This window comes from Dipteris shenzhenensis, chromosome 29 (genome assembly GCF_047967505.1).
Source record: "Dipteris shenzhenensis isolate YYH24624 ecotype China chromosome 29, Dip_SZ_1.0, whole genome shotgun sequence".
Lineage (NCBI taxonomy): Eukaryota > Viridiplantae > Streptophyta > Polypodiopsida > Gleicheniales > Dipteridaceae > Dipteris > Dipteris shenzhenensis.
This window is the reverse complement of record NC_141624.1, coordinates 1,397,804-1,469,892: the sequence shown is the minus strand read 5'-3', so window position 1 is coordinate 1,469,892 and position 72,089 is coordinate 1,397,804. Positions and strand designations below refer to the sequence as shown.

The window sequence follows — 72,089 nt, the reverse complement described above, 5'->3', positions numbered from 1 at the left end:
TCCATATGGGGGGGGGGGTATGTTTTGGAGGTCCTTCCATCCCAAACTGGGGGTAGTGGCCCGCTCCTATGTGCTTTGATGCAACATCCGGGTTTTGTGGCCCTTTTGAGTAGTAATCGGTTTGTATTTGATCCAGGGTGTGAGGAGATGGCAGTGACACCACATATTGTTTTTTATCAAGGAAAGTATAATGGTAAAGGAACACAAACTCTTGGATCTGTTGAGGTCCAAGATCATTTCTAGAAACCACATGAGAGGAAGGTGTTCAACAAAAGGGATCTCAAGCTTTTCCTTGTTGTGTTTTTTTTCCCAGGCATGAAATGCTATGCATTCCCTGCCTGGGGGGGGGAACTGTTATGGATAAATTTGACCAATGAAAAAGGCATAAATATGTGTGTGTGCTTGTATGTGTGGCAATAGTATAATAAAATATGGAGTGCATAGGGCCTAGGGTTGAGGTGGTAGGGCATGACCATGTGCCACCCTTCCACGTAAGAGGACCCATAAGGTGTGTTGTACATAATCCATGGTAGTAATATTATAAAATGTTAACGTGGCATGGCTCCTCCATGTGCCACCCCTCCACCTAGGCCGGTCCCATGCTTGCATTTAGTGAGATATGGCCCAAAGTCATGGAAGAAGTAATATAAAATAGGTGGAGATGGATATTATATTGGGTTATTCCCTCCATATAGGATAGGCCCATGTGGGGGAGGTATAGAAGGTCCAAGAGTGCAAGTTAAATAATGGGGAAAGCAGGATGAGGTGGCAAGATTCCTTGTGCCAACCCTCCACTTGTCCTCCTAGATGTTTGAACGTATTATAAAATTGGGAAGAGACCAAGGGAGTATCATAGACTTGGAATATGGGAGTTGATATATGTGGAAAAATGTGGCCAAGTGTTATCGCACACAATTGAGAGTGCGTAACCGCCTAGCCCACATGGGAGACTCTTCCACACACACCATGCATGTGGGAGGATGCATTTATTAGGAGAGACCCCCTCTCTTGGTTATAAAAGGAGGGGGCTATTCCTTGATGGGACACGCTAATTCTTTGTAAAGCCACCTAGCTACTAGTACTTTGATTTCTCCCTTTCCTTCCTTTCAAAATAAAGCATGGTCCTCTTCCCTTGATGTCTCCATCTTTACATTCCTCCTCCTATCATGTACATGCTTATCTTCCCCCTCTCCCTTTCCCCTTGTGTCATAGTCTCCCTCTTCATTCCCTCCCCTTCTAATTCCTTTTCCCCTCCCATGATAACGTTTCGCCCTCACGTTCTCCTTCCCTCTATGGCCCTCGAGCGTTGCCATGCTTAGCCTCTAGCCTCTGGTCCTGATTTCTTTTCTGGCTAATAACGCATGTCGCATATCCCCCATTGGTATTTGGAGTAAGATAGCGCCTAATAGACATAACTATCTTCTTCAAGAGTTTTCATGCTTTCTTTATCAAGGCACTAATCAAGATTTGAGCAAAAGACACTGTAACCTAGATTGAAACCCACGGTTAATGGGAGACCCATTTGCAATCGAGGATATCAATGGTTAACTAGACTATCACATGGCACATACTACACCATCTGGATAAAGGTGAAAGAAAAAGTGGTTCATACCATTCATGGAAATACCTACAAGCTCAAATGCCATGGAAGCACTATAAATGCAACCGCAACATTAAAGCAAGTTCTCGAAGACCATGCATTACCACAGCCTCATCTTCAACAAACAATGCTAGATGGACATGTCAAATGTCAACAACATCTTCCTTTGGGAACGACAATGAAGGTCGTCCTAGAAACTATCAATAAAACTTTACAAGACAAAGACGAGAGCATGATTTCACGGTCAACCTTGTACAAAATTTGGCGTAGAGATTTTTGCCATGTCAAGACACCATCAAAGCAAAGGATGTCAAAATATAAGACATGTGATGAATTAAAAAATGCCATTGAACATAGTAAATGTGAGCAGTAGCAAGGAAGATATATTAAATGGCGATCAATCCATTTACATCATGTGCAAGATGCTCGAAAGTTGTATGCTTCTTGGAGAGAGGAAGCTATTTCACATGTCGATAAGTCCATGTGCATCACCATTGATGGCATGGACCAGAATACAACTTTGCCACGATATAGATGTATCCCACCGGCATTGGAGGGCAAACATGGACTAAAAACACACTTATGTGGAGTATTAGTATGTGGATACCGAATCTTTTGTGATGTATGGATTGATAGTTTGCATGACCATGATAGTAACCAAGTTGTTACATCAATCATGAAAGCAATGAGAAAGGTTAGAGATGCTCACGGATGTTTACCTAACACATTGCGAATATAAGCTAATAATTGTTGGAGAGAGAACAAGAAGAAATATATATTTGCTTTATGCTCTATGCTGGTTGGTTTGAAAATATTTGAAGAAGTGAAAGTTGTCTTTCTTCTTGTCAGCCATACACATGAAGACATAGATCAAATCTTCAGTGTTATCTCTGGTGAGTTGAAGTCAATGGATGTTTTGACAATGGAGGATATGCTATTTTGAATTGGGAAAAAAATTGGAGGGTCTCGCAAGGAAGAATCAGAAGTGGCTATCTTAGAGAGGATGGTAGATTGGAGAGCATTCATATAGCCACATTTACAAGCAGGAGATGATACCCTAATAGGATCATTTTATGGAGTGAGTCATATGCTTTATTACAACGAATAATTCCATTGGAGGAAACTAGATTTATTCTTGCAAAAAACAAATCACTTGACATAGATGAAATGAAAGGCTTGAAAGCCTTCATTAAACATCTTCAAAGTATGATGCAAAAATATCCAAAGCAATCAACTAAGAATTTGGAGACAATTAAATCAACTAAAGCACTTATCCAATCTTTAGAAAGACAAGAAAACTTAATGAGCATTGAATACTGTGAATCCTTTTGGCTGTGAAACAAGCTAGGTCACAAAGTTTTCCTTTGGATATAAATATGTTAGTGGATATGGAGGAAGCAGAGGAATGCCTTTTACCTCAAAAATATTGTGGTAGGAAGGGAGACAAACCCTTACTAGAGTTTATACCATCTAATGAGATTGAAGAGGGTCTATTTGTTGTAGTTTGGGCATTGGATCCAGGTTCAGAGTTGGATGACCAAGGTGGCCCAATTTGGGTTGCAAAGGTTGCTAAGATAGAAAGGGATGACAAGGGAGCTCCTATAACATTCACAGCTTTATGGTATGAAGCAAAGCCATTGAAAAATCTCCCGAGAAGATATACAATAAAACAACTCTATGAGGGATGCTTGCAAAAGAAATGTGAATGGGCTCCAAATAATGAGGGATTAACAAAGGTGGAAGTCAGTAGCATTATTCATTGCTGGAAATCGAGGACACGAAGTTTTAAAAAGAAGCATGGATACAATGTTGAAAAATGTATCACAATCCCTGATCCAAGTCATGTCCATATTAAACATCATTTGGCAAGACTTGATCCATCAAGCGCAAATACATTACATGAATCTGATGACTTTGAACGAGATTCAGATGCATAAGATAATGTTTTGTATGCTTTTTTCCATATAAATGGTGTATCTATACACCACCAATAAGATAATGTATTGTATGCTTTGTTTTTCAAAAAAAGGGTGTATCTATACACCACTTATATATTGAATTCAACAAACTCTTTTTTTTCAAAAAAATGGTGTATCTATACACCACTTATTTGTTGAATTCAACAAACTCTTTTCATATGGTGTCATATTTTCACTTTATCAGTGTAGTGTTAAAATTGAACTGGAGTTAGGAGACTACTATTATTATTATTATAGTTATTGGATGGGGCACCATGCACAAGTTTTGGAATTATAGCTTCATTGAGCCATATTTTTTTATATTAGAGGTCACCACTTGACTTTTTAGCTTAATAAGGCCATATTTGTATATAAGTGACCCATTTAGTCCTCTAGAAATCCCAATTTTTGAGCTCACTAAGTGAAGTTGAGTGGAGAGGATATGCTCCAAAAAAAAGTCCAAACCAGGAGAGAAAGTCCAAAAATTTGGAATAGTGTGTTCATGTAGCTAATGATGCCACTACCCCACAGTGGAGGTGGAATGCAAATGCATACATGAATGATGGGAGGTGGAAGGAGATGATATCGTGTGTGAGATAATCTATCTCCATTCTCGGCATGCATGTGATCTTTGCAATCCTCATGCATACAAAAGGATATGTCACATGATGTCGATGCAGATGCTGATGTTGATGTCATAGAGTAGCATGGAGGAAAGAAGAACAAAGAAAAAGAAAGAAAGAAAATTATAATGTAAAGGGAGGAGGTAATGTGGAAAAGGGAAAGGGGGATAAAAATAAAAAGGTAAGAGGGGGGTGTAAAGGAGGGTGACATCAGGTTAACGGATAAGTTGGGGTGAGCTGGAGTGTTAGGTGGGGTGAAATTCGGGATGGAAGGACATGACGTGGCAATGATGTGTGGATACATTGGGAGGGGGTGGTATGAGGTGGCATGCTTAGGTTTGACCTTGCTACTCCTCTCGCTACGACTCACTCTACTTGTTGTTCAATTCACCTCTGAGATCTATCACACCTTGCTAGGCTTAATGTGTTTTCTTTGCTATCACACACACATTGCCTTAGTTTTCTATGAGTTCTATTGTATAGAGGTGCACAATACATTGCCACTTGTTCTCTTTTAACATGGCCTATGCTAGTACCCATGTTGTGCAATATTTCAATGTGCATTGCCTTTGTGTTTGGCTACTATAATAATAGTTTTTTGCATTTTTTGGGTTTATGACCTTTGTTGTGTGGTTACCAGCAGCATCAAAAGCTACAAGCATCTCCTTTGCATCCACAATATCCTTGAAGTCCTTCATCACCTCTTCAGCAACTTGCACACATAGGCGCTTGTGTCTTGGGTCCCTTAGTATCCCAATGACATCGCTTGTCTTCAGTAAAGTAGCTAGAGCATATGAACAGCCAATATCATCCCCGTCCGTTCTTCCCATCACATCTTCCATGAAGTTCCTAAAGAAGAACACAATAAAAACTTAGTCACAAATAGTGTAGCACAAAAGAGTGTAATTTCATTGGAACATTTGATAACCAACCTTGTAGCCCAGACTCTCCTCTTTCTAGCACCACCAGTGGGTGCCAATGCATCCATGTTATGTAAGTACTTTCTTTCATCTTTTGCACTCGTTCTTCTACCTTCTCTCATTCCTTCTTTACGGCTCATCGAACTTGATTGTATATAGATCTTTCCAAGCCTTTTTTGGACTCAATTAGCTTACAGAGTGACTCTTCCAATTTATGTCGCTCCAAGTCCAATGCATTTCGCTCCAAGTCCAATGCTTTGGCTTTATCATGAAGATCCTGGTTCTTCCTTTGAAGATCTTGCATAGAGTTATGCCTTGCAACAATGGTGCTATTTCCTAAATGTGCTAGCATCTCTGCTTGGGCTCTGCGCATCTCGCTTGCTTACATAGCCATTGACTAAGCATTGTTTAACCGATTGCAATAACTAAGCAACCCCGCATGTCCATTTCCACAAACTGAACTAGCTCATGCATTGTATGGAAAAGAGGGCTCTTTTGGTTGGTAGGATCTAAAGGATACAAGGATCCTTCTACCCAAAGGTCAAGATGATTCTTTCCTTGTTGCGAATGAAGACTGTGGATTTTGGAAGCTCTCCTCAATCCTAGACTACATGTGCTTGCATATTCAGCCTCCAACTCTAAGTGAACTTGGTACTTGTTGGAGATGTCCTTGAATGGTGCCATGACTAAAAGAGTGTAGAGAAAGAGAAGGTGTGGAGATGCAGGCTTGAAGGAGTAGCACGCAAGAAGAGGGAGGGCGAGGAGGAGGGGGGATGGGGGAGGGAGGACCAGTAGTTGAAGAGGAGGAAAGGGGGGCAGACCACAACAGGTGTGGAGGGTGAGGAGGAGTAGGCATGGAGGAGGAGGGAGGGAGGAGGGAGGAGCAAGAGGGAGGGGGGAGGAGGAGCAGCGATGAGGAAGCTTCCGTTGAGGCTAGTGGACTCATGATCTTCTTGCTAGACCTCTAGATGAGAACCCATTTCTGATTGAGTTGACTAAGGTGCGACCATTGTTGATTAAAGTTGCGATGTGTTCCTGCCAATTGATTTGGCAACACCAAGTCCTCTCGAGGATAACTAGTTTGTCCATAGCACCGGCTGTCATAACATAGCATCTACTAGCCATTCTATGGTTATTAAACTGATATAGGCAATTCAACACAACCTATTGTGGGCGAGATTTTTTCTTTTACAGCTCGTACCATGTCATGCATAGGTTCAAGGGTTACCTTAAATGTCAAGAGCCGGGTGCAAATCTCATGGGAAATCAAGTTATGGCTTGCACCAATTTCAACGATGGCTTCTACAGAACAAATAGTATTTTTGCACAACTGGAAGTCCACTTATACGCTAGCAAGGGCAATGGTGAGATCCTCCATGGGTTTTAATCCTTCCACGGATGCCTTGAAAATTGTTGTTAGCCTTAAGTTCTATGCCTTAGCCTACCATGCTCTAGCCTCCTCTATCGCTTGCCACTTCATTTGAGTGGCTTCTTTCCTTAGCTCCTTTTCTTGATGGATGGCTTGTAGCTTTGAAGCGTTAATGGGCCATAGTAACATTTAAGCTTACTGCCATTGATGCAGCCATCCATTTCAATATCGTCAAGGGTCACGATTCTGCATGGCTTTTGAGATGTGATTTCTACAGCCCGATATGGACCCATTCCTTGATATTTCAATTTATGTTTTGTGTTCCTTATGCCATACAACAATCCTTTAGGTCCTTGTTTTGGAGGTTGTGTTTGAACAATTTTTAGCAGCATAGTTTTTCAACCTTTATGCCATAGGCCACCCTCAACCTTGTTTCATTGAGCTTTTCAAGCTCGATTAGCCTTTTTGGAATTGCCTCTTCTGATATTCGATCCCTAGCTACAACTATCAGGCTTGGAATGACAAATTCCATAGGCATGACTACTTTTACCCCAAACACTAGGCTAAAGGGTGTGCACTTGGTGGTGACCTTATATGCAGTTCGCTATGCTCTAAATGCTACAGTGAGTTTATGCTCCCAGTCAGTACGATGACTGGCCTCAACTGTGTACATCATAGTGTGGCACAAGATCTTGTTTGAGCTTTCAACTTGTCCATTAGCTTGAGGGTAATAGGGTGTGGATTTTTGATGCACAATGAGGAACTCACTCATCAATATGCAGATTGTGTCATTAACAAAGTGTGTTCCCCAATCACTTATGATTTCTAGTGGGAGGCCAAAGCGGGATATGACATTTTTTATATGAGAATTTAGTTGTTGTCCTCGCATCCACTTTCCTTGTGGCCTTGGCTTCTGCCCACTTGGTAAAATAATCCATGGCCACTATGATATAATGGGCCTGGTACCTTTTGCGGCATGACTAATTGGAACCACAAAGTCAATGATCCATTTCTCGAAGGGCTAGTCTATTAGGACTCCTATTAGAGGCATGCAACCCTGATTGTGTGGTATGGAGACTCGTTGGTAGGGGTCACAACATTTGACAAGCTCGACGACTTCTGTGAACAGTGCCACCATAATCCAAATTGCAATACCTTACGGGTTGTAAGCTCTCCAACAAAATGACCACCTGAAATGCTCGCATGAGCTTCATCAAAAATCTCCACAAACTCATCCTCTCGAACACAGCGGTGCATTATGCCATCCTTCCCCAACCAATAGAGTTGTCTAGCTACTATTATTTGATATGGGGTTGCATCCTTGATAAGTTTCCTGGCCCTATCCTTATTAAGGGCCTTATCCTAAGGGAATCCATAGGCTAAGAAGTGTCCGATCTCCTGTGCTCATTTTGGAACTAGAGCAACGAATAATAACAGGGCATCTAGAAGATTATCCTCCACTCCTATTGTCGCTGGTTCTCCATTGGGAATACAAGATATGTGATCAACCATGAAATGAGTACATCCCTTCCTTACCGTGATAATGAAATCAAGCTCCAAAAGGTGAGCACCCATTGCATGATACATCTAGTCATGAATGGCTTATTAACTAGATGAAGGAGAGCCTGGGGATCTACAAATAAGACAAACTTGTTTGCCAATAAGTAATGCCTAAAATTTTTAATTGCATACACCATGGCAAGTCCTTCTCGCTCAGTCGTAGCATAATTCATCTTGGCATCGTTTAGTTGGTGGCTTACAAAGTCTATCGGGTAGTTCAAGTTGAACTCACCTGGTTGTGCCAACACACACCCTATTGCAAACTTTGATGCATTAATATGGACATGAAAGATCAAGTCCCAGTTAGGTACTCACAAAATTAGGGTTGATGCCAAGACTAGTTTGAGGGTCTCATAGGAAAGTTGGCATTCTTCTATCCAATCAATAGTTTGTACAAAGGGTGGGAAATCTTGGCATAGTTGTAGATGAATCATAGTAGCCCATGTGCCTAGTGAGCCTTTGTATGCCGTTTGCATTGGTGGTGGGTGGGGCTAATTCTAGATAAGTTTGATATTGTTATAATATGTGGAAATTCCATTCTTGGAGATTTTGTGTCAAAGTATAACACCATGTTTCACCCAAAACTAGCATTTCAAGGGTTGAAGGGGAGAGTGCTCTCAACAGAAGTAGAATGGAAGAGGGAGAGAGAGAAACAGAGAGCCACACAAGTTTTTTGGTGGGTGCAAAACACCCTAATCTTCTTCTTCATTCATTTATATATGTGTTTGAGTATTGTACATAACCGGGGTAAAGGCACAGTGACCTTTAACCCCCACAACCTCTCCCACTTAAAGGACAATGTGCCTTTAAGGGACAACAACCAATTAGCATACTATCCAATGCCCCTCAATACATGACAATACCCAACCCGCTGACTAGGTAGACTCTTTGTCAGCATATTTGTAGGGTTATCATCTGTATAAACCTTGACAAGCCCTATGTGCTTGTCCTCAAGTACCTCCCTAATGAAATGGTACCTGACCTCAATGTGTTTGGTCTTTGCATGAAAGACCGGATTCTGTGCTAGCTTAATAGCACTCGTGGAATCACTATGCAATGTCGGTACACCTGTATGAATCCCCAAATCTCCCACTAGCCTATCAAGCCATATATCATCCTTGCAACCCTCTGTGGCTGCAACATATTCAGCCTCTGTGGTAGACAAAGCAACACACTTTTGTGCACAAGACATCCACGACACTGCACCACCTGCAAAGGTGAACACATAACCAGAAGTGGATCTCCTACTATCCACATGCCCTACATAGTTTGAATCTATGTACCCAAGTACACGCATGTCTCCTCTACCAAAGCAGATGCACATCTCCTTGGTACCCTTCATGTACCTCATGATACACTTAACTGCCTCCCAATGCCTCTTTTCTAGATTAGCCATATACTGGCTAACACTCCCACTGCAAATGCAATGTCTGGTCTAGTAGCTATCATAGCATACATAAGACTCCCAACCGCTGATGCATAAGGAACCTTGGCCATCATGGCCCTCTCCTCATCTGATTTGGGACTATCTGTATGACTCAGTTTCACATATGGAGGCAATGGAGTACTCACTGCCTTCCCTCCCTCCATATTGAAACACTGCAATACTTTTGTAACATACTCCTTATGTGAAAGCCAAAGGAGTTTCCTACTCCGATCACGCGTGATGCGCATACCAAGAATATGACCTGCAAGTCCCAAATCCTTCATATCAAAGGCCTTATGCAACTTGGCCTTTAATGCATCTAGCTCATACATATTCTTGCTAGCCAATAGCATATCATCCACATATAGTGCCAGGAGTATCAGGCTATTATCCTTAGCCCTTTTAATGTAGAGGTAGTGATCAATTTCACTCCTTCTAAAACCCTGGGACCCGAATGAAAGCATCAAACTTCTGATACCATTCTCTAGGCACTTGCTTAAGACCATAGAGACTCTTCTTCAGCTTGCAAACTAAATGCTCTTTGCCCTTTTCTTCAAAGCCTTTCGGCTGCACCATGTAAATTTCCTCATGCAGATCCCCATGCAAGAAAGTTGTCTTGACATCCATCTACATAAGTTTCATATCCTCTGCTGCCACTAGGCCAAGCATGCATCTAAGTGTGGTCATCTTCACAACCGGAGAGAATAACTCATCAAAGTCCACACCCTTCTCTTGCTTGAACCCTTTAGTGACCAAACGGGCCTTGTACCTAGGCACATCATCACGTGTGACCTTCATCTTGTAGACCCATTTAAATGGCAATGCTTTCTTTCCATGTGGCAAAGAAACCAAGTCCCAAGTCTTATTCTTCATAAGTGAACTCATCTCTGATTGCATAGCATACTCCCACTTGTGTTGATCCTCGCGCATCATAGCCTCTCTGTAGCAAGAAGGCTCCCTGCAATCAGTAAGCATCACATAGTCTACCCCTGGAACAAACCTATCAGGCAGTCTAGACACTCTAGATGATCTTCTCAAGGGCATTTCAGCGTACTGCCCCACCTGCATATTAGCACATTTGGCTCATCATTTCCAGCAATAGATGATCCATCATCTACCCTTGACTGTATACCTGTGGGAGTACTTGGTGGTACCATTTCTTACACATTTGGTGCATGGACAGCTTGCTGTCTATCAACATATGCAGGTGGATTCATGTCCATGCATCTTCTTCTCATTGAAGGCTACATCATGGCTGTGTATGATCTTCTTTGCTTCTGGAACCCAGACATGATAGCCCATCCTTCCACTTTCACCATGACCCAAAAAGATGCATTTCCTAGACTTAGGATCTAGCTTCTTTCGAAGCTCTTTTAGCACATGTGCATATGCCTCACACCCAAATATATACAAATGAGAGTAAGAGGGCTTCTTGCCACTCCATGCCTCTTCAGAAATACCACCATCCAAACTCTTACTAGGTGATCTATTGATTACATGCACTGCAGTCTTCATTGCTTCAACCCAAAAACCACCAGAAAGACTTGCATTGGAAAGCATGCATTACAACCTTTCTTGAATGGTACGGTTCATCTTTTCTGCAACTGGATTTTGCTCTGGAGTATGAGGGGATGTGAGCTCCCTCTTAATCCCATGTGTATCATAGAAATGCTGAAAGCCATGAGAGAGATACTCTCCACCATTGTCAATCCATAGGCATTTAAGCGTTCTACCTTGTTGATTCTCAACCAAGGCTAGCCATTTCTGAAATACCTAGAACACATCACTCTTCCGAGCTATAGCATAAGCCCACACTTTCCTAGTTGCATCATCAATGAATGTCACATAATATTCAGCCTCGCCTAATGACCGTGTAGGCATGGGACCACATACGTCTGAATGCACCAAATCAAGCTTTTCAAACTCTTTCTTTCTCCTTCTTTTATGGGCTGATTTAGTCTGCTTCCCATAGAGACAGTGCTCACAAAATTCAAAATCAGAGAAACTCAAATGCGGTACATAACCCAAACGGCATAAGAGTTTCATCCCATTTTGGCTCATATGGCCCAACCGGCAATGCCATAAAAAAGTGCTTGGCTGCTTGGTTATTGCAACAACATGATCAAACACCCATGATACATGCAAGGGATACAAAGTCCCACACTTGGCACCCCTGGCCAAAAGCATAGAGCCCTTCTGAAATTTCCAACTCCTAGAACCAAAGATGATCTGAAAACCAGCATCATCTAGCTGACCCGTTGAGATGAAACTCTTGGTCAGCTGAGGCACATGTCTCACATTTTTCAAAATAAATGCAGACCCATTTGCAAAAGAAAACTTTATGTCACCTACTCCCACTATGTCACATGCATAGTCATTTCCAAGATGCACACAACCTGTCTTTCCACTGTCATAAGTGGAGAACCATTCCCTATGGGGAGTAACATGGAATGAAGCACCAGAATCCAAAATCCAATCCTGGGAATATGCATCATCTGAAGTGGTAAGCAACTCTGTAGATAAACTAGACATGAAGAGAATGTCATTGTCACTATCATGTGTGACTACTAAAAAAAATTGCTAAACTTTTATCCATTAAATTTAAAAGTTTTGCTAGGATTTACATATTTTACTTAGAACTTCAAAATAAAAATTAAAAAAATCGTACTATGTTTGTTCAATATCATGAAAGTAAAAGAATTAGCTTGATAAAATTTCGCAAAGATTTTATATTAATATAAAAGTATAGCTTCGATAAAAACATCCATGGATCATTATATGGCTTGGTCCTACAAAAAAATGAAAGGGATTTCTCTCAAAGTTGTAGTACATAGCATACCTATTAGGGAAGGATCTAAACCTAAGGTATGTGGACCCTTCATGATAAATCCTAAGTTTGGCAATGAAGAGCTTGAAAATTATTGGATGTCAGCTTCATTTTGAAATCAACTAGACTAACTGGTGTCGACAATTTTGATTGTTCCAAAGAATGCCATCAACTCTCAAATAGCGACTCATGAATTTCTCAATTTCATATGTTGTCACATTCTCCAAAATGACAATTGCCATAGTAACTATTGGTTTTGGTTATGTAGCTTGAAGTAGTTGTGTTATTGTTGTGTCTTCAATGAATGATAATTCAATTTCGCAAGTCGATCTTCACTTTTCCTTTGTCCTCCCTTGGACTCGCTTCCTTCTTATTTGCACCCCAATTCGCATTCTTTTTCTTATTCTTTTGCTCTCTTTTAAGCTTGTAGCAATCCTTTTTCATGTGGCCCTTCTTGCCACAATAGTGACACTCAATGTTCGGTGCCCTGGACTTGCTACGGGACTTCCCTCTTTCTTGAAACTTCCCCCTGGATTGTGATCTGCCCCTTTGCACATTTAAGGCTGCATCCTGCTTGTTGCCTTTCATTGACTTTCGTCTAATCTCCTCGGCCAACAAGCTACCAACCACATCATCAAAGTTCAATACTCCACCAGGTGCAGAGTTACTGATAGCAGTACGGAAAGTATCCCATGAGGATGGTAATGAGCATAAGAGAAATATTGCCCTCATTTTCGCATCGAAATTCAGCTTTTGAGCTTGAAGCTGACTGAAAATGATATTAAATTCATTTAAGTGCAAAGCTGTGGATACTCCCTCCTTCATGTGTAGCTCAAACAATCTCTTCATGAGATAGACTTTGTTTGAGGCAGTCTCTTTCTCATATGTAGCACACATCTTTTTCCATAAAGCTTCTGTAGTCTGTGAAATAAACTGTCTCCCCAAGATGAAGTCTAATGGTAGACTTTACCAATGCATCCAACTCATTCCATTCACCTGTGGACATAGCTGCAGGCTTAGTTGCAATCCCTTGCAAGGGTTTTATCTGCTTCTTTTGAATAAGCACATCCCTTATCTATTCTTTCCACAAAGAAAAGTTTGTCCCATCAAACTTTTTAATGCTGAAAAACTCCTTTTCAGACATGGAAGAGGATGCCATGATTCAAATAAAGCAAAATCCCAAATGCTAGTGCCTGCAAGAGAGAATCACACCAAATACCAAACGCACCCAAATGTGTATGCCACAATAGAGTGAAATATTACCAAAACTCAAAACTCAAAGCTCAAAGCATCAAAAGATATAGCTGACTCATGTGCATGTACTATGCATCCATATGAGCAAATCTGGCTCAAAAGAAAATGCCAACTGCAATGGCAAATTCAAAATACCAATAAGTGCCAAATGGCTCAAGCATAAACACCGTCCATGGGCATATGCATCAACAATATCTCATCCAAGAGAGCATAACACTATCAGTGCATCACCTGCAATGTGTCAAATGGCTGTCCCTTAACATAAAATAGCATCCATGTGCAAAGCGTCCATTAAAAATAGCATTCCACAAGTAAATCTGGGCCTATCAGCGCATCCAATAAGGATCGCAATGCATCCAAATGGCCTATAAATCATCCACTGCAACCCAATGCACACCACGAATGAGCGCACATGGCTCAAACTGCAACCAGAGTGATCTGCATAAGGTATGCTCAAGAAATCATGGTCACACGGCAATGACCGCTACTGAAAATAGAACCTGAGATGCCTCAAAACATGGGCGCCATTGCATAATCAGACTCCGCAAGACAATCTGCAAATATCTCTCTTCTGCTGAAACTCCAAAATCCCAACCAATGAGTGAGAAATGGGAGTCAACACTTATCCACTACCATGTGGCATAAATCTAAGGTTTCAAAACCTTAGAATGAAAAATGCATAACAAAGAGACAAAATCAAATACACATAGATCTATAACTCTAAAAATACTCCACTGAATCGTGCAAGAACTAGGTAGGGGTTTTTAGGAGTCCGAAATGCAATGGGACAGACGGTTTTGGAAACTGTGGTCCCAATCACTGGGTCCAATGAAGATTATTGGTGCTCAATGCTTGTAATCCTACAACTAAGAGGAGACTATCATGTGCCAAATTAATATATGAGATACTATATGCGATAGGCATTTGGCTCATTGCACAAGGTCAACATGTTGAGATTGCCTACGTCAGCGTGATAAGAATGATCTGGCTGACTTATTGGGCTCACAAGTGTTCTTTGGTTCTGCTGCTTAAGGGATAAAATCAACTACTATCTACAAGTTTGAGCATTTCATGTTGGAGCAATGTTTGAGTTTGTGAGTGTTATTTGGTTCTGTTGCTTAAGGAATAAAACCACAACTACCATCTACAAGTTTTAGCATCTCAAGTTCAAGCAATGTTTGAGTTTTTTCTAGAGACCAGATGATGTTTGGATTAAGACATATGACAGGGATTTTGCTGAATGTAACCAAATCAAATGTAGAATTGTTTTTCCAACTTCAAAATGCAAAACGATTGCCTCATATCTTCAAGGAATGTTGTGCTCCTCTAAAATAACTGTGAATGGAAAGGTTACCTAGAGCAACTATGGTATTTCAAGTGCCTTTCAAGATGACTTAATCAATTGAAAATACAATATCATTCTATAGGTTAGAGATGCACACACTATGCACCTACTAACTCAGGATCTTTGAGCCACAGTTCCATGTCTTACATTGGTAATCTAATCACTCAAGAGAGGACAATGAAATTGCATAGTGTCTAAACCATCGCATTTGTGCAAAAAACGAACAAGCATACCCATGAGGTTGCTATAGGATGTATTGGATTTTCATACTAATGTGTGATTGTAGGAGTAGGATGAAATCTCATGCGAAAGATGAAGACGCCTACTCATAGCAATTTAGCAGCCATGAGACAAGAAGAGTTAGATTTATAGAGGTACTTGAAGGATTTTCTAGAGTTTGAAGCTCGAGACGTGAGCTTGACTGACCCAAATGTTGAAAAAGTCCTATTCCAATGAAGTGTACTTTTTCAATCCGAATTTGAATAAAAAAGATAACTTTTTTATCAAAGGGAGACTTGAATGAAGATTGAAGACATAGAGAGGTTCAAGCGAGACTAGTAATTCAAATAATATAGACAGCACATTACAGAAATATTGGACTCAAAAAGGACCTCTTGCATTAAGACCTTAAGAATTTGGATTAGTGTGGATTAGGAGCGGAGTCTTGAGAATTAAAAACCTCAAATATTTTTTCTCTCTCCTCATTGGTGGAGAGTGTGGTCCCGCTCAAGGTAAGTCGAATTATATGGTAAGAGGGAGTGGGCCATATATGATCGAATGTGATCTATTAGATCATATATGATCTAATGACTATGGTTAGTTGCACGATCTAATGGTTGGGAATTACGTGAGTTGCGTGCCCTTCGATGAAGGTGGTCATCGAACGATGGAGGAGAGGCAATATTCGCGGACCGTCGAGATTGTGAGGCCAATATTCTTTCGAGGAAGCCTTTTAATGTAGATCTACGATTTCTTTCGTGCATGAGGATCAATGCAAATAGGAGTATGCTATGCAATTAGAGATGAATTCACTCATCAACGCTCTATCATGGGTTTATCCCTCAATGGCACTGATCCCATCAGAGCCTCATCTACTGAGACCCTCCTATCCATTCTCTATCACCCATTGGACTTGGTTCCTCAGACAACATACAGAGAACTACCACGATGATACCACATTGCATATTATCCCTTTTCCATGAATTCAAAAATTTAGTATTTGTATGTCTTGGGTCTAGATGCCCGCTTAGTGGCTCCACCCATTCAAGTTTAAACTCATTGTATCTGGTTTTTAATCTAATAAGACCCTTCAGTCGTTCAAATAATTGGAGTTGCTTTATGCACTCCCTAGGAGCTACCCTTCCTAGGCTAATGTATTAGTTTGTTTTCATGTTGTTCACACACACACACACTTTATTTTTTTTAAGTGAAAGCCATGATTGTTTATATTACAAGAAAAGCCACCTCAAAGCGAGGAGCTAGAAATTACATCAACTAAAAATCTTTGTATATGCTAAATATACATCATGATCGATGTAGCAAATCTGCAAGCAGTCAAAAACAGATTGCTGCAGAGAACGCTTGAAAAAAGAAAATAAAGAAAATGTTGGATCACCAAAGACTCTACAATTCCTCTTTATCCACAAAGTCCAAAGTGCCCAATAACGAACCCGAACAAAGAAAATCAAAGAGCCAGAAGAATTTCCCCAAAGCAGGAGTCAGGAATCTCGTTCTCAACCATTGAACTCACGGGAGGACGGGCAAAACCAGAACAAATGAAGCACAGTCTCTTGAGAAGCCAAATATCTGCGACATACAGCAGGAGCAATGTGTCTACGTGCCAATAGTTGGCCAAATGGAAAAACCCCTAGAAGAACTCTCCAAAAAAAAACCTGTTTCCAAAGAGGAACTTTAGTGCATGCGCGCGCGCGCACACACACACATATTCATTAGTTCGTAAAACTGTTGTTTTGACTTCTTTGTGTAAGTTCTATTCTTATATCATGCATGATATGCCTTTTGTTGAGAACAGCCTCAGCTATCGTTCACTCAACAACTTCCACATCTGCCGTGAAATGAAAAAACTCCCTGATATAGATCTGGGAAGCATTGCCATATTGAAGGGATGTGATGTTTTTTAAAGATAAAGAAAAGGCAACACGTTACACAGAATGCAATTATTCAAGAAGAAAAACCGTGAATAAATACGTATTACAAAGATCCACCTTCTAGTTTTCAAGGCACTTGACAGCATGCCAAACATTCCTGCACGATCATGCAGGCCGTATGCTGGTGCGATTCTCAAACCATGGTTAAGAAATTACAAAGGACCAGCTCTAGATCTCTGTCAGCTTTTTTTCAAAGAATGCCTATAGCTGATCATTGACCTCAAGAATTCATTTTGTCGAATTCTTAGGAATCCATAGTTAGTGCACTGATGCCTCAATCAAGACAAAGCACCACAGGGTCAAAATATGGACAACAGTTTATAATACCATGAACAGAGATGATACAAGCCAAACTCCCACAATTATGGGTGGCCTAATTAACTTAAAAGTACACTGTACATAAACAAATGGTTTGAACTGGTGATGATATGTGAAAAATACTTTGCACAACATAAAGAACTACAAACTCAGGTCTGCATGTTGCTTAGCCTGTTGTGCTGTCCAATAATTGTGTGCTTGTATAACCCGATCTAGCAGCTCTTGGGGCACAGGCTCTCCCCTGCGCTGATGTGCAGAAATACGTGCAGTATAAACAAGGGTCTTCCACTTATCCTACAATTACAATTAACATGAAATCCCCCATCATCATCGGTTGCATCAGAAAGTTACACAGATGCTTCTTTGTGATCAATTTCAGGTTAAGCTACTACTGAGAGCAAAAGAAAAGTTTTCAGCAAAGAACCTTAAGGTCAACGTAAGTTCTATGCTTAGCTTGTTCAAATGCCTTTAGCTTTACATCACGCCACCTGCAAAACATAGATTCTAATGTCAGCAGTAGTATCATACAACCTCAAACTGCTATCATACTTAATAGAGGTTCTCATTTTTGTGCATCAAAAAACAACACCTAGGTCATAACTACTACTTCCAACATTCAGTTCTTTCTGGACATCCCAGTGATACCCTTAGATTACACTTTTACCTGCCAGTTCCAAGCACTTCAACTGCCTGTACCAAAGCCTCCACCTCTGCAACTGTAAACGGTCTCCGTATACGACGTTTCCCAACCTGCATGCCCTGATGATTCTGTGCCATTCGTAGAATTGCCATTGTCTCTTCCTCCTTCAACCCAGGGTGTAGGATGAGAGCTCTGGGGTCTGGCATTAGTGGTCCATGTGGAAGACATGGAAATGACTCTAAAGCTCCATGGTCCACAATATCACCTTGCCCTTGCATATCTATCACAGAATGAACTTTGAAGTTGTGGCAATGCCCAACCTTTCCTGAATTGAAATGGTTTCGTTTAAAAAGATAAAGGTACTACCTGCACTCTCTGTTGCCTCAGTTTCCGATAATGCAGCACTTTGTACATTGATAGTTTTTGTGGACCTTCCAGTCGCATCAATATCAACAAAAACCGGATACCTGGGCAAATCAGGTACAACAGATTCTGTGAATTAGCAGAAGCAAATGAAGGTGCTTGAAAATGGTTGAGATGATTTTCAGGAGCTGCCTTGCTTGAAATAATCTGGAGTCAGGAAACTTGAGCCTAAAAACACAGCATTGGTGAACCAGAATTATGATCTGTGACCCATTCTTCGTCTCACTAATTTCCTCTAGCTTTAACAAGATGGCAGATTTTGCTTTATCTCAACCAACGTTTTTTAAACATCCCAATATCCTTTGAATCTGTAGCATTCTTCCTCCAGAAATGTAATCATGTAGGTCTGTCTGTCCAGGCTTCCTTGCAATAGAAATCATTTTAGTGCATACTCAACGATGATCAACAGGACGTTGAGGATGCAAAACCCATCTCTCTTGTGAAAGTTGTCCCACACAGTACTGCTCTCTAGGGTTTCAGCAACTCACATGCTGAGTAGTATTTGCAAATGTGACAAGGTTTTTGTAATCTGACAAAACTAGCACTTCTAAGAATATATTGTGATGAAGATATGCAAGTAATTCTGAAATGCAAAAAAGCACACACTTGTGGCCCTTTTTCGTTCTGTAATTATCTTGCAGACATGACAGACACATATGCAGCCATATAAACTTGCTGGAATGGATCTACTTGACACTCAGGAAAAATTAAGCTTTGATTTACTTAACTATGCCCTGAGAGATGTCTGCACAAGCATGGTGTATAGAGATTTTCATCATTTCCCAATTCCACAAATGTGCCTTCCTGCATTTATTCTAGAAGCTATATAAAGCCTTCAAAACCACCCGGAATCCTCCTCTCCATACATGCATTCCATTTGTAGTTACTCGTGAATTCCAGTCCTAGATACTTCTATGCGTTGACTGTTTCTAAGGTCTGTCCGTCAGGTGACTGGGCGTAACTGTTGAGTTATTATCTCAATGTTTGTGTGCTTCTGTTGCATATGATTTTTGTGTGAGAAAGACTAAATGTGTATGTGAGCTGTTGAATTTCAGACTTTAATTCCTCAATATTTGCCTGTAGCCTACATTTTTTGCGTCGCTCCTGTGCTGCATAGATGTCATAAGGGTGTCGTGCAATTTGAAATGACCTGGTTTTGATATTATCCTAAATTTCTTGAGCAGTTTGCATCAGTTCAGTTTTCATATCTTGTAGTTAAACATTGGTGATGAAACACTATCTACATCAATTTCTTGGGAATGGAATATTCCTTTGTGTCAACATATCCAACTATGAGAATAACTCTATTTGCATCTCTTGTAAACATCCTTTAATCACGTTAAAGCTGTTGGATTTCTTCTGTAACTTGTGTGTGAGCTCGTCTCTGATTTTCATTCACAATGTCTTTTTTAGCCCTGCCAATCTGTTCTTGAGCATATTGTATTCTGTTTCATGGTGTTAGTTGATTCTAGTTGCTGCTGCAACTTCTGATCCTGTTGCTCCATCTTCTTATGTCTCTGCTCTTCTGTTACCTGCTTGGCGAGCTGCTGCTCCACAAAAGAATTTAAAATACCAAGGGCATTCATGATTCTATGGGTGATCAACGCTGATATCTTCTAAAGTAGAAATGACATTTTTGCCTGTGGCCCAATAATTTATCAGAAATAGGAGGTTTTTAAGGCTAACCTTCTGCTTTGACAAGTTCAGTTTTGTCACTCTATTACTGGTCATCTGTGGGGGAGACTTCCTTTGTGATGCATCATTGGGCACAGTAATAGGCGTCGACCACAACTTGGTCATAAGTTAACCTTTGAGTAACATTTGGATTGCCTCTTTTGCCTCACTCACAGTATATCCTGCATTCAAGAAATCTATAAAAACTGTAGATGGATCTGGTCTTGCAATGGGCTCGTCATCATATGTGTCTCCTAAAACTGTGACTTTCATTGGTGTGCTAGGTACAGAAGCAACTGTATGCTGTCGTTCAAACAATGCTTGCAAAGAAGGTGCTTTTTCAATCTCAAATTCTAGGGAGATTTCCTTTTATCTTTGTGCAACACTTCTCCCATAATCTTATCATACACATAACTTGCCCAAGTCAAGAGTGGATGCCTCACCTTCTCGGACCCTTATTCTACTTTAAAATGCATAGGAGTATCTATGAGGAAAGTGAAGGGTTGGCACAAAGATGCTTACCAACTCATCCTACTTTTCCCTTATCCCTTGGACTATGCACAACTACTCCATTCAATGCACACGGCACCATCCATGGAAGGGTTGGCACATGAGTAGGCTTGTCACCTCAACCATAGGTCCATAGCCCTCCTATTCTATATTATACATGCCACGTCATATTAGACCCACTGAATTAGACACAATTACATTGGTCTTTTTTTATCATTCACAACACACACACAGGCGCACACAAACAGCAAAACTAAGCTAAACTAGACTGAACAAGTATCTAAGGTAGATAGATCCTAGCTTAGAATATACAAAATTCAAAGGGTTACAAAACTAAGAGTTTTCTGCATTAACTATTGCTCCAAAATGCACAATAAATGTTTAAATAATCAGAAATTTACAAAAGCCAATGTTATTGCCTGATCGAGTGTTACCAGAACCGTTTTGCGAAACAGGTTTTGTAGGTTTCGAATATTGTAAGAGGATACAAAAAGCTAGCTTCTGTAATGATGGGTTCAGATCACAAATTTCTTTCACCAACTACAAGCAAACACCTTGTTATCTCTTTCCTTGGGAATTGCACGAGAGAAACGTTCCATATTATCGTGAGACTCTACGATGTCTTCTTCAATGCTAATGCAAAATATCGTTTTTTTTTTTTTTAAGACAAATCACTAACAACCATGTCACATGTAGCCACTTACATGTCAATGTTTGCATGCATGAATGACAATGGAGCTGAAATTATAATCCATAATAATTACATCTATCATATGTCACCTAACCTATTCCAAAGGAATAGTGTGCATGTGCAGACTTTCTCCAAATACATTGTCCATTTGTTTAAAAAGCACTTGATCGTTCCATGTTGTAGGCTCCTTCCACAAGGGATGAAGCATATGTACAACAATATGGATTGGCTTATCGAACCAATCCCACGTCTTCCTCCAAATCCCTAAGATATCATCCTTCCTTAGGATTCAAGAACTGACTATTAAGTACTAGATACTTACAAGTTATAAGTCTTAGAAGCTCTACGGAATTTGGAAATCTTAATACATTTATGCTCATGCCTCTCATAGTGTGACACATCCATCCTCGGTCTGCATGTGATCATGTAATCGTTGCCTCCGTGTCCTCTTCTTGCTGCTCCATCAACACCTGATCTATGACTGTAGGATGGAGGAGGCATCGAATATCTACATATCTGGATGGGGTACCTCCATGTGCCAAGAAGATTTTCTCAGGAATTGCATGGCAACTCTTCAAACCACACACTCCCTCCCATAAAAAGAATGCTCAAACTCAGGGGCTGATCCACTCAATGTCTATGCACAAAACTTACATACCATCTTCATTGTGCTAGATGTGCCATAGACCGTTATGAAAACAATGTCCCACCAGACATCACACCTTGTGCTTCCACCTCTTGTGGCCATGGTAGCCTGTAGGAATACTAGACATGGGAGAGAATGGGATCAAGGAAAGAATAGGAGAGTAGGAGAAAGAAAGAAAGAAAGAAAGTCTATAAAAGACTTTGGAAGACCAATGAGACTAAGAGACACTGATACAATGAACAGATAGGTGGAGCCACTAGACCGGTATCAACAACTAGGACAAATACAAAAATCCATAACCAAAATCCATAATCCATAATCCATAACCTGCCCATAACGACATCAATACATAGACAGGAAAAACTCTCTGAGTGGAAGCCAGCTCTAGGAGGGGGACATCGATGTGCAAAACTGCAAAAACCCTGTGATAGGGTGCTGGAGTGTTGAGATGGAAAGTTTAAATAAAGTGGCTGTCAGGCAGAAACCCAGGCTTAGAAGAAGCAAAGGGAGAAAGATGTGGGCATTAAAGAAGCAAGGATTTTGGGTTCAAGCACGTGCAAAAAAAGGAAGCAAGGATGAGGAAAGAGAGTGAGGGAGGAATGGACCAAAATGGAGAAGCTCTGAGGAGCTAGCTGGCTGTCCAAAACATCCAGCTTCCAAAAACAATGGGCTGCAATGTCCACAAAGTTCAAGCCCAATACAGGCTGAGAGGCTGAGGTAGTAGAAAGAGGGGAGGAGGAGCAGGCTAGAGCACAAAACATAGGTGAAAAGCGGCCTTAGCAGCAATTTCTAGGCAACAAGAATTCCCAAACGTTTCATCTCGCAGCACAACGTTTTGCGTGTTTTGGCGAAACGTTTCTGGCCGAAACATTTGATCGCATTTTCTTGGTTCAAAATACATCTTTTGGTCACACTGGCCTGATACAAAGCATGAATCCTCAAATATGACAGCAAAAGGCTGCTAATAGTACCTGTTAAAAGTATGTCACCACCAAAAATCTAATTCGTAAAACCTTTTAATAGACAGCATGCTGCACATAGGGTACCTTGAAATCCTTTGACCTTGGCCAGGAAGTGACAATGTTCACTAAGGCAAGTAGTACAGACACACAGCATCCTATGATAAGAAAGCAAGAATAAATTTTCATTATTTGATGGCTAGAGAACTTCTGGGCAAACAATGAAGATCGTTTTCCTGTCCAAAAGAAATGTTCACCGTACTCTCTTTTTAGAAGCCAGTTTGAAATATATTAGCACTCCACATATTTATGCTCCAAACAGTGTGAAAACAAATACCGTGTTGCAGGTTCACTTGCTGCACTGGAAAGCACAAGAAGGGGATCTTCAGCATTCACAGGGGGATTTGGAATTCGATTAGGCTCCAACATAAATCCCAATGAGGTTTGCCTTTCTGGATGTGATATGCCCGCTTGAACAAGGGTTGCATTCTCATCAGGAACCTTCTCCCCTTGAAAAAGTACACGCACATGCAAGCCTCCTCCAAGAAGATTCACTGCTGCTTCCATTACAGCTTTCTGCAAATGGATGGAAATACAACCAACATATATGATGGGGCAACAGCAGGCATTTCAACTATATCTCTCTCTTGATGTATATACATAAGCCGAAGGAAAACAATAATGTGCAGTCCTATTATTGACCCAAAACAACAACATTACAACAATTTTATATTTGGTACTGGCTTTATTCAACCTATAAGATATTCTTAAGCATAAGGTATGACTTGTCTACTGCCAAATCTTGCCTTTAGATTGCTGACAGTTGCAGATTCTGGAAGATCCACAAACAGTTCTGGAACCATAAATGAAGTGATGCTGACATGAACTGCATAGATTTTGGTAGTCCAAATACATCATTTTTCAACACCATGAGAGTCGCAAAACAAATGACAAGGTGCATTTATAAAAAGTTTGGTTTTGAAGTTAGAAAGCAAAGCTACCATGTGGTTCTGCTATATTTTTGTTTGCACATTTCCAAGATAATTTTGTAGCTGAAGTTGGTGATGATGTAACCCTTGCAGCCTTTCCTGCACAAGCAAAATTTTACATAGAATCATTCAAACCCCACCATGCATGACCCTGCACCTGTTGACAATGAAACAAAACCTTTTATGCCAGGTCGAAAGAAATACTTAAATGCTGCAATGTACTTTAGGTGAATCTTCAACAATAAAACCTACAAAAAGGCAGAAACATGAGATCTTTGCAACAGATTTTCATCCAAAATAGCTATTACTTACTCGTGAAGTGATTGAGCGAGCAAATTTACTCATTCAATATAGAACCATTAATATTTTGGTAGGAGGCTTAGAATTCCTAGCTGGGTTAGCAGACATTGTCATCTAGGGGAGGTCGTTCCCCTTCTCTCTCTCTCTCTCTCTCTCTCTCTCTCTCTCTCTCTAGGGGAGGACGTTGAGGCCGGCAGGATGCGTCGTACAGCTACCGGACATAGACCCAGGCGAGAGACTAGGATATGCCCTTGTTGCACTATGGGGGAGGTGGAGACTGAGGAGCACTTTGTTTGCAGATGCCCTTTATATTATGAGATCCGTGGCAGATTTCACTGTTTATTTGGGCACGGATTTGGACCTCTCTCTCGGATTATGGAGTATGAGGATCAGTATTGCTTAGCGTTGTTCATCAGGGAGATCACCAGATACAGAGAGAGATTCCTCAGAGAGCACCGTCGCATCCCTGTCAGAGACCTGGTTATTCATGAGGAGCAGGACGAGGCGCAGGACCATGAGCACAGAGATAGCCCATCTTGCCAGAGAGCACCGATGGTTCCACCCCGAGGATGTACATATGACATGATCCGGCAGCACCGCAGGATGATCTTACACAGAGGCCGTACCCGTCGCTTTATTTCTAGACGACGGAGGATGATGGCAGATTTTCGGAGGAGATTGCTCCATGGAGACTTGGCACCGCCAGCAGCCCATTTGACACTTGCCCAGATCTTCACACTCATGGCAGGAGGCATGGTCGATGGCCATGACTTCCATCATTTCTTTGGATCACAGACCCCTTAGGGAAGACGATGTTCCTCATATTCCATATTTTACATTTTGTATCTAGGCAATTTTGGTACTCTATTTCATTTCATTTTGTATCTAGGATTTTTGTAGCCATTTTTGGCATCTTAGCGGTATTACGATGAGGCCACCTAGTTGGCGCATCGTTGATGATGTATTTTCCTTTCGGATGATTTTGTGTCCCATAGGCCATGTATGGCCTTCCGTGGACCTTTAATAAAATTTCTTTCTTTCTTTCTCTCTCCATCTAGGGTATGCTTCACTGGCCAGACTAGAGAGGCAGTGCTTCCGCTCGCACTTTCAGGATCCACGCACCAAGGGGTTGCTTTTTGACTCCTTGCTTCACCCAGCGGGGATGTACGGCAGCCCTTGTTGGAGGCCAAACTTGTCGGATACAGAGTGGGCCCGTGTGGAGCGGCTACAACTTCTCATGTTATCACGAATGATTCGTGGTAAGCCATCCGTTCCTCACCGGATCATTCAAGCTGAGTTTGGGTCACCCCCTTTACAGCTAGATGCTGCATTTCAGGTCATCACGTATCTGTACCGAGTTAGGGAATATGGAGATTACACCTCGAGGCGTAGTAGGCTACCATGGATAGCTCTATCCACTTCCATGGCACTTGCAGCAGGAGGAGACCAAAGGTGCTGGTATGCATGTACAAAGAGATGGTTTGAGTGACTGGGGCTCCACATGGATAGATTACCTCCGTTCCAGTACAGCATGGATGCTCCGTTTTCTCCCCACCTATCACATGAGGTCAACCAGGTTATCCATGAGGATCTACTCCAGCTACACACATTTCGGACCTGGTTGGGACCGAGTGAACTCCCAGTGAAGCTTAGCTTCTACAGAGATCACTTCTTACATATCACAACAGAGGGTTTCATTGACCCACCAGGATACACGCAGATTCACCTACCCCACTCGCTGAGGATCTCTCTTGGGCAATTCCGTATCTCTTCACACAGACTTCACATCGAGAGCGGCAGAGCAGAGCGACTACCCAAGGAGAGGCGCATATGCACACTGTGTGATATGCAGGAGGTTGAGACAGAGGAACATTTCATCTTCAGGTGTCTTGTGTACTATGAGATCCGAGGGCGTTTCCACTGCCTCTTCAGGGATAGTTATGGGATTTTGGCCCATTTCCTCTCCTACCCAGACCAGTGGTGTTTGGCAGGTTTCATTCATGAGGCACTTAGACACCGCGAGAGGATACTCAGAGCACAGAGACAGGAGTAGACTTCTTCCTCGGTTGATCCCTTTCAAAGCTCTATCACGGAGTTCTTTCAACTAGATCACATGGACCCCCACAAGACGAGGCCTCGACATGACCATGACCCGGAGCCTATGACCCGACAGCTCAGACAGAGGGTCGACACACAGATCACACTTGGAGACATCCCCTCCTTGTTTAGAGTCGGAGCCCAAGACGGGGGTCACAGTAGCCCTGGTCAGACGCAGAGCTACGACCAGGAGACGTGCCAGGACCGCACCTCTGAGTGACCGACAACACTCTATTGCCGACTTCATGCCTCCACTGCCTCATCCATCCTGATATCTTGCTGCTGCCGATGATGATGATGCTAAGATTGATATATAGTCAACCATCGACATGACTATGTTGTTCTTAGGACTTAGTACTGCCATTCTGCATTTTTGCATTTTGCATTGGTATGGATGCTCGTTTAGTAGCTCCACTACCATAGATTGTTGTATCAGGATTTTCACAGTCTCATAGACCCATCGTTCTTCCCAAGACTTTAATATTTTTTCTTTCTTTCTTTCTTTCTCAACCTCTTAACCTTGTTGGTTTGTCCGTCTCCATCCGTCAGCCCGTTCGTTGTCGTCGTTGCCCTCAGCCCATCCGCCATAGCCCTCAGCCCGTCCGTTGTAGCCCTCGGCCCTTTGTAGCCATCAGCTCCGCCCTTTGAGATGCATATGCCCCATCAAGCAGAACTTGCAAAGCAAATAGCTGAACATTGGACCTTCCGACTATGCCTAGATCAAAGAGAGAAATATGCTGATGTTGTTGACGAATTAATGAAGGATATATGCAAATTAAATTGGGATGAAACAAGAAGGGTTTTGCTCTCAGCAGGAGAAATTGCGTTAGGCAAGAAAAAGAGTGGTAAAGCAAGCAGGAAGGGTCTGCCACAAAATAAATGGTTTGATAAGGATTGCAAAGTGGCCAGGATAAAGTCGAAACTAATGACAGATGATGAGGAACGTAAAAAAGCAGAAAGGCTCTTCCATACACTCACTCGAAGAAAGAAGAGGAAATGTTTACTGGAAAAGGAATGGGAAGACGCTATCGATTTTGCTAAAAACCCAAAGGGGACATGGAGACGCACTAAAGGTAGACCAAGAGACATAATAGGGGACTTCACAGAGGAAGAAATGCTGCAATATGTCAAACAATTGTATGTGCACACCCAAGCCCCACCTATGACAGCAGAGATAGTTCATTATAATGGCCCAAACGTCTTTTCATTGGATGATGTGAATGAAGGGCTGAAGAAGATGGCTAATGGAAAAGCATCGGACACAGTGCAATTGAGTGCAGAACTTATAAAATGGACAAATGAATACACACGAAGATGCCTAGTAGGGCTACTCAATGATGCAATGCTCAATGGTTTTCCACCCGAATGGCAAGAGAATTGGATAAAGCCACTTTACAAAGGAGGGAACCGCAATCAACTTACCAATTATAGAACCATAATGGTGAGCTCCACAATGGCAAAACTGTTTAGCACAATAATTGAGTCAGAACTCAGCCTATGGGCAGAGTTGCATAAAAAAAGGGCCATTGGACAAGCAGGCTTTAGGAAAGCTCACAGCACTGTGGATCATCTGGTCACTATACGAGTTTTAATGGAGGAGAGTAGGCTACAAGGCAAAACCCTTTTTTGTTGCTTTATAGATTTTAAGAAAGCATTCGATATGGTGCCCAGAAACAGTTTATGGGAGAGAATGTTGCAGTTGGAAGTACCACACCAACTCAGGATAGCAGTTTTCAGGCTATATGAGAAGGTAACATGCCAACTCAAGGGAAAAAATGGGCTATCAACAGCGTTCTACAGCAATATGGGGGTGAAACAGGGATGCCCATTGTCGCCTACATTGTTTGGCTTATGCATTGATAGACTAGAAGAATCGGTCGAGGAGACACTACAAGAAAAGAGCATAGACAGCCTTCAAATCTTGGGATATGCTGTATTACTGCTGTTGTATGCAGATGATGTTGTTTTCTTCTCACACGCAGCAGAAAAGGTGGGATGGATGATGCATGTACTTCATAAATTTTGTGTGGAAAGTGGCTTTGCTGTTAATGTCAACAAAACAAAGATGATGATAGTCAAAACAGTACAGCCAGCAAACACACCAAATATTATGTACAATGGCCAGCAAATTGAAAGAGTGCAAACTTTCAAATACCTAGGGGTGGATATACCAGCAAATCACAGGTGGAGTGATTGTGTTCAAAGAAGGATTGATGCAGGGTGGGGTAAGTACTATCAGTCTGAGAATGATTGCAGGAATAGTGACACTATAAGATGGGGTATTAGACAAATCCTTTTTTATGCATATGTTGTACAGACAGTGTTATATGGGGTGGAAGTTTGGGGAGGAAGTATCTCAGCATCAAAATGGGATGATATTGAGAAGATGCAAAAATCATTCATCAGAAGGCACTTGGGAATCAAAATTACCACACCCTACTCAATCATGCTTCTAGAGACTGGCACCAAACCAATTGAAATAAGGGCATTGGAAAGAGTTTTCAAATACATCAAGAAGGTCAAGGCCATGGACATAAACAGACTACCAAGAAAGGCATGGGAAGCAAGTAGAAGACTTCAAAAAACAAATAAGAGTAAGATACTATCCTCAGGATGGTGGCTAGATATTCATGGCTGGTTCCAAAGGTGGGAAGTTGCCTCATATTTAGATAGCCCCTCAGACAAAATGGATGAGGAGGCACTGCAAAAGGCGCTCCTTGAAGCATTGCATCACAAATGGCAATCAGCTAAGAAAAGAGCTAAGTTTGAGTACTATTGCCAACATATTAGTCCCAGCTATTGGAGCACATATGCTCAAGCAAAGGACAATGTTCAAAGATACATAAGCATGCCCATACCTATTAATGTCAGGCGTAATATTGCAAGTATGCGTACCCATTCTCATATGCTAGAGGTGGAGAGAGGAGCCTGGGGAGATACTTCAAGAGATCGACGAATTTGCCAAATGTGTGATTTGCAGGACGTGGAGACAGAAGCACATGTTTTATTGACATGCCCACAGTATGCCCACATAAGGAAAGATTTTCAGAATGTCGTAGAGAGGCACTCAAATCTTGTGAGCCTACTCACGCATGTACATCCTCCTATCTTGGGCACATATATTGGTAGGATTCTTAAGCACAGAGAACAATGCACGATGTCGTAGGCTATAAAGCAGTGATACTATGTTACTTTATCACCCCTTCCTCTTTGGAGGACAGAGACTTCCTTTTTTGTATCTTCTCTGATCAGATGAGGTCCCATGGGTCGTTTTTTGGCCCCCAGAGGACGATAATACAACATTCTATTCTATCCTATTCTATTCTGCCTAGCTCTACGCCTAGCAGCCTAGCAACGCTCACAACCACACACAAGATTAGGGTCAGGTTAAGCAACGCCGGGCACAACAGGTCAACGTCCCTCTTTTCTCAAACAATAGCTCTAGCACAAGGTCGGGGACAAAGGGGGCGAGGGCTTTCTTCCTTCATCTAATCCCAAGCTGGGCTGAAACCCCTAGCCCAGTTGGGGGGTTAGCTCAGTAAGGGAGTAGCAACAGACATGGGCAGCAAGGAGTGGCCCAGCCTGTCTTCGAAGTCTCCCTCCACCCCAATAGCTTCAGTAAGCAGGCACCCATAGGCCACAATTGCAGCTATGAGACCCTCTCTGTATGCACCCATACTTATGAGGAGATCTAAACCAACCCATCACAAATTTATTATCTACAACAAGAGGTGAGAGATTTAAAGATGCAACTAGCGGATGTAGTGGCTAGAATTTGAGTGCTTGAAGGACCTGGCAAGCAAGCAGTAATTGATGAGGTTGTAAAGTGTTGCAAGGCTTCCCCTCCTACCCCTCAGTTAGTTTCTACGGGGAACTACAAATTCTTAAAAAGGAAGAAATTGTAGAGTTTGATGCGAAGGTAAATAAAGCTGACATCCACGAAGAGATCACTAAACATGCAGCTAGACATGACAATGCTTTGAAGGATGGTACAGAGAGGACTCTTTTAGTGATACTCTAGTACATGTCAAAGCAGCCATGCCTAGTATTGATAGGATGGTGGACAAGGACAAGGATCTTGATGATGAAGAAAACCGTATCCTACACTCTGAAGGCCATGCTATTATTACGCTTAACAGAGTTATGTCCTCTCTTGTCTAATCCACTTCTGTGACCAAGTTGTGTTGGCCTCTTTCTGATGGAGATGCAGCAACAAAGGGAGACTCTATCACACCAGATCAGATAGCAAGAGGGGACAGCACCACAGGGCACTGATTGGGCAAAGAGACACGTCATTGATTTTTATGCCTTTGAGTCAGCACCAGGACAAATCGTAGTAGAGGATGAGGAGATAGCCGATATGAGGGCAGCATGTATCGTTAGGCAAGAGAGGACGCAGAGTAGTAGAGCAAGCACCACAAAGGATGATCAAAGCACGCATGATAGAGGTCCATCCCATCATTGCTCTACTCAAAGGAGGCCGACCAACCCAAGGTGTCACCCTTGATGTCGCTCACCATATATAGGATCTCGGAGACCATGCCCCTCGCCACAGCGAGAGACAGCTCCACAACTACAGATACACGACATCTTTGCGTCCTCTCAGAGGGATACCACGACTCCCGGATATGTCCTTGGAGCTTTCGCACTGCCTACTAGAGTCTCTTGAGAGCCTCAAAGAGTGTTTTTTTCGAGATTTGAGTTTTTGAAATCATTAGCTTAGCTTACAACTCAGCAAGGACCTTAGCGAGCCCTTTGCTTAGCCCATGTCGGCTTGTATGAGTTATTCTGCTAATTGTACTTCATCTCATAGGCCTGTGAGGCCTCCCAAAGGCGTTAATACAACTCTCTCTCTCTCTCTCTCTCTCTCTCTCCACAAAATCATGCTATTGTGACATTCAAGACACAAGAGGATAGGTTGGCAATCCTTCACCAAACCAAAGCCTTGAAAGGCACCAAGATATGGATAGCAGAAGATCTTACCCCTCAACAGCTTAATAATGAACTCCAAAAAGTACGGGAGGCTCGAAAGAATGGAAAATGGGCAGTATATCGTGAAAGCACAGCAATCATCAAAGAGTTTAAATCCTAACCAAAAGACTCTCAATCTTAAACTGATGTATGGCCAATCATGGTTTTCAGAACATTATGTAGGTACCCTAAATAACTGGAGTTGCTTTATGCACTCCTTGTGGAGTTGCCATGAGCCCTCCCTAAGCAGGTGCACTAGATGATTTTTTTGTTGTCCCATAGACCGGTTGGTCTCCCGTGGACATTAATAGACTTTCTTTCTTTCTTTCTTTCTCTCCCTCAGATGCAACACAAGAGGATTTGAGGATGCGAAATGTACTATTAAATCTGTGATAGAACTGACTGAAGGTGAACAAATCTGACAAAAATACACTAGCATTTTTAGTTGCAGGAAAAAAAAAGAGAGCATGTTTACCCCCAAGGGAATGGCGTTTACAGCTTTGAAAACCCTGGACAGAGTTATATCACCATATACAAAGTACTACAAGACATCAAAGAGGCAATTATATGAAGTTATACTAATACAAGAAGCAGAGAATGAAATGCATCAGAAAATCCTTGAAATGGAGAAGAAAATAGAGACATGATGTACTAAACACAATAGCATGGAACTGAAGATGGAGCAGCATATGCCAAGGCAAATTATGTTGAAGGATCAAATACCAACACCACGAGTCACCAAAACACGACATCATCAACACTCTTGATCATCTAGTCAAGAGCAAAATGGATGAGATTGCTTTCATGCCGAAAGAGCAGCAAGAACAAAAGAAAAAGCACAGTCCTCACTCATGTCTTTCCAAAAATAATGCATATATCAACCAACAAGTGGCAGGAAGCCTTCAGGGTGAGCAAAAAACAAGAAAAGCCAAGGCCCAAGGCAAATACTTGTGAAGTTTTCAGACACCCAATCCCGCCTTAAGGTGCTCAACCACAAGCATCACCTTAAGGGACACTCCATATGGAATAATAAGGACCTTACGAGCAACCAATATGCCCAAAAGCTGAAGAAGCTTGAGAAAAAAAGGAAAGCTAAAAAGGAAGGGAGACATGCATACATGAAAGATGGGAAGGCTATCATCACGGAAAACAAGGAGAAAGAAAACAAAAATAGGGACTCCAGACCCTCAAGATCAAAGTGTGGAATATAGGAGCATGGACCTTAAGGTCATCGCAATGGAAGAGGAAATAGCTAACACATATATATTTGTAATCTTGGAGACATGGGAGCATGAGGGGAACACATCCACGGAAATCCAAGATTTATAAAAACATCAATATGGAAATGCAAAAACACACATAGGAGGACGAGGGTTTGGTAGGATAGCATGCTACATTACAAAGACATGGGAGAGGACGATAAAAGTGTATCCACACAAACAATATATGTGGTTAGATATCATGGCAAATGAGGGGAATACCAAATTGGCAGCATGCTATTTTGCACCCCACAATCGCCCATCTACAAAAACAGCAGCAGCATATCTCGAGAAGAACCCCCTCGTGCATTTAGGGGAGGATATAGCCAGGTTCTCCAAAAAGAGTACAATTATTCTTGCAAGAGATTTTAATGCACGAACAGGATCAATGCAAGGCATCATAACAAAGGAAGGGAAACTCGAGAGACCCCATATGGATGGATGAAGTGGAAGAGCATAGTGAAGAAAGACGAGGCTGGAAAAGGACATCAAAGGAAATCACTCACATGGGATCACAGTGTGTGGATGTTTTGGGCTGCAAATATGCAATAGCACACAAATTTTCAAAACGCAGGAGGATACACGTTGATACAACAAAAAAGTAACACAACAAGAGAAGTTCATATATCTATGCAACTGAGAAATATGGTGGCCGGGACATCACTGAATCAGTATAGCAGTGTGGAATGGCCCCAAGAAACAGGGCCTAGCACACCATCCAAAGCATGGATCTAATCACAATGGTCATATCATGCACAAACTCGCTTCAATCAATCCCAACAATACTCAAAATACCCAACAAGCACCAATCCCAAATGAAATGACAACCTCAGGACAGAGAATCTGCCACGAACACTCTTATCTGGACAATGAAAAATCAGATATGTAGAAAAACGGACCCACAGCTCAAAGGTGAGAAACTCTCGTCTAAATCAGGAACCAACCACGAACATCTTCATATCTCAGATCAGGTCGTACTAAATAGAGCCAGCTTCTACTCTCCTCATCAAATGAAATCTGCAAATCTGCCATGAACTTGCGTCATCAGGTAGACCACAAAAGTGCGATGACATGAAGAAGATCTCTTAAGGGTGACGATCTTTGATTTCGGCTCTGCACCATGACGAACTTGTTGCTGCTCAGAAGATGTATTCTCCTATTAACTCCGTCTGAGATAACTTGTATATTGTCAAGCAAAGAAGCATCGCTTCCTTTTTTCTACCTGTGTTTTCTGCCGTGGACCAAGGATTTCCATCCCCTCTAAGTCTCTGTCCATTTTCCAGTAGTTTAACAATGGCAAGTACTTGAGCTTCCGATAGCAATTAGACATCTGGTTGGTTTTTTTCAATCAACACATGGCATTTGACCCCTTAGTTTCCGCGTGCAACTATAGCTTTTTGTATATGTTGCCTTGTTTCTTCAAGTTAGCAACCACTGGTTTCATGTCCATATCTTTGTCCCTTTGAGAGTTTGAAAACCTTGACCATAATTTGGGTTGTCTACACTACTATAATTGTTGTAAAGAGTTCAAAACACTACCCTTGATTATCAAGAGGTAAGATCAACTCTCACTATGCCTTCTTTTTGCAAGTCTTCAAACAAAAATTGTCATGGAATTGTAATTATCCCAAGAAATAAGGAGAACTATTTTGTTATGACTCCAAGAAAGAGGGAGTTGACTTTGGTCAACTACATTTTGTTGCTTGCATTTGTTGATGTGCATAGTGGGGAGGACTATGATTAGTCTGAAGAACTATAATGCACACATTAGCTAACCTCTAATGGGTGAAGCATGTTAGATATCATTTTGTTTTGTGACAGGGCCTTGGAGAGAGCTAAAATCCACATGTTTTAAGGGGAGAAGCACTAGTACAAGTGGCGATCAGCTCTAAATGAGGACACACTAGGGAAAAAGGAATTGCAGCACCTATATAATGAAGAAAGCCAGCCTATTCTAGCTAAAAGCAAGAGCCAGCTTTTGTATAGCATAAGGTTTCCAGGCTGCCTACCCAGTCTATAAATTCAAAGCTTCTATACACTCTTGTAAGACAGACCTCTTGCTCCCCTACGAGCCAATCTTGTACTAAATTTCTCCATTGGAATAAAAACCCTCCTGGGGGACCAGCCCTTATTTCTGGCCCCTAGCATGGTGTGCTCTTCTCCCCTCTTTCTTCCCCTCCTTGAAGTTTTCTTTTCTGATTCGAGTTCCCAGCAATCAGTTCTAGCCTGATCTTGAAGTGCATTAGAGCATGGCATCATCACATTCCATGGTGATGACAATTCTGGGCTGAAGGAGTTCTTGAGGTCTGCTGCCATCCAAAATAATCAGCGAACTGCAAGTGCCGGATGATGATCTTGACAAAGAGTTTCTAAAAGAAGAGTTTGAATAGGGGAGAATCTCTTGCCGCTCATCCCAATCAGTTTAAGAGTTTGGGTGCCAAAGGATATATGGATGGAGATGTGCACATAGCAACATTAACGGAGAGTGGTACTTACAACACTAACTAATGTTCCCTCACCAAAGCTAGTGGACATTGTCGGATCACTCATGAAAGAAGAAAAGAAGATAAAGCAACAGCAAGGGTACCATCATAGTGAAGCTTATTTCACCAAGAAGACATTTAGGGGATTGTCATCGAAATCAGTTTTCAAGGAGAAAGAAAATCTTAAATGTCACTTTTGTGGGAAGTCAGGACACTTCGAGAAGGACTGCTATCCCACGAAGGGATTCTCTGCAAACTTTGTTGAAGATGCTGGAGATCAAGAAGAATCAAATGATGCTGAGCCATTGATATGGCCAACTTTGCCAAAGATAATTAGGCCGTTTAGGCAGAAAAGGTCTTGAAAAAGGGACTCTAAAGGACCTTAAAATTCCAGGGTCTTATTTTTTGGAAGACCCTGAGTCACCTAAGACTGTTAGGACTATTAGGACACCTGATCTATGACCACTAGGATAGTTAGGACAAATAAGACTTTTCTACCCAACCCCAAGTTAAATGTACTTAACTATAGCTAACCTAATCCAAGCTGAATTCACTGCACCCAATCCAACCCGAGTCAATCCTAACCCAACCTTAACTGTACCTAATCCCAAACTAGCCTAACCCAAGGGAAGCTAGCTGGAGTTAAACTAACCTAGTTCAACAAGACTACTCTAAAGGTTAGGTTCGCAGCAGTGGCTAGGAGCCTTTCTATGTTAACTTGCCTAATTCAACCTAAATGTTAGGTTCGCAAAATGGCAGCTGGGAGCATGTAGTTGCTTGTTTTTCATCTTCTGTGCAAGGCCCGTCCACCAATGATGCCATTTCGAGCTGGCCGAATAAAGCTGCATGGGCTTCTTCTTTCTCCAAATTGCTATATCACCAGCGAGAAGAAGCATATCCAAGATTCCGAAATCTTTCCCGGATAAACCTGCCAAAAGCGACTCTGTGGTGATCACATTTTAACTGTGTGGCGCATCACCTTTGTTGCTGCCTCCTTGAGATAGTTAGTGTGGAACTTGTGGACGAGCTGGAAAGCATTTGGCAAAGGGGGTAGAAAGGGGCTTGACGAAGAGCTGTACAGAAAAAGGGCTTGATGATGTCAGAGTTGTTCGAGGGCCTGATATGTTAGCTGTGCGTTGGTCTTTGCATCACATATGCGATTTGGCTGGCTATCTTCATGTCTGTTGTTTGGGTATTGTGTGTTTTGCATCAGAGTTCATTGCAAGGGGAACAGGGAGAGCAAGCAAGCAAAGGTGCAGAAGTGTTTGCTCTAATACCAACGTATAAAAAGGGGCAGGGCTGATTTAGAGAAAGGGATAGAACTAGCAGAATGGAGAGAAAAAATGAAAAGGGAATGGGAGATGAAGGAATCGGGGGGGGGGGGGGGGGGGGTGTGTGTGTGTGTGTGTGTGTGTGTGTGTGTGTGAGAGAGAGGGGGGGGGGAATTGGACTTATATAGTCCCCTCCACAATCCCCTCTAACTCTCACTAAGTACTCCTACATTAGCCCCCCTTTTCCCCCTTCATTACAGATTCATACACTACTTTACATCTAGGGTGTAGTCCCCAGATGTTGGAAAGAGGTGGTTGCAAAAGTTTGGCATTTTTTTCCAAGCGAGTTTGGTTTTGAACTTGAAAATGCAGGAACTTCACAATAACGCATGCTTCAACATTCATCTATTGAAAAGAACTTGGATCAGCAACCGGTATATAATGATTATGGCATTGTAGGGAGCATTCAGCAATATGCTTGAAACACCAATGAAGACTCAAATTTGGGATATCAATTAAAAATGTAAAGTATCATGCTCCATTAGAAATTAAGGTACTGTGACCATACTCTCACTGAACAGGCAGTTTGAAAGATGCAGAAGACCTGGATCCCACAAGCATCAAATCAGGGTAATTTTCAGCAAATAGGCCAAACATTTTGGCCAATGAGAATGGGGGCTGATTGAAATGAGAAGTTTTAAACACACTACAGGGTGACATTTGATATTTACAAGAAAAATATGTGAGGCTCTGAAGTATCAAATTTGGCGCATAGTATGGACGGCATGAAATGATATCCTTGCTTACATCACAGCAACCAAAAGTTAGTAGTTGGTTCATTTTAGTATTTCTAGTTGTACACCCATACAGATATTCTGAGTTCCTATCACTTCTTCAAAGACAAGGTCAGACTTAAGCATAAGCTAATCGAATGTAATTCTTACAATTCACTGAATGGGAGCAATCACATATCGAGAGATGCCTTCGGAATTTATCACCCCCCTTCATGGTAATAATATTATTTGTAGCATCTTTCAGCTCCCCTTTACTGTATAAAAACCACCTGCCTACCTTTTGTTGTGCTGACAAGAACAACTGCCAAGGCACTGAAATAGGCTCACCATTGTGAAGCTTAGACAATGGAGCAGGTGGCCCACCATCCACATTGTCTAAAGAGCTCAAATTATCCATGTCCACATGTAACTTGGGAGTCACACAAATGGAACCCTGCAAATCCTTGATTTTTGCTTGCAGCCACCTTGGAATTCTCTGCCTAGTGTGAGCCATCGCATGACCATAAAGGTCACCTCCTCTTTCACCAGTGCCTTCTGGAAAATCAAATCAGAGACAATCTGATAAGAATTTTCCACATGGAAGCAACCAATCCGCTAAGGTAAACTTTCCTCATAAACAAAAACAGCACTGCTCCAAAAGGTTCAGATTGTCTTTTGGGTGCCACCCTTTTAAAGCTAGCATGCAAGCCATAAATTTCTCTGTGATTTTAAGAAGAAGAAACAATATCATGCAAGAGTAGCTGAGAAAGTGGAACATGCATCCAGTGAACATGGAACGTAAATTGCAACTCTGACGTATGCCACATTCACAACTGACCTCTGCTTACCATCTAGCTCAAAGTGTTTCCTCTTGAATCCAGTCACTAAAGTTCTGCTTTGTATGTTCGCTTTTTGCAGGGTTTTTGCTCGTATAGCCTTCAAGAAAGATGCCCTTGAAGCCCTCTTGCGAATTCTCTCAAGGATAAATGATTCTGAAGAGTTGTCGTCATCATCTCTCGCTTTTGTGCGAGCTAAATTATGGCTGTTTCCTAATTTCTCATCAAATGGGTGGTCAGTGCATGATTTGGTTTTTTCACATGTTAGTGCTTCCTCACTGCTACCAGAGCTGGCAAGGGGCGGATTTTCATCATTTTGGATTGAGGACTTCTTTGCACCCATGCAGCTACCTTCCTCTCTCTTGATCCAGCACCTAAAAAGGTTATAATTGATATCACTCTCTTCCTTAGCTTCAGCACGCCCAGGCATATCAAAGAAGCCATGCTCTAATTTTCCTAGAGCCATCTCAGTTGGGACCCCTGGAGTCAATTCGTTTGGCCTCTGCAAATTCATATCCTGGCAACTACCTTCAATCCAAGTGCAGTTTTGTATGCTCGTGTCCCTGCTACTTTTTATTGAATAAGCATCCTCCACATTCTGTGAACTGGCAATCAAGCACCGCAGGTCATCTCCAGATGGTCCTACTGTATCTTCCCCCACAGGGAATAGTTGTGGCATTGAGCCCTCCGAATTCTGTAAACTTTTTGTAACCAATGATTTGCATATAAGATTTTCCTGTGCTGTGGATAGATCTTTCACTGCTTCACATTTGCAAGATTTGCAATCTGCCCCAACATCCTTATCATGCAAAACCCAGCTCTGCTTGTCCAGCAGAGCCAGACCCGATTGAGAATCCCCTAACTGAATTACATTCTGATTTTGCTTTATAGCTACGTCCTGCCTGGATTTAACCTTTTCCTCTTGTCTATCAACTTCTTCCTCTTGCAGAAGTTGTCCTGCAACCGTAGCTAGCAGCTCAAAATAACCCCCATCAGTTGCAGGGTTGTTTGCTTCACATTGACCTTCACCTCGACCCTGCATCATCCAGATTCCACAAGAACACTGAAAGATTACCTCTCTCTCTCTCTCTCTCTCTCTCTCTCTCTCTCTCTAAGCTGATGTACTAGATGATTTTTTCTATTGTCCCATAGACCTTTGGTCTCCCGTGGATGTTAATAGACTCTGTGTGTGTGTGTGTGTGTGTGTGAAGAAACAGACTTTTCAAGAATGCAAATGTGTGCAATGCATGCAGAATTTGAATACCAATTGGCCCTCCAATGGGAAAGAGCGCCCTCGTGAGAGTACTTGTTTCTATTTCGACTTACATGCAAGGTGGGAGAGAGAAGGCGGATAAATGCAATGTGGTAGAGAGAATGCTACATGAGATTCACAATGAAGGGTGATACCCTTTCATTAATGTCCCTTGAGATCACTCAAGTTCCATCTTCCCATTTACACCTACCCTTATCCTATGACCCATGCACCTACCATTCAATGCACTCCAATGCACCCTTCCCTTTCCTATTGCCCCTAGGACCTAGACACGTGTGTGCACATCTTTATTACTAATCATTGGCCAATGTTACATAGTTTGGCGGTACTATTTACACCGCTTGATCGATCATAAACACAAACATATAACCGCACCATCAAATTGGCGCCTAACAATAATAGGGTTCTAATGACTATTAATTAACTAAATAATAATTTCTCTTGTCATGACACTCCCTCCCGCTTGAATGAGCAGAAGTCCTCTTCTGGACTATTGCTTCTCTTCCTCTTACGTGCACTTTCTCTTGTTACTTCTGCAATTGCATTGCCTCTTTATAATCTAAGTATCTGTGGAAAAAATCTATAAAGAACTCTTCTTCCATCCATTGTGCATCCCTAGCTGGCTCGTTTTTAAACTTCAGTAAATACATATGTCTCTTCTTTCCAGGAGTACTCTTCTCTTTATGGTACACAATCTGTTCCGGAGTATGGTATCTCTTCAAATTGCTCACATGAAAGATATTCTTCATACGCCAATGGGCTGGTAATTTCAGCTCATACGCTTTGGATCCTTCTTTTGGATATAAAGCTGCTGAAATCTGAAATGGACCATAAAACTTCGGTGCTAACTTGACATGTTTGTACTTTTTATCAATCTTCAGTAAAACCCAATCATCCTCCTTGTAATAAACTTCTTCTCTTTTCTTATTGGCTGCCTTGGATTGTTGAACCTGGGCCGCCTTAATATGTTCTTTTACCTACTCAATAACCTATGACATATCCTCAGCAAACTGGTTAGCAGCAAAAATTCCCTCCCCCAACAAGTATGTTATTGGAGTGGGTAAACATTGCCCATACATAATTTCAAATGGGACCTTCTTGGTGGAAGTATGTACAGTGTTATTATAAGCAAACTCTAACAAGGGTAAGAATTATGGCCACCTTCTAGGTTGGTCATGGACATAAGCTCGAAGTAAAATAATTATGGTTTGATTGGCATTCTCACTTTGTCCATCTGCTTGAGGATGGAAGGCTGTAGTAAATTTCAGTTTGGTTCCAAGATTCTCTAATAGGGCTGTCCAAAAGTTGCTAATGAAAAGGACATCATCATCAGGTACAATAGATTTTGGTAACCCATGTAACCTATGTAGAAGTGTGTGGGATAGAATAGATGCATCATGGCACAAAGAGAGAGAGCTCAAGTGAGGCAAAATCCATTGTATTAGAATGAAGGAACATCCTCCATTATATAGAGTGAGAGGTAGGTGTAGGCACCTCCCCTATATCAGTGGCAATCAGCCCCTACATCAGTGGGACTGGCTAAATCAAAGGAACCTCCCATGTGGGGGCCTTTGTGCTTACATCATCACTTAGGTCACACACTAGACACCTCATAGCACTAGGTGTGCTTCTACAACACACACACACACATGTGACTCCCCTAGATGCACACATGCACCTTAGAGCAAGCCCTTGATCACACTTATCCCAACATACCCCCCCTCAAGGGTTTGCCTCTTGCTATGTCAAGGATACATCTAGTCACATAGTTTCTCATGCCATCTCATGGTGGTCAAGGATAAATCTATGGCTAGGACCTTGATGCTAGCAAAGGTGCCCAAGGGTCAAGGTTTACAAAAATGGGATAGACCAAAACACACATATCACATGGCCTACATCATATGGTGACCAAAGGTGATTTACAAAAAGACAAAACACATAGCATTCTTTTTGGAGTACTACTCCAGGCAGAGAACCTCAAAATTTGACCAAGTGATGATAAACAAAAATTCAAAGACAAATTGCTCAAAAGGCAAAGTCCTTGTCTTCTACCACAAAGTTTGATGTCTCATTCATTGATGGAGTTCTCTCTTCAGCCAGATTTATCATACTCTTCTTTTTCTCATTGCAAAACTTCTCTGAGTGATTGTTTTTGCCACAATAAGAGCAAGGGTTGATTTTATAACAATCCTTCTTAAGATGATTGTTTTTCCCACAATGTTTATATGCCTTGTACGTGCTCTTTGAAAACTTCACTACAAGTGCTTCTGTGTGCATTTTGCCTATTCTTGAAGTGTTCTTTCTTTCCTCTTCTTGCAAAGCACTGATGATGTCCTCTAGTGTGGGTTGAGGAAGATTCTTCAAAGTAGTAACCACATAGTCAAAGTCTTGAGGTATACTCATTAAGAGCACTGCCATAGCATCATCCTCAGTGACAGGAGAGTTAATTGAGGCTAGTTGTGTCATTAGACTCCTGTATTGACATGAGCAGCAACATTGTCTCCCTCCAGTTTAAGTTCAAAGAACTTATTTTTAGATTTAATTTGGAAGTATAAGAGCTAGTATCAAATAATATGTCTAACTTATGCCATGCTTCGAAAGGGGATTCCAAATCTGAAATGTGGTGTATATAATCATCTCCCAAACCTAATGCAATTATTGCATAAGCTTTCTCTATCCCTTTTGCATCTGCAGGTGTAGAAGTAGAGTCAGTGGCCTTCCCTTTACCTTTGGTTGTAGTTGATTCACCTTCTTGAGAGGATTGAGTTCCTGCCTTGACTAAGTCCCATAAACTTTCTTTCATAAGCATCAACTTTATCTTCATCTGCCAAGTATGAAAGCCTTGGCCATTGAACTTGTCAATTTTATAGGTAGCCATGAGAGGGTCTTACCTTTATCAGGCAATGTCTACTCTCTTACAAAATGACTAATCTTATTGAAGAAAGAAATCTCCCTCACCATACAAATGTAGATTGCTAGAGATAAACTCAAAAAAGCCTAGTTGTTTAGCATAATCATACCAAGTTGGCCTCTCCCAAAGTTTCTTCGTTGGGGTCTTCTTTACTTTGAACTTTGTCCTTCTTGTAATCTTCTTCAAGTGCTTAGCATTGGAAGAACAATCAGAGCTTGGCATCTTGACAAGAGATTAGTCCCAACTTCAATCTAAAATTGCATTCTCTGATCTGTACCTTAGCATCACTTCATTTCTCAAACAACATCCTAGCATTTACTCTAGCATCAAGTTTTCAAAAACTGTCAAAAATGCTTTGCAGAATACTAGCTCAACTTGGAGGGCAGAATTCACACAACTGAAGAAGAGTTTGAGAGGGCTTTCTGTGCAAAACTAAAGCTTGAATACCAAGGTAGATTCAACACAAAGCTTAGGCGAAATAGTGCGCCATTCTGTCTGGGAGAGATGCGCCTTCTTCGACTGTTCTTTCCTTGATTTCTCCTCGCTCCAGCAAGCATTGGCCCTCAGAATTCACCAGCAGCAAGCTCTAGGCATAGCCTAACTTGTGCTTGAAGGATTTTGGCAATAGGTGAGCCCAGAGGCGGAATTGCGCGTTTTGTCGACGACTCTTATCTGGATCAGCACGGGTGACTACAACCATATCTGGAGGAATGCTCTGAGCCAGAGGTGCGCCCCATAGGGTAGAGTCTTCAACTAAGAGGGCATGGCAAAAGACGCAAGGGATGGAGAGAACAGAGCTAAGCCATTTCTGAAGAGAAAGGAAGAAGAAAGCTTCAAAAGGAGCTGATGAAGAAGATGATGAGGTGGCACTACCAAAGTGAGTTCTCCAAAGCCTACCACCTCTGATACCAATGTAGAAGTGTGTGGGATAGAATAGATGCATCATGGCACAAAGAGAGAGAGCTCAAGTGAGGCAAAATCCATTGTATTAGAATGAAGGAACATCCTCCATTATATAGAGTGAGAGGTAGGTGTAGGCCCCTCCCCTATATCAGTGGCAATCAACCCCTACATCAGTGGGACTGGCTAAATCAAAGGAACCTCCCATGCTTACATCATCACTTAGGTCACACACTAGACACCTCAGAGCACTAGGTGTGCTTCTACAACACACACACACACACATGTGACTCCCCTAGATGCACACATGCACCTTAGAGCAAGCCCTTGATCACACTTATCCCAACAACCTAAAGATTTCCCTATTGAATAACCTTGCTGTTTTAGGAGCAGGCAACTCCTTTTTACAGGGAATATAATGAGCCTGTTAACTCAGCCTATCTATAACAATGAAAATCTGCTCAAACTGACCAACCTTGGGGAAACCTGAAACAAAATCCATTGTAATGTGTTCCCACCTCTCAGAGGGAATAGGCAAAGGCTGCAAAAGACCAGCACAGATTTAATGCGCTAACATACGTCACATTGTTGAACGAAGGCTGAAACTTCTTTGCGAAGTTTAGGCCAATGGAAGTACCTCTCAATATTATCAATGGTCCCTCTAATGCCTCTATGTCTAGAATATGGACTCGCATGTAACTCACTCATGACTAGATACCGAAATGTTTTGGATACACATATGGCACGTCCCAACAATAAGTATCCATCCACGATAGAATAAGCCTCTAAACCCCCAACCGCGTTACGCTGAATCTTCCCATAAATTTCAGCGAAGTCTAAAGGATAAGGTTCAACCATCGCTCCTAATGATTTCTCCTTGATCACAGAAATGTGATTAACTTGGGGCCATCTACTCAAAGCATTAGCTACTAAATTCTCCTTTCCTGGCTGATATTCAATAGTTGGTTGCCCAAAGGATTGAATACATTCAGGCAATTTGATTTGCCTTGAAGAAACGATGGGTTGAGAAAACAAGTGCTTGATACTTTGGTGGTCAGTCTTAATCTTGAAAGAAGAACCATATAGATAATGCTTCCATAACTTCAAAGCATAAATGACTGCCAGTAACTCCTCATCATACGTGATGTATTTCAATTCAGCCCCTTGAAACTTTCTACTCTCATAAGCAATGGGATGCCCTCCTTGCATCAACACTGCCCCAATCGAGGTACCACTCACATCCGTACATACAACAAATAACTCTTTGTTCATATCCGGAAGTGTTAACACTGGTGCAGTGACCAATGTTATCTTAAGCTCCTCAAAAGCTACTTGGTTAACCTCTCCCCGGAGAAGCAAGACGTGCAAAATTCTTAATGAATCTGCAATAATAACTACATATTCCTAGGAAGGATCTCAGCTCATGTATATTTTTGGGTATTGGCCATTCAATTATGGCCTTGACCTTTTTAGGGTCAACCCGAATTCCCTCAGCAGACACAATGTGTCCCAAATACTCTATTTCTGTCTTGAAGAACTCACTCTTCTTGGTATTTAGGAACGATCGATCCTTCCTTAGGAGCACCATCACCTTAGCAAGGTGATCCTTATGCTCTTCCTCAGTCTAGCTGAAAACTAAAATGTCGTCAAAGAAGACTATGACAAATTTTCCCAAGTAGGGTCGCAAAACCCTTCTCATCAGCCTACTAAAAGTGGCTGGAGCATTATTTAGGCCAAAAGGCATGACCAAAAACTAATAATGTCCAGTGAGAGTGCAAAAGTAGTCTTATGTTCATCTCCAGCTTTCATCCGAAGTTGATGATAACCAGATTTCAAATCCAATTTGCTAACAACTTTAGCACCTTTAAGCATAAATCATCAACTCTTGGTATCGGATATTGGTTCTTAATCGTAAGTTTATTCAAGGCACAGTAATCTACACACATACGATATGATCCATCCTTCTTCTTGAACAATAATACAGGTGCTCCAAATGGAGAACTGCTTGGTCGAATCAAGCCTTTTTGCAATAGATCTTCAATTTGCTTTTCTACCTTCTCTATTTCTATCCTGTGTTCATCCTATATGGGGCTCTACATGGAGAAGAAGCTCCTGGCTCTAAGTCTATGGCATGATCATCTTCTCTCTCCATAGGCAATTTGAATGAGTCATCTCTTGAAAATCGATCCTCATAAGCTCTAAGAAACTCATTTCATAAAGACATAAGAATGAATTATTTACACTGACGTACATTCCAAGGTCTACTATACTCTAACTGGAACGTTCCCTCTTCAAGCATCAACGTCCTCGATGATGAAATCTGGGAATATTCGCCATATCTAGCAAACGACGATGAAATCTGGGAATATTCGCCATATCTAGCAAACGGATTCCGGTTTCGAACAATCATTTCTCCTCACTCTAGGATTCTTTCTAGCTTGCATGCTGCATTTTCCTCTAGTTCCTATAGTATAACAATTCCATTAATTAATGAACCAGTTGTGGTTGCAAAATTCCTTTTAATAAAGACGCATGAAACACTGGATGCATATTGCAACCTTGTGGTAATTCTAACCAATAGGAAACCTCGCTTATTCTTTTTTATTGCACGCACTGTTTTGTAGCTAAGGATTTAGTGTGTGAAGAAACCTTACGAGCTTACGAAAAACTCTTGCTTGTTTCAAATTCTCTAAAAGATCATTTCTCATCTGCATATGCCTGTGCTAGCTCTATCCATAGCTTGGCGGATGTTTGATTTAGCCAATTCCAACATCCTCTGCATCTAGATTATATAATCCGTGGCACTAGGTACCTTTTATGAGACTCCCCTTGTAGTTCGATTAGTTGGCCTAAACCCATTGTTCAATTCAAAAAGGACTCATCCCTGTGGAAGAGAGTTTTCTATCGTTACAGGCAGATTCTAGTAATGGCAACCACTTGTTCCAAGAACTTTGCTCTCAACATGTCTTCCCAAGTTTTAGTTTACTCTTTCCATCTAACCATTCATTTGAAGATAATCCCCACTACTCATTCCCAATGTAGTCTTAAGTGCATCAAATACTAGTAAATCTTGTATCCCTATCTGACATGATGGATTTTGGTAATCCATGTAGAGAAACATGTTACGTTGAAACAAATCCGCTACTTGCGGGACACTTACTTTCTCATCCGATTGAATTAGTAAGACGATCAACCACCACAAGGATAGAATCATACCCTCCTTAGATCAACTATAAAGTCTATGGAAATGCTCTCCATCTACCTGGTATTTCGAATGGCTTTAAAAGGCAATCACGCGTTCTACCTCACTTACCTAACACGAAAAAATCATGTGACATTCATGAATATGATTTTTCATCTTTGGCCAAATGAAACCATGCTTTACAAGCACATGCCTTTTCAACACCTGGATGTCCCACACATGGGCTATCATGGGAGTTGGGACTGATGGATGATCTTTGCCGGAGATTGTTCCGATTAGGTACTACTACCTTGCCATTTCTTTTCAACATACCATCCTCTATGATATATCTTTCATACGTATGGCCTTCCCTTCATGCTTGGTCATCTATAACCCCAGTTTTATCAGGGCAGACCTCCCTTTTTATAATAAAGCCACTCATACCGCAATGCTGCTTGCATCAGTCTCTAGGAAAAAAAGTTTCTAGGGATCAACAATCTTTAACACAAGTCCTTGAGCCATTGCTCTCTTTATTATATCAAAACTCTCTTGTTAATTCTTTCCCCAAATGTAAGGTACTTTGTCTAAGGTCAACTTAGTCAATGGAGAGACAATATCAAATACGTTCTGATATATCTTGTATAGAACTATAACAATCCCAACAAAGCTGACACGTTCTTAGGTACTAGCCAAACTAAAACTTGCAGCCACCTTCTTTGGATCCATTTTGACCCCATCAGGAGTTATAATGGAACCCAAACACTCTAGCTTAACCATGCACACCACACTTTTCTTCTTATTTACATAGAGAATAGCTTGTCTCAAGGTAATGAACATTTGAGAAGAAATGTACAAATCCCAACAAAGCTGTCACATTCTTAGGCACTAGCCACACTAAAACTTCCGGCCACCTTCTTTGGATCCATTCAACCCCATCAGGATTTATAATGAAACCCATATACTCTAGCTTAACCATGCACACCACAGAGTAGCCATATAGGCCCGCCACAAATGACATTGCCAAGAACTGCTCCTAAAAGCAGTCTTGTACACATCTTGAGTCCAAATTCTGATCTAATGGTAGACCCATTTCAAATCTATTTTACTAAAATTACCACACAATGTAGTGCATCCAACAGATCGTCTATTCTTGCCATCGAATATCTGTGCTTAACAGTAATATTGTTCAACCCTCAGTAGTCAATACACAACCCAAAAGTGTCATCTTTCTTCTTCTTCAATGACACTAGCAAAGAAAAAGGTGAGAAACTGGGTTGAATCTACCCTAACTTGAGATATTCTTCCAGTTGTCTTCACGCCTCAGCTTCTTCTGTAAAACTCAGCCTATAAGGTGGTCTATTCACAGGTTCTGCCCATGGAACTGTGAGAGTGCAGCAAAAACTGAACAAAAAGGAGAGAGCACTCGCCACAAGAAATGAACTGCAAAAGAGAAGGGGAGAGACTGCAAAGGATCTCAGGGAAAAGCCCTCAACTGCTGGGAAAAACCTCTGCTCAATGAGATGATACAACAATGGAAGTTTACTAGAGAATTAACTGCAATCCAAATAACTGCAAAAGACTAAGACTGCAGCTCGAGAACCAAAGGAATCTAACAAACTGAGTTCAAAAGGGAATAAGAAAGCTCCTACGTTGCTTTATGTTGATTTATTAAGTCTCCTTATCACGAGCAGAATCTATTCACAGCTGCTCTTCCGGACCAGTTTCATAACGTATGCTGCCCCTAGCTGTTCACAGACGTCTTCTAAAATTTACCGCCAGAGAGCAATATCTAAGAATATGCTCTTCAATCTTCCCTGGCCAAGCATTGATGCTCGACCTCAGGACAGAAAACACATAATCTGCTAGCTCCCATGATGTCTGGATTAGTAGTTGGATGCCTGAGTGGAGGGAGAAAGAAAGAAAGAAAGAAAGTTTATTAAAGTCTACTTTGCAAAGCGCTTTGGATCCATGGTTGAGTAACAAATCAAGAATTTGGGCACAGGATCGTCCACTGAAAACAACACCCTGCCAGACACAATTCAGACCTAGGCACAGAACAATAGAGCAACTTTCAGCAAGGGGAAGGAGCACATGGTAAAGGCAAGGCGCTCAACGCTTGCTTCATGTATTTTTAAGGGGTATTGACGCTGTACTGTATTTTTAAGACTGTACTTGAACTTGGGACTGGCTGCTTGGAAATTTCAGGGTAGTTTTCTTACGGGTAACACCTTGGAAATAAATCTTTGTCCGTAACATTGCAGTAAGGAAGCATACCTCTCATTTAGTCCAAATATTCTCTCTCCCTCTCTCTCTTTCCAAGTCTGCAAAACGCAGACAATGATGAATCTCTAACCTCCTCACTCAACTTTCCAATGGAATAAAGACTTCACATACCCGTGATGAGCGCATAGCTTTAGGCAAAGAGCCATCATAACCAGGAAATCCAAATCGTCGACTTCTACCACGCGACTCCATTTCAATTCAGTACTACAGACCAACCTCCCAAATGCTTTGTCCAAACTTCCAGTCCTTTTGTCATGCTTTGCAAATTCAATCCAAGACTTTCAACAAATGGATCAGACAGCCCCAGCAGAGGACGCCCCATGTCAACTTTATTTCAGGTTGATCCGCTGGAGGTGGGTTCCCTTAGACCAACGGTCAATGTGAGTCTTCAGAGAGCTGAACCGCTTTGACTCGTTGCAAAACATTATATAAACGGTCTGAGAAGATCAACCTATGTGTTTCCCCAAATCATGTAGTCCCCAGAGTTGCAGGCAGATCATCGAGAAACTTTCGTCATTTTCAGAAAATCGATTGATCTCGTAAATGTATTAATCGAATCCCCTGACTCGCATATGTATTAATCACCCAAAATGTAAAGAAGATTCACCAATCCTCCTGCTAAGCACAAGATTGCAATTTTTTTTGCATTTATGCTCGTTGCTATCACAACTGTTGCAAGAACTTAAACGTTCTCTGGCAAACCTTGAAGCGTTAGTCCAAAAACGATCTTACGTCACTTCGTAAATTGCCCGCTAAACCCGGGTCCGGACATCTCTATCCGGGCATCGGAGGGTCGTCCCAGAGCATCCGAATAATCAGCTATCGGTGCTGAGAAACAGAGGCCTAGGCGCAGATTCAGTAGCATCTCCATGTGCGATCAAGCTAGATCTCAACCTTTCTTCAGCATTCTTCCTTGTAAGCGGTGTCCCTCTCCATCCTCGAATTTGAAATTCGTGACTCGAGCCTCAGAACTTTGTGGCCCATTCCCCCGATCGCATCAAATCGAAATGCACGTCGACAATCCAACTGACACGATCAAGATGATTAGCGTCAATATGCAAGAGATAACCCACGACGCCATGGCATCGCGGTTTTCCCAAAGTGCAATTCAAAGGGCAAAGAGGAACAATGGGTCATCGAAGCGAGGAGTGAATGTGAAGAAGGGAGAGGCGAGAGGGGTGTTGTGGATATCTCGAGATCAAGGGAGGGGAGGGTAGAAGAGGAGAATTGGGCGAGGGGAAATGGTGGATCGAAATGTGCGAATGAGCGAGGAAGGGGAGGAATCGAGAGGAAGAAATCAGCAAAGCATGAAAATTCGATCGGCAGGAGCTTGAAGAGCACGATTGGGAAGATACACAGAGAGCAAGACGAAGAACAAAAGCACAACCCATAAACCTTGGGGTTTTCCTTTCAGAACAACCGGCTACCGCCGGTGACCCTCCCTCACTTCCTTGTCCGCTTACCCGCTGTCGCCCGTCTCCTCCGCCCCCCTCACCGCCTGCAGCCAGTCCTGCCCTCACGTAACCCCCGTTTGGGATTTAACCCTGATTAAGCTCCCGCCCCAAAGCACGGGCTTCCACGTGGCGCCCCGGCTTTAGGCAGGCTTTTTCTCCGAAACTAACGGGGAAAACCTGACAGGCTCGGAAAGTCCTCCACGTCAGACTCCACGTTGCCGAGCCTATTCCCGAACCTCCCGCCCACTTTGCCGAGCCTCGTCCTCTGCCCCGTGAGATTTGTAATCCCACGTGGCCCTTAGCATCCAGGTGCGTTTGTCCGCCTCCAATGATTCGCTCGTAAAGTGCCCCAATGAATATCTTATAAATATTCTCGTCCCCGAATTTTTAACCCCTAACTATTTTCTTGGGCCTAACCACCCCACATGGTCCTTCCCCAACTTTCTTCAACATCACACTCCCTTAACCCTTAAACCTTGGGGATAGGGATAGCTCAACATCTTGCACATCAAACCACTCTCTCTCGTTGACATGTGCTTCGTAAGCATGCCAAAATAGCCTTTAATCCTTATAAATAAGCACCCACTAAGTTATAACTGCCTTTGACGTGACCAATGTTTCACAGCACACTATGATATGTTATGTCTACTCACCTAAAAAATCCACAATTTATTGACAAGGCAAGGCATAGGGATAAAAGAAGCAAATTGGAGACGTCAGCTCCCCTTCTTGCTTCCCCTTGTCCACTTGCTCTCTCCCTCTTTGTGACCCCCTTCATGTGTCTAACCCAACTTCTCCTCACATCTCCTTCTCCTCCTACTGGACTATCCATGATTTTTAGAATCATGGGTTCATGTGCTTATTAATCAAATTGGGATTCTGGTTTGAAAGGTGTAGACTTTAGAAGTTAAATGAGCCACTATGTCCCCCCTTCGATAAAAAATTCAAAGTTCAATTAAATGAGCCATCATATGTTATATGGAGAGACTGTATTTTCTCTTGACATAAGGCATGTATGTATAGTCTATAGCCACCTCTTGGTTGGTAGGTTACCCATCTTAAGGTGCTCTTCCTTATTTCTCACTCTCTCTTGAAATTGTTTGCAAGCATACTTTTACTTCCAATCCCCTTTTCTTCAAAGTATGTAGTACACGTGCTCATACACATGTTCACCACACATAGATCCCTTGCTACATCATTGTGCCATAAAAATCCCAATCGCTTATCCCAATTATTGTGGGTGGGATTTTGACGAGCTTTTTTGTAGCGAGTTTGTGAGTTTTTTTGCCTTTTTAGAGTCACACGACATAGATGAAAGCAATTTGATTGCAACTATCAAACTTTCAGTCCATGTAGTCTATTGTAATGAAATGTTCAAACAAAGTTACAAGGGCCTTTCTTTTGTGTGCTTGCAATGCAATGTTCAAACAAAGTCCATGCTTTTTTATTCCCTATGATCAATTTCTTTCATCCATAAATATAATAGTTTTGATAGATACAATCCAAAAACTATGGCCACATAGCGTTTCCTATCAAATGCTTAAAACATCCCAAAATTATGTGAACTGTCACTTCAAAGGCATATTTAGCATCACTTAAAAAGCTCCATGATATCAAGCTAGGTTGTCATGGATGTCAGATACACCTTTGAAGAGGTCAATAGCTAGAAGAACTCTATTGATGTGAGGCGTGGCTAGTGAATCATCATGATTCCATATTTTATCCCAACATAGGAGCGATTAGTATGCCCTGCATAGAAGCAATCAGTCCTCTTGAAGATGTATGGTGTGGCAATCGAGACAGTATTTACTCAGGGAACTTTTTGTCAATAATTTTGGTACACGATTGGTGATTTCCAACATCCCAATAGCATAGGTCATGACTATCTCTTTTTGAGAATCTAGATAACATTCACTCAAGGAACTTTTTGTCAATCAATTAGTCTCACAATTATTACTCATTACCATCACAGAACTTTGCAGAATGATTCCAAGTTTCTACGTGAATCAATGGCTCACAGAGAACGATTTACTCCACCCAATATAGGATTGATTTGATGTTATGCTTCTGTGCACAGTGCTATACACAATCAAAGGGGACTACAATGAGTGCAAAAGGGCTTCCCTTGTGAGTGGTGCCACACACATTTGAAGGGTTGGTATATGCTACACTATAGTTGTGACCAATTCCCATGCTTTGCACCCAAATGAAGTTGCGAGTTTTGTGAGTAGGCCTCAATCCAATGAAATGGGCATTGACATGCATTAAGACGAGGCACAAGTCCTCGCTTGCCTTACCGTGGAAGTAGAACATGATACCATCACCTGTAATGCAACATCGAATGTAACCAATGGAAGAATAGCCATAGTAGTTGGCTTTGGAGTTTGTAAAAACACCGACCAATTGATATCAAAAGAATAGTCTGAAAATAAACATAAAAGTCCAACAAATAACGAATGATAGAGATTGATGGAAAAGAAGACAGGTTAAGAGAGTAGAGGTATTGTACTCTTCTAAAAGGTTTGGCATTTATGGGAGTCATTGATGAAGCAAGCAGAACTAAGGCTTTTGAGACATTACGCTTGGGGCACTAGATAGGGCATTTGAGGTAGCAACGCTTATGAGCAAGGTAGTTTGCAAAAATCCCCAAAACAACAGATGGTGAAGCCATTATCGCTAAAAAATCCCCAAAACAACAGATGCAAGAAACAACGGCAACAAGCTGAAGCAATGAAGCAAAATGTTGAAGCAGCAATGCCAAAGCCGATGTAAAAGTTCAAAAACTTTGTGCCCATCTCATTGCAATAGAGGATCACACCGCAAAGAAGGTAAAAAGGATCAAGAAGAAGGCCAAGAGGGCTGGCAAGCAGAGGGATGGCAGCATGTGCAAGATGAGTAGGACCAGGAAGCCTGGCTATAAAGGACTTGGAAGAGGCAGACAAGAAATGCTAATCGAGGTGGTTCTCAACAATGTGCTAGTAGGCCGTTAAATACAGAAGATGGTAGGTAGTCCCCGAAAGACACAAGGCCATGGTGGTGAAGAAAAGTTGGAATTCGACCAACCCGTCGACTGTGTGCGATGCCGCACACAGTTGAAGGCGCATAACCATGCATCTAAGTTTTATTATGTGGTGAGGGATTCCATTGTGTACGGCGCTGCACACGATGAGGTTAAGTGGAGAGGTCAGTTGAGGGAGACGGTTGTCATTGCAAGCTTTGTAGAAATATGTTGTTTATAATTTATCTTCACTTGACATAGGTTATTGCCTTACTCTCTACGATACTAACTGTAGTAAAAAAGATGCCCTTTGTGTGAGGTGGTCAAAGAGTGCTCTATCTCCTTCATGTCTCAGCCATTGAGATATTTAGTTGAGGGATTATCACAATATTATCATGCTCCTTGATTGCATTATAATGCTCTCGGCTTACATGCTTTGCAGATTATCTCATATGATTAGCAACGCTCGAACTGAGGGAATGTTCCTCTCAATAAGGTTTTGAGTATACGTCAATTTAGGAGTCCAAGTGTGTGCGGCACTGCACACAGTGGGGCTCCTTCAAACAAGGTCTTCTTGTGCCTGCTTTCTCTCAAGCTTGGTTTTCAACATTTCTGTTGGAGCCTATCTACTGCTCCCCACAAAAGCTTCTGTTGGAGCTTATGCACTGCCAGTATTCTTTATTGTCTTCTTCTTCTCCTTGCACTCATCCAAATATTGAAATTGTGGTTATGGTGGATTACAGGTCCTTCTTCTTCCTCCTAACCATGCATATGTATAGCAGGATCTCACCCAAAATATCTCGTTTTTCCCTCCCCTCCAATACATCATCTCCTCCTTGCACTATGCTGCCTCCTCCATCTCCAACACCTCGAAGAGTTTGTTCACGATCTTCGTTGATGTTAAACACCTGGTCCTTCTTGTGTTGAACTGAGCTCTACTTCTGTACTGCTCCACAAGCCATTGCCATTCAACTTGTGGCTGTTCTAAGCGAGCCAATGAGCTCGACGGCCATCTTCTTCAAGTCTACTTGAGCTCCTTCTTTCTACTCTTTCTATTTGTGGTTGCAGGCCGCATGAGCTTCTATGAAGCTTTTCTTTCAAGATTGCTCTCTTACTTCAAGTTTGGAAGGGAGACGAGTTGCTTGAGAGATGATTAAGGGAGACAACGAAGCGGAACAATGAGGAGAATATACAAGGCACAAGACAAACAAAGCCAACCTTCAACAAGAACCCAGCTTCGATGAGACAAATGGCTCCCACAACCCAATTCTATACTATTGCTAGTCGTCCCTTGATCCTTTATCATTTTTTCACATGAAAAGTAGGCTGGGTGGATCCTACGCCAAAACAAATTACGAGGCAAATAAAACAAACGAAGTATGTGCTGAGAGATAATTTGATGACTTGCAAACTATTGCAAAAAGTAACGAAATGTAGTTTGGAGACTTGGCAAGCAATCAGTAGAGGGGAAGAATGGTAGTGGTGGGTTGGATGGAATTGCGACGGATTATGTGGGCAGGAATTGTAGTGAAGAGTTTTTTTGAGAAGAGAAGCTCATTGGGACATAAGTTGAGGCGTGTAGGCTGGCTCAGCTACATGCTCCAATGGGTCATTGAATCTCTTACTCGGATGCTACACCAACAATGACACTTTCTTTCCCCCCCTTTTCCTTGTTGTCACAAGCTTAGAGCATCATAATTTCCACACCTCCATGAGGCCAAATGCATGCCTCACATTTTGGTGAAACATCTCCCTTGGATGTAATGTTCTTGTTGAGAATTATCAAAGATCAAGCTTTGTTTCTTGTGAGTGGTAACATCTATTGCATTTTTTCTCTACATGACGAAAATTAGGGGGTTAAAGGTAGCTCTCTTGTAAAGTAGGTTGGCAATGCCATGTGTGTGCGCATAAGAAAGAGATGTTTGATTCAACTCTCCTGAAGATATTCCTTTTGGTAAAATTTATGGAGTGATTCTTTTTTCTGCTTGCTTTGATGCTGCCACAAATATGAGTTGGAGTGAATGCACTGTGCTTTAGTTTTCCATCAAAGTAAGAAGTTCACATGCATGCCCTTGTTCTAGTTCTTGTGCTTGTGCATATTAAGGGATTGGGCATGTGCATATCAAGAGATCAAATGCATGATCTTGTTCTCAAGTTGGGTAAATGGTTGGGAAAAGAGTCTCATGTGAAAGGTGTTCGCTAAAAAAGATCCTCTCCAAAGGTCAATAACTTATACATGTCAAACTTAGCTTAAAAAGAGATAGCCATGTTATTGTATTCCACACAAAGATGATATAGAAGCACGTTTCAGCAACAACTATGAAGGGCTATGAGCTGGGCATGCATGTATACATTTATTGCAATGAACTTTCAGAAAAATTAGATTCAGAGAAGAACATCCCTTTCGCAAGAAATCTATACTCTAGAAAAACTCGTGAACTCGCTGTTAAAAAACTCGCTTTAAAGTAAACCCCCCAATTATTTAGCATATAAATAAAGAGGCACTTTAGCAATTGCCACCCTCACCATCTCTTATGTTGATCTATTTTATCCATGATGAAATTTTGAGAGGTGTTATGTTCAATGTGTTTCCTTGCATCTCTTAGAATTGTTTGTGAGCATAGTCTTACTTCCAATCCCTCATACTCCAAGGTATGTTGTTTTAATGTTATAAACATATATGCACCGCTATTGAGCCCAATTGTTTGTAATGTCATAAGTGTAGGCATTACAGTAACTCCTACCATCAAAACTTCTTCATTGTATGTAGTGTGATGAAAGCTCTTCCACATTAAGAATTTTTGTTATAATGTTGTATGCATATGCAATGAGTAACTTGTACTATATTTAAACCACAATAGGTATGTGTAACATTGTTGGGAAAAACATGAATCAACTAATTCAACAAAGTAGTATAACAATTTTTGTTATAATGTTGTATGCACCTGCTATGAATACTTATAATACATGACTGCAGCTCTTACATAAGGCCACAACATGGCTAAGGTAGACAGCATCTTGGTGGTGTCACTAAGCAGTGATGCCCTCTATTGAGTTTCTAGTGAAAAGCAAGCCATGAGGCTTGATTGGTGGACTGCCCCCGGAACCTTCCTCCATAGTAACAGAACACCCCCACATCAAGTGGCAAGTCAACTCCATGGTTTGATCACAAAGGTGGCAAACCAGACTCACGCTCATGAATTTGGTGATTCTCACCCACACTGGCAAACTACAATGAACACTTAGTGTAAGCTTCCTAACTAGCAAGCTCAGGTGAGAGGGAGAGAACTCAGCACACTGCTCTCTTGTTCTCTACCTCTCCCTTTACGACCACTTTCTAATAACTACACAAAATCTCCTTCCCAAAGACATCACACTTGGTGTGCCACATAGCTACTTGCTACTCATTGATTTGTTGCCGCAATCTCTTGCACTACAAAAAATGCTCAGTCCATAATGTTCTTCCACACCGGGTTCCGAGCAAGTCCACACTTGATAAGCACATAAAACTCTGCCCATGTTAGCCTAAACCGAGGGCTAACAATGAACTCCCAAAGACCCATTACACTTTAGAATACACGTTCTAAGGATTTGCCAATGAGGGATTCGATCCGACCAATACATATGTGAATAGGAGCATGATGCTCCATGGAGCCCAAACTTATGTTGGTGCATTTGTTTGACTACATCCTTTATATAGCACATTTGAACAATGTGTAATACAATAGCAATATTTATGTCCTTTAATTTACACACAAAGAGGGGGCACGAAACACCCAAGGGCTCAAGGAGGCATGGGATGGAGAGATAGCAAGCGGTGGGTTAATGAGGGCTTAAAGAGGCAACATCATGCAAAGGGGGGTGAAGGTGATTGAAGGCATGAGGGGACCTTTCTCTACTAACAGAACACCCCCACATCAAGTGGCGAGTCACCTCCATGGTAAGGGGGCAAACTGGACTCACCCTCATGAATTTGGTGATTCTCACCCGCGTTAGCAAGCATTGCACCATTGCCTTATAGATAAGAAAACCTACATGGCCCGACCCTGAGCATTTCCACCCATCTTGAATTCTGCCCTTCCACCACTTCAGGCCTCTATGGAGTGCCCACTTGTGATTAAACTCCGGGATCAACGAGTTCCCTATTGTAAGGCCCTGTAGATGATCTTCATCGAGAGCCCGCCTTTTCCAGCTCCCATTGATTCCCTTTCCAATCCACCAAGATTACATAATTGGACGGCCAATTCTCTGGGATCCAATTACCTGTAATAGATCGATGTCCCCGTCTATGATCATCACTTGAGCCCGAATCATCCAATCTACCTGCCCTACATTCCAAAGGTCTTGCCATCTCCTAAACCCTTTCCTGTTGAGACTTCTAGCTTGAGCCAAACAAATCCATAAGAGCACAATTTATCATACCATGATAGCCCTAGCCAGTTCCCCACCCCCCTCCCTTTGTTATTTTTCACAGAGAATTTGACTTGAGAACCCAAGGTGTGGAGCACTCGAAAATTATGGGTAGCCACTTACCCAGAAGAGTGACATTTTTGGAATAGACATCTGGCAATCCAAGACCGCTGCCTTGAGCCTTTGGAACCTTCAGAGCATCCCAGGCAACGTGGTGCATCTGTCAATGGCTGGGGTCGATGGAGTTTTAATCTTGACCGTTGGATCTAAGATCTTGCATAATCGTAAACGAAGCCCTAACATCCAACGACTAAATTACAACCCCCATTTTAACATTTAAAATAAACATCAAACTCATTAAAAACACACATGAAAAAATCATAAACTAACACAAATAACGGGAGAAAAATATAACATTCATATTTATATATCAAATATTTACATGAGACTGGACAAACCGGTAAACGTCCCCCAAAAAATTTCCCAACAACCAAATCTATCATCTTTCAAAAATCTGTCACATGGAACAAAAGTCCGGCAACGAAACCTTCATCTCTTGACTAGACAATGCACCCACAAAACACCAGAAACTACTCCTTTATAAACTGAACACAACAGATATTGAAAACTCTGCCATGAAACAAAGCAATAGGAGTCCCACGATATGTAAGGCCCAACGCCTTGGTAGCCTCTGGAGAAACACGTGACAACTCCTCCAGCATCTCACAATCTTCGTCGGCACTATCCATAATCAAAGCCAGAGCCACCAATGCCAGCAGTCACTTCGCCAGGATTACCACCATCCATACTTGCGCCTGATTTTCCATCTCCACCCTTTCTAGGATTACCACCAAGATTATCACCACTCGCAAATACACCCGATTTTCCATCTCCACCCTTTCCAGAATCGCATAAACACCACCCATAGCAGGGCCGCAATTTCCACCTCCACCCTTTCCAGAATCAACAATAGCACCACTGACCCCAACATCTACACCAACAGAACCTCTGCAAAGACGAGCAGCAGAACCATCAATATGCAGATCAACACCTACAGTCGAAGTAGAATTAGTTACATTGACAACCCGAGCTTCTTCACCGCACAAATCAATCACTACAGCTTGAGAATCCACAACAGCACCACAACCAGTAGCAATAACAAAACCTACAAAACAACACACAATCAACATAACAAACATTGATTTCTTATAACAAATAATAAAAAAACATAAAAAACCCAAGCACAAATCAATCATTACAACTTGAGAATCTACAACAGCACCACAACCAGTAGCAATAACAAAACCTGCAAAACAACACACAAGCAGCATAACAAACATCGATTTCTTATAATAAATAACAAAAAAACATAAAAAGCACAAAACAAATACCTGTAGAACAATCATTACCAATCGAAGCATTCTTAGTAACTTTCGCAGAAGCTACAACTCCATCTACTTTCTTAGAAAAAACCTTCATATTTTCTTCAATAACCTTCGAGTAAGTCCTTAGAGCACCGGAATCATCATGAGGCTTCGCAATTATACTCTGAGCAGTAGCAACCTTTAGAGCGTTGCTTTTATCATACTTCCTATAAATTGAAACCCGTTTATGACCATAGCATGTTGGCCTACTTCCTTAGGAACTTGGCAAAGGCTGAGTCTCATTACAATCGAAGACCTCACACTCTTATTTGATCTCTTAACACCACCAACACCAATAGTAGCTAACATAGAATGAACCAACTTATTCAAAGACATCTCAGAAACATGATCACAACTAAACCAAACCTACAAACACACAAAAAATCAACACATGACCAAATAATACACAAAAACCAAACACAACTACACTAAGCATTTACCTCAGTTCGAAAATCCTCAATAACCTGCAAGAAGAGAAACTTTGAATTCACTGCACATTCTTTAAGAGGCGCAAGATGACGAACAAACTGATCGTAGGTCTGAACAACATCAACTTCATGTACTTGAACTCCAGGATGAAAATTAGTCTTCTAGTACCTCGTCAGACTTACCACATAATTCTTGCTAACTCTTTCCTTATACCTGTAGCACAAAACACACAAACAATCAAAGTATACATGCAACACCCACACAATCAACAATATGCAAGAACAATGCAGTACAAAACACAAACACAGATAAAAACTTACTAAACAAAATCATCCAACTCATCACTATGACAAGAGAAATCTGACCTCAACACAGAGTGTAACTCCTTACCACCACAAATGCAAAACCTCAAAAGACAATAATATGCATCAACACCACGAGGATGATACATGGAAAATTTGATATCCTCTAGAATCTTACGCTCCTCCCCAACCCCTACCACACAATCTTTCTCCATCTTATTCGAAGTAGCATTCTGAACAGATTGGTTGATAGACACCACCATAGCATTCTACAAAGACTTGAAGGTAGGATTCTTCACTATATCAAAAGGGACCTCCATAACACCACTCATAGCAACCCGAACATCTTGTGTCCTTCTCAAAATATGCCCGAAACAACAAAACATGCCCATAATAGACTCCGGAGGATAAAGAGACCCATCATGCTTCACAACTTGAAGAAAGAAACTCTTAAGCAAATCGTTTAGTTGGCAAAGATCTAAATCCTCTATCCTCATACTCTCATCCATCCCATTCAGTCGCCTCCAAATGTTGAACCTTCGCCTTGCCCACTCGTCCTTAGCCAAAGGGCGATTTGAACCTGACTCACTCACCAGCCTCTCCTCATCTTCATCCAATGGCAGAAATGGAACATCAGACCCACCCACAGCTACACGACCTACAGAAGATGCAACATCGCAATGACTACCAGTAGCTATCCACCCAACCTAGCAGATGCAACCCTGACATCAATAGTAACATAATCTACAACTACACAAACAGAGCACAAACAGAACCTATAGAACCCCCAACTTCCCTAGCCTCAACTCCCATACTAAATGATGGAGAATCATCTCCGTCCATTGAAAGACACACTCACAAACCAACCAAGCCATCCATCATATATATAACCACAGAACACAGAACCTACAAAAATTTGAAATCCGAACCAGAAATCTCGTAGCAGCACTCCACGAGAAAAGTCTCAGAGAAATGCAAAAGCATCACCACAACAATAGCCTCGATAGAATCCTGACCAAGCAAAAAACCCCAGCATGCAGAACCTCTCCCCAAAACCTCACCTCGTCAAATGCTCCACTCACCAAGCCCAACCCATCGCAGCAAAAAATGCCAACAAAAACAGAGACTACACAACACATATATCACACACAAAGGCCACACGATCACAACAAATTGAACGGTGCACAATCACAATCCCACAAACACACAATCCACCAATCACTAGCACACACATGTGTCCAACCACCCACTACCTAAGTAACCACTCACAACACAACACGCCTACCACTCACTCACCAAACTGCCACCATGTATAACCACACGAACCAACCATGCCATGCCATGTATAACCAGTTATGTTAGTCCCATAGGACATCATTCATCTTGTTTAGATTCACCTATGAAGGTTTTGGAGCACAACAACTACACTACAAAATTCTTAATAGGCCCCCCCAATTAAAAAGAATTCAAAAGTGTATTAATTACAAACACCTTTAGTTAGCCTAGTGGTAAGACCTTGGGAGTGGGTATTGAATGCCTTGAGTTGAAGTCCCCACTTTTCATGAAGTTTTGAAGCTATTCATTCAACCTTAGCTCAATTAAGGTATTCCATATTTCCACATAAGAAATCAATTGAATTTCTCTATTGAAACATAAAGACCTTTTCAATTCCTTTCTCCTTAGGTTAAGTCATGTCTATGGAATAATTTGTTGAGAGTAGGGGCTTTAGAATACGTAGGTGGGAAGTATAAATGTGCAAATTAATATGGATGAATTAGGTGAGAGCCATTAGGGGGTATAAATGAGCAAACTACTAGGTCATTGTGACTAATCCCCCTTTAATTTAGCCTCTATTAGTTGAACCTCTACCTATCTATAGTTTCCTATATTTGCAATGCTATTTTAATTGCATCTAGTATTGAAGAAAGCAATGCCACACTAGTTTGTGGTAGGATGGGTTGTGCCTTACCATGAAATTTACTAGAAACTACATTGGGAACTTCTAAGGTACCAAATGTGTATCTTTTCATGTTTTGCATGGTAAATATTTTGCTTTCATTTGTCTCCTTGTATTCAAGTGTCTCTTTGTATTACTTTATTTAGATAATTTTTATCATCAATTGTTAATGCTTGCTTTATGTAAAATTTTTAAATTGTTGTTTAATGGCTTGTTGTTTCAATGTTGTGATTTAAAAATTTGTTCTCAATTTTGCAACCTCATATGATGTCATACAACTTTTTATCATTACACAATGATTTCCTTTGTGTTTTGGTCTTCATTTCAAGACTAGTGCCACTTAATTCAAACTACTTGGCATGAGGTTGCAATTTTTGGAAGTTGTATTAGGACCAATATAAATACATATGTATTTTTTGAAACCTTACTTTCAATGTACTTTTGTATTCATTTCAAGTCTAGTGCCACTTAATTCAAAATACTTGGCATGAGGTTGCAGTTTTTGGAAGTCATATTAGGACCAATATAAAGACATGCGTATTTTTGGAAACCTTACTTTCAATGTGTCCCATTGTATCTATAAAACTATAGCTATTTTATGATTGTACATGTCACTTTAGCATCTTTTTTCCAATAAGACATAATTGTAATGCAACACAAAGAAGTCACTTGACAATATATTAATAACTATTTTAATATAGTCATTAATACTCTACTTAGCATGCAAGCCCGATGACTGGTAATAATTAACTGCACTCTACTAATCATGCAAGCCCGGTGGTGGTCACTGGCCATGAGTAATTACAAGCCATTGCAGTGGCCGGTTATTAACTGCCAGCCTGGTGGAATCTTATTCACCACCACAAATGTAGCTGGTAATCCTAGATGCTACCTCAGTGGAATCTTAGCCGCCACCACCGGCGAAAGGTGGCAGTAATTATCACAAACATAAATCATGAAGCCTAATCACCTCTAATCACTCATTACCATGCATGCTACTGAGCATGTAAGTTCGATGATGATTGGTAATTAACTACACTCTACTGATCATGCAAGACCGGTGGTGGTAACTGGTAGGTGAGTAACTCTACCATGTCCAAGGGTAGACTCAAAAGTCTACTAAGCTTGATCTATCACAGTCTCATTTGTCACTATCTCCTTGTGCTCTCTAATCTAGCGTAATAGGGTGTCATCGCATCTCTATCAAATAGAGACCGACACAAACCTAGTGATAGAAGTTGATTAGCTGGGAGAGAGGCCTAAAACCAAGTCTCTCCTCAAATAGGCAATGGTACCATTCTCGGATCTCATAGTAAATAGGACAAGTACAAAGGAAGTGGTCCTCTATCTCCACTTCCTCCATCATGCAAAGCTCCTTGATAGCTTTGTATAATCAAGGATTGAAGCTCCTTGATAGCTTTGTGTAATCAAGGTTTTTTTTTTGTGTGGTCTGTAGTTTTCAATCCAACATTTGATTTTGTGTGTGGTCATGCTCTGTCTAGTCATGATACTGGTCAAGTATATGATAGAGAGAAGCTTTCAAGGTCAAGGCCATGGAGTAAGTAGTTCCCACTACATGTCAAAGGGTTGGTTGGATTGTTCTTTTTGATATGGTAGAAGCTTATTCAATTTATGCTTTTCTAAAAGTATTGTTGTATTGTCCAACCCTATTATTTAATGTACTTGTGTGTATTGCTATTCTTTGCATGTGTTATCCCTTATCCTGTGTGTGCAATCAACCTCTTGTAAAACTTATAAACACTTTCTAGCTTTGAGTTCTTCATAATACCTTGCATGCCACAAACCATCTATAATTATGAATGGCATTGCATTTCTCTCTTCAGGTTTTTTGTCATTCATGTCATCTCTAATCCATCAATGCCACCTCTAATAATAATGTCCATTGCAAAGTCACGTTCCTACAAACCCATGCAAAGTGATGCTTTCTTTTGTGCAGTCTATGTTCTTTTATACAAGTCTCACTTTCTTTCTTGTACTCTATTTGTATAGTCTCTCAAATTAGAGTAGTGAGAAGGAGTACCAAAAGGTCCAATCATACACTTTGCATAAGGAAATTCCGATATTCTAAGAAAAAATGGAATCTAATAGAGTTTTTGGCAAGCTGGACTCACACAATAGTGTGATGTTAGATTTAGAAAAGTCAATAGTCCATGAAGTGAAACAAAAGAAAGGAGAGACTCTATCAATACATCTCTAAAAAGTATAATGACTCCAAAGTCAAAGAGGGACTTGAAATTTTCCCAACATGAATACATAATGGACATCACTCAACTTGAAAATTTCCCAACATGAATACATAATGGACATCACTCAACTCAAGATGATGGTGTCGCATAAGGAATTCCAAGAAGGTTTTAAAGATATAATAATAATTCAAAAGTTTAAAGGTACTTCCAATAAATTTGAGAAACGATTAAGTAGACTAAAGACTCTTTTATGCTACATCCTAGGGATGAAAAATTAAAGTTCCGTTTTCAAACCTTAAAATTGGAGAAATTAGCCCACACATAGTGCACTACACCACGTTGTTCATCTTGTAAAGTGAAATTTTGACAATTGGGATAACTTAAGGATGAGATCATCTCTATCTTTGTGGCCCCATTTCTAGTCTAATAATTGATGTAGGACCTATGTTAGCAAGGTAGTCTTAAAGACTACACAAATGGTCTCTTTGATAAGAGCATTCACAAAAAGAGCAAAATGTGAAAACTCATTGATAAGCAAGGTAGTCTAATAATTGATGTAGGACCTATGTCAGCAAGGTAGTCTTAAAGACTACACAAATGGTCTCTTTGATAAGAGCATTAACAAAAAGAGCAAAATGTGAAAACTCATTCATGTAGAGTAATGTAGGTGTGTTTGCCTTATATGAAGTCATGCAAATTTATGTGTGTTTGCCTTAACAAAAAGGTTTGGGCCCAAAAACACTTTTAAAGAAAGGAGCATTGGTATTGATAAGTCTTACAGGGGTTGACAAGGATGACTTTGAGAAGGTTCCCAATCCTAGCTTGGAGGATAAAATGACACACAAAATTAAAAAATCAAGCCTTTTGATAGTTGTTAGCTTTCCTATTAAAATTTAGTATTGGAAGCAAGAGAAAGGAGATTGATGAGAGACGTTGAACAAACAGTTGACCAACTCACTTATTGAAGAGAGAAGAAAAACAATGAGTGACTCTCATGTGTAGAGAGATGGGCAGCACCTTAGTTATTGGTTTAATGAGTCCCTTCCCACCCACTCCCCTCTCACTTCAATTAATGCAATGGAGTTTGCATTTTATATTGAGTAGCTAGAAATTTTATTGAATAAAACCTCATCTTTGGATGCTATGAAGGAGGTTGATCAACATAACATTGCTTCTAAGATTGGAAACAAGGTTGTATGAAATTGTCCTTTAGGCTTAAGGGGGTTTCTTAGTTTGACAAAAGCTTTATGAAAGCTTTATTAAGTTCCATGCCAAGAAGGTTGTAGCATTTGCAAAACTTTTGAAGAATTAGAATGATGCCATTGGTGTGGATCTTCAAAATAGCCTTGACAACTACTCCCATGGTACAGTCCCCATATTTTCATTCTAAATATTTGGGAACCTGGGTTCACAGCTTATGAAAGCAGAATTTGCTTGCCCGATTCAAGTTTAGACCTACTTGCTAGTTTACATTCTACCTTAAGGTCATAGTCATGCTACCTTGAGTCGAATAGAATGATAAGGGTTGCTGGGCTATGGTGGAGTACCTTGAGTCGAATAGAATGATTGGGGTTGCTGGGCTATAGCAGAGTACCAACTACATAAATGTTACAAAATGGAAAGTGATACCAGATTGAAGTGAACACTCAAAGGGGAAAGTGACATGAGCACAAAGTCTAGTAGAACAAGGGCACAAAAGCTCAATGATGAGAAAAATAGCATACATAACGTGTACTGCTCCATCCTTCGCTTGTTCTAGCTAAGCTCTTGCTACTGTGAACCACAAACAACCTCAATATTGTCAGAGACAATTTCAACTGAGGGTGTAAGCGACAGTGGCGAGGAGCTTCTTGGTGTTGTGTGAGGAGATTGGTAATATCTTCCATTGATTAGACAAACATTTACATGTGTCTTTGTCAACTAGAACAATAATGAAAGTTTTAAAGAGTGCTTTCAACACTTGATTCAATTGGAATGATGTGGTGACGATTCAAGCCTCCCTGAAATCTACAAGGGAAAGGAGAGAAAATCGTGAAAAATTAGATCAAGAAGAGGAGCTATGAGGAACTCCTTGCCTTGAGGAAAAGCTAGTAGTGTTGTTTCTTAGGAAGGTAGCCAAGAGCAAAGCACTCTAGGCATGAATACATCATGCTACTTGGTTGTGGTGTGGATTAGCACCACCTTGTGTGTGTGCTACCTCATAGGTATATGAAAAATGTCATCTTATTCGACTGATCGATTTGGGTTACTAATATTTTTAAGCCTCTTGAAGTCCCATCTAGCTTGAATATTCATACAATTGCTTAAGAAATGGTCATGTTTGTTACAAAAGCAAAGTTTAACTCACTTGTATTGAGGCTTAACAAAGTTTTCCTTGCCTGTATTGATTTCTAAAACAGCTGAATAACTTTTGGTGGAAATGTTTGTGTGGGTTGTGCCAAGCAACTGTGCTTCCTACTACACTTGCTCTAGCAAGTTTGTTAGAACGTCCCTCTATGCTCCTTACAAGGGGACTCTAAGAGACTACAACCAAGGGCTAGTAGTGTGGGGATGGTAGCTAAGGTAACAATTTATATAGATAAATTTATTGACCATGTATTTATGCTACATGGGCTCTCTGTTGAGTTTAGGGATTCTTTTTTAAGGAACTCTCCTCACCATTGTCTAGTAATTTCATCATTGTAAGACTGCCGACCAGATGAAGATGGTTAACACATGGTTGCAAGAGTATCTTTGAAAAGCTTGGAATAAGTTGTTATGGTTAGCTCATTACGTCCCCCATCGAAGGAAAAAATAATCCTATTAGTATTACTTCGCTCCACTTGAATTAACCAAATTAGGCTACGTTCGTCCCCTCGTCGGGTTATCCCTCTTGTTGCTATGCTGCACCGTTGTCACCATCTCCCCCTACTGCCCATACCTCTTGTCGCCATCTTTCTCCCCCCACTCTTAGATTTCTCCCTCTTGCTCCATCACCACCTCGCCCTCGCATCTCTATTTGTTGTTGGGTGGGTTCAGTTCGATCCCTAGGATCGATGTTTGATGACCTCATGAGGGCCCTATGCTGTGGCATGATCTTTTTCTTCTCTTCACAACCCTCCCTCTGGTGATATCTCCCCCCAGCCCTCTTGACCCTCTCTCTCTCCCCCCCCCCCTCTCCCACTTGTCCCTCTCTCTTCCCCCCAGGCCTAACTACATGATTAGGTTAGGCTAGGCTAGGCGTGGTGTTAGGTTAGGCAATTGCTTGAGCCTATAATTACTGTTTGGGAAGGGTACTCTACTTGATAGGAAAATCTTGGGCATTGAATGAGCATTGCCATTATGTAGAGATTTTATAGCCATTAGGGAACCCCAAATTGAATTTGGGGGCTTATTAATTAATATGTGCATGGGGGGGGGCAGAGGGGTAAAAAGGAGGGGGTGGGTGGGGGGGAGGGGGGCGTGGCGTTGCATGCTATGACACGTGGTGACACTGGAGTGATCTAGACTATTCGAAGGCTGAATTTAACAGTGTCGAGGATATGATGCATGCATATTACGGCTTGTCTCCTATGTGACGTGCTTGACAGTGATGGGGATCTCCATGCGAATAAGAGTGCGACTGCGAGGATGGAGGGCATGCATGTACCCAAAGATGAAGGTGAAAGCTCTGGCTTGGGGTCGTGCAGTATCGAAGGAGGGTGAAGATGAGCACATATGGAGGAAGACCGACCGTGAGGTTGGAGCAGCGAGGTAGGAGTAAGCAACGTAGCCTTTTCTTTATACTAAAGATAGATTAGGGAGTGAATTTGATGTGGTGTTTCTTGTGTGGCTGCAAGACAAAGACTAGGAGGTAGAGGTCGTTGAAGTCGTATGCAAAGAGAGGCCGAAGTAAAACCATTGAATTGAGTATCATTGTTGGAATAGGTGGTAGCAACACCAATCCTATTGCACTCATGCATATTGAGCGATTTTTTGAGGAAGCCTACATGTTGAGATTCTGTGTGGTAGAGAGGAGAGGAGAGCTGTCTCATCTGCACCTCCAAATTGTGATCCGGATATCCTCTTTGAGGTGAATAAGCCGATTCAGAGGTACCTAGGTTGGGATGTTGATAGGCAAGAGGGCGGGTTGATTATTTGCCATGTGCTCAAGTAGTGTAATATGCACACTTTCCACGAGCTGTTAGGATATTGTTTAAAGGATTACAGGATTAAAAACGTTTGTAAGAATGTAAGCTCACAGGATTTGGAAGCAGGCATAGAGTTATATGCAAGATATGGTGCAAATGAAATCAAGAATTGCGTGTGCCTGACTAGTGCTAACATTTTTTATCATGCTTTCATGTATTGGAAGTTCAAGATGGGATGCAGGTTGGGGATGCCGTTTAGCAAATGCATGTTGAGGATGCTGCAGTTTGGGCAGTATTATCCCTCTACCGCTTGGGTAATTGCTTTGCAGGGCAGGGGGATTGATGCAAGGCATGCACAGTGCATGTGGAAAGCGATGATTTCACTAACTGCCTTGATCGATAGTGACGTGAGTTTAATCTTCTTTAGTTGTGACGCTGCAACCACTCAGCCGCTTATTGATCAAAATATAAAGGGGGTCCTTCATGCACCGCGACTTTGGGATATAACCATCTGCATCAAATGCATGTCCAGGTGGGTCTATTGATGTTCCGTTACCAGACACGAGTGGGAAAGAGAACTTCTTCTATGCCAGGAACGTCCATTGATAGGAAATCGTAGTGAAAGTGTTGCTTCAGTTCATCACCACCCTGGAGAGGAGCCAGTTCTTGCTGATGAAAGCGAACGTACGAGTGGTACTTGTACCCGCATGGTTGCTTATCTCTCATTGATGATGAAAGCAAGAAACGGAATACACAGCCTGAAATATGCTTATTTTGGATGGAGATTCTTTTTGGAAAATTGGGTTTTTTAAAATGTAATGTGACTCTAAGATGAAGGCAGCAACTTTATTGTAAATACTTTTGCAATGGAATAATGTGAAGGTAATTTTACTTATTGTAAATACTTTTGCAACTTGAAACTTGAATGCTAATTTTAAATGTTAAATGCAAGGTTAAATTTGAACGTTTAAAAGCTAAATTAAGATTATGTGAGTTTTAAGCATATGTTAAGATAATTATTAAGGTTAATTTAGATGTTTAAGGTTATGTAAATAGCGCCATGGTATTCAGCCAATAATTAATTAATAGGAGACATATGTGGAAGCGAATAGAGATTTTATAGCCATTATGTCCCCCCATTGTCAAATATATCCCCATATTATCGATATTGTCACAACAAACACCTATTTCATTAATTTTGGACTTTTTGTGTTGTTTTTGGACGAAGCCCAAAAATCGTTCCCAAATGAAAACTTTACTTTGTGAAAATATCCTTCCCAAATCAAAATTTTACTTTCTGAAAATATTCTTCCCAAATCAAAAGTTCACTTTGTGGCACTATCATATTTACATAAAAATATTGTTTTTTCAATCTATACTTTTGCACCAACATGCAAGAATTCGAAATAATCCTATATTAGAAATTCTAGCTATATCTAAGTTATTTGTTAATTTACTTATTTTTAATATTTTTTCTTGACGTGATAAATTTATAAATCCATGAAAGGAGACTTAAATATTTCATAAAAATAACATTGTCACTTGCAATATGCACAAAATTTTTAAAACTTTTAATAAATAGAAAAAAGACATGATGCCATAAGACCCAAGTTTTGTATTGAACCAAAGAGGTATAATAGCAATTATAGCTATTATTATATGATTACATTGAGAGACGTTGCTCTCAGCTAGAGTCTTTATATCCAAAATGATATAGATTGAACATATGTTTACAATTTAAATTATTGCTCTTAAAGAGCCTCAGTTCGTGCCATCTGCATAATTTGACTCCCCATTGTCTTATTGCTCAATGTCACGACAGTCCCTTGCTAGGTGCCATCTACATAATTTGACTCCCACTTGTCTTGCCAAGCCTTGCCCCTTGGGTGCATTGACTCCCCATTGTCTTATTGCTCAATGCGATAGTCCCTTGCCAGGTGCCATCTGCATTAACTCCCTATTGTCTTGCCAAGCCTTGACCCTTGGGTGACATCCAGTGCAAAATACGGGTGCCATCTGCATTAACTCCCACAAGTTATCTTGCTAAGCCTTGCCCCTTAGGTGCATTGACTCCCCATTGTCTTATTGTTCAATGTGATAGTCCCTTGCCAGGTGCCATCTGCATTAACTCCCTATTGTCTTGGCAAGCCTTGACCCTTGGGTGACATCCAGTGCATATTTTGACTCTCATTTGACACAGGAGGTGATGACTCTGATTATAATTGTCTTAGATTGGCTTCTTGCCTAGTACCCAAATAAAATCCTTCAATGGACTTCAATACAAAGCTTTAATAATGGACATTCTTCATTTGCGCTGTCTCCTTCTACTTCCTCCATGGCGAGCATCCTTAAAAATTCGTGTATATGCAAAATAGTTTGCTGTGGTATTTTTATTTTTCCTTCTACCTCATATCCCATGCGCTTCTTTGATTTCTTTGCCCTTGAATGCCAAGACACTATGATTGTCTCCGTCAAAACTTGAGAGACCGCTTCATCATTTGGGACCCACTCCTTCATTATACAATTAGTATACAATGTGTTGTTATCCATATTCTCCTTCCTGCCCTTTATCTCATACCATACCGCTGTAAATGTTGTAGCTCTCCCTTGGTCATCTCTTTGCACATCAACTACTTTTGCAACCCAAAACTTCACATTCTCATATTCATCATTCGATGGCCGAACCACAACAAAACAATCGACCTCTATATCTACTTGTGGCATAAACTCTCTCTTCTTCAGTCCACAATATGGCCATGGGAGTAATGATACAAATTCATTTTCAAAGACTGGAGCTGGGCGCAAATCGTTATGAGCATTTGGCCAAAACATATTGCATTCTTCCTTGACATCCTTTGAGCCTCGCATTCTCTCAAGGTCCTTTATTAAATTTCGTGTCTTGTTAATTACAGTGGTAGTGTATTCTCTCCAAGTAGGCTTCGAATCAGGATATCTCCGAAGCATTTCCTCTTTGTATGTAATAAATGCTTTTAATCCTTCTATTTCACAGTTAGACCTCTCATTGAATTCTTGTATAGGAGCCCATGTTGGATACCTTTCCTTGCTGGGAATTGAAGTTAAGAGACTGTAAGGTTCTTCAGGTTCCCATTTTGTATCATGAGAACACTGTTGCCATTGCATTACGGGTTTTTCATCTTTAAAAAAAAAACGAAAGTAGTGTGGATTGGTATGACTTGTCAATGCATCACCACCCGTTTGTATGAAAGGTAGAATGAAGCTCTTCCAATCATACATTCTTTCGAGCCTCTCACATACTGTACTTTCCTTACGACCACCAACTTGCCTGCCACATCTTCTTACCAAGTCATCTATTGTCTCCACATCCTTGCATTTAAGCTCCCTTGAGACTGTGCTAAAAACCTGATTGATATCCTCATGTGTATGCCCAACATACAAAAATCCACATTCGACCTCATTGAAGATTCGATGAGCAACTAGCATGGAGCAGAATGCAAACATGAGTACATTCTTATTTTCTCGCCAGCAATTATCAGCTTGTATTCTCAAAGTCGGTGGTAGGCGACCTTTTTCTGCATGTACATTGCGAATTGCCTTCATAATAGATGTTACAACTTGATTGCTATCATGTAGATGCAAGGAATTAATCCATATATCTACAAAGAACTTAATTATATGCACTAACACTCCACATAGATGTGTCTTTAGAAAGTGCTTTCCTTGTAATTTAGGTGGAGTGGCAACAAAACGAGGCAATGTTGTTGTATTCTGATCCATGCCATCTACAATAAGGCACATGTAGTCATCGGGATGCGAAATAGCTTGCTCCTTCCAATATGCATATTTTTGACTGGAATGACGAATAAGGTCATGATGAGATTTTCGGTTTTTTTTGTATAATTCCCTTTGATTTGGACATGTTGCACTCTCAATCGCTCGCTTTAAATCATCACAGACATTGCACTTTGACATTTTTTGCCTCCTTGGGATTTTAACATATCCAAAGTTCTTCTTCCAAAGAGTATACAAAGTATGATAAGAAGCTACGGCATCCCCTCTTTGCCTTTGCTTTTCTGCAAATAGAGTCAAATACTTCGAGCTTTTTCAAGCCCATTGGAAGGTGCATTTCAGTGATCGCGTCACCATTAGGGAGTTTGGTAGATATATGGGGTTGAGGTAAAGCATTTTCATGTATGAAGTCTTGCAAAATTGTTGCTGCCCTGACAGTTGAGATTCTTGATTTGGACCTTCCTCTATTATCGTGAATGCTAAATTTATTACCGCCCTTTGCCTTGGTGACTAAATCCCAATATGTACCATGGGATAATCTAGTAATATTGCAATATGCCTTATTGCAAATCCTTTTTCCATTTACGAGAGGT

The 72,089-nt window shown here is 41.2% G+C and overlaps 1 protein-coding gene across 2 annotated transcripts; it reads right to left on the bottom strand.

Moving 5' to 3' along the window:
* Positions 1–17,090: 17,090 nt before the first annotated feature.
* Positions 17,091–49,785, bottom strand: LOC147882292 (uncharacterized). 2 transcript variants are annotated; one of them, XM_087400978.1, is made up of 10 exons: positions 48,550–49,785; positions 37,903–38,926; positions 37,403–37,609; positions 23,913–23,999; positions 23,718–23,797; positions 23,249–23,487; positions 18,375–18,475; positions 18,033–18,288; positions 17,793–17,856; positions 17,091–17,662 (listed from the first exon to the last, which is right to left on the bottom strand). In XM_087400978.1, the coding sequence occupies exons 1-10, from the start codon at positions 48,628–48,630 to the stop codon at positions 17,510–17,512; spliced, it is 2,292 nt and encodes a 763-aa protein (XP_087257104.1). In that variant the 5' UTR covers positions 48,631–49,785; the 3' UTR covers positions 17,091–17,509. The 2 variants fall into 2 exon arrangements, with proteins under 2 accessions (XP_087257104.1, XP_087257105.1); XM_087400979.1 differs by having other exon boundaries at positions 18,033–18,207.
* Positions 49,786–72,089: the final 22,304 nt, after the last annotated feature.

What these genes read in the sequence shown, in the direction of transcription:
- LOC147882292 (XM_087400978.1), bottom strand. Translation starts at nt 48,630, where the DNA reads ATGGAGTCGCGTGGTAGAAGTCGACGATTTGGATTTCCTGGTTATGAT. An exon ending in CAACTGTCAGCAATCTAAAG is followed by an intron (nt 23,488 to 23,717) that starts GCAAGATTTGGC and finishes ATCCATTTGCAG; the next exon opens with AAAGCTGTAATGGAAGCAGC. An exon ending in GCAAGTGAACCTGCAACACG is followed by an intron (nt 18,476 to 23,248) that starts GTATTTGTTTTC and finishes TGATTTGCCCAG; the next exon opens with GTATCCGGTTTTTGTTGATA.